The 61131-nt window shown below is 35.4% G+C and overlaps 2 protein-coding genes and 3 pseudogenes across 2 annotated transcripts; all 5 read left to right on the top strand.

Annotated features, from left to right (window-relative positions):
* Positions 1-10920: 10920 nt before the first annotated feature.
* On the top strand, positions 10921-14849 carry LOC140891282 (serine/threonine-protein kinase STY13-like; annotated as a pseudogene).
* Positions 14850-15789: 940 nt separating this feature from the next.
* On the top strand, positions 15790-21775 carry LOC140891009 (MACPF domain-containing protein CAD1-like; annotated as a pseudogene).
* An 8207-nt stretch (positions 21776-29982) lies between these two features.
* Positions 29983-30598, top strand: LOC140891787 (non-specific lipid-transfer protein 2-like). Its single transcript, XM_073300432.1, has one exon. The coding sequence runs from the start codon at positions 30083-30085 to the stop codon at positions 30428-30430; it is 348 nt and encodes a 115-aa protein (XP_073156533.1). The 5' UTR covers positions 29983-30082; the 3' UTR covers positions 30431-30598.
* A 14800-nt stretch (positions 30599-45398) lies between these two features.
* Positions 45399-45752, top strand: LOC140888928 (non-specific lipid-transfer protein 2-like). The gene has a single exon (XM_073296625.1). It carries the CDS (start codon positions 45399-45401, stop codon positions 45750-45752), a length of 354 nt encoding a protein of 117 aa, XP_073152726.1.
* Positions 45753-50162: 4410 nt separating this feature from the next.
* LOC140888927 (non-specific lipid-transfer protein 2-like) lies at positions 50163-50661 on the top strand (annotated as a pseudogene).
* Positions 50662-61131: the final 10470 nt, after the last annotated feature.

Raw genomic sequence — 61131 nt, 5'->3', positions numbered from 1 at the left:
TTCGTATAAGTTATTATACGTTGACATGGGTTGAATGATGTAATTATTTTCTCAGAATAATTAGGACCTTATAGATTTTGAATAAACAACCGTGGAATAATTTGTAGAAAAAAATTTATGTGAGACGTTTTTTCATGGGTGTTTAAAATTTGCTGAGACGGAATCTCTTATTTGTGTTACTCATAAAAAATATGGGTTGGCCCGCCCCGTTATACAAAATTGGAGGGTTGGTTGTCTTGACAATTTTTTGAAACCCCGTCTAAAAGGTGGGCAGAGTCCGCCACCGTCACGCCAAAAGATGGGTTGTTGTGGGTCTGAAGGTTGGCCCGCCAACAATAAAACCGCCAATTTACATCGTGAACCCGCCAGGTTGGGACCGCCCCGCCAACCCTAAAATTAGATGAGTTGGGTTGATGTTTTCTCAAATCCGTCTAAAATGTGGGTTTCGGCCCGTCCCGCCCCGCCTATTGGCTGGGGTTGCGCACGGATTGTTAAACCCCCCCCCCCCCCCCCAATTTATTTATACCCCCCACCCCCCCCCCCCCCTAGGGGCCGATCCAGCACTGCTGGCCCGTTTTAATACCTCTTAATTATGAACAAGTTAACTCATCTCATTGATAAAATAAACCGTTTAAAAACCATGCTAACCAATGAAAATCTATTCTAATTTTGTATTATTGGGGAAGGGGAAATTTTTTTTTAAGGCGTAAATTGAGTAGAAATTGTCAATCTGAACCCTCCCACATATAAGTGTTTGTTAGGAAATGTGTGGATGCCCGTAAAATTTTTCGGCAAATCTTTTTCTATGTTGGTAAGTGAGCCATAACCTGAAATATGGACTCAAAAATGTTCCCTAGAGTAATAAATTTGTTGGGTTGATAACAAATTAACATAAAATAAACATTAATGGACAAATTACTCACCACCTTGTTTTACAGAAAAATTAATATTTGAAAAAAACCGATTGAAATAAAAATATATTATTATAGAAAATTACTCATTTGCCTTATATATTGAATTTGTAACCGAAAATCCCATTTCATTCCTTTGTAAAAAAATATTCTAATTTTTTAACGGGGTTAAAACTCGATAATTTTTATCGTCGTAAATTATATTTACTAAACTCTAATTAGACAGTTTTACTCGTTAGGGTTTTTAGATTTGTACGTTTACAGAGATTCGGTGATACAACCTGTCTTAATAAAAAAATATTAATTTTTATATCTAAATAATTATTATTAATGATATATACGAATCGAACCGTTTACAAATATTAAATCTATCCACCAGTCTCAAAAGAAAACTTCCTTTTTTTTTCCCTTCAATTTTAGACTGATATATTAAGTTACTCTAATATCTGTTGAGAGAAGGACAGAAGGTATATCTGTGAGAAGGACAGGAGGTTACGGAAGAAAGCGAGAAGTGAATTACAAAGTAGACATTGTCTAAGCAATATAGCATATAATAATATTGCTTAAAAAAGAGTAAAATTATTTTTTTTTTTTGTTTTTTTAGTGACCACATACAAAGTTAGTCTTCGATATTGATACAAAAATAATTTTATATTTAAGTTCGTAATGTTTATTATCAATACCCCCACAAAAACTATAGTGACACATCTTATAAGATTTCTCACCTTTTGAACAACCATATTCAGTAACAGTGCTCGAAAAAAAAAAAGCACCAAAAAAGAAAAAAAAAAGCACCGGCTTTATTATTTTATTTTTTTCAAAAAGCTAATGAAGGGTATGTTGTAAACAGGATTTCACAAACCTTAGAAATATCATCCCAAATTTGATATTTTAAATTCACCAGAAAGAAAATATATGTGAACGTAGTCAAGCTTCTTCTCGTTATTAAAAAAAAAAAAAAACATTTATATTTTAAAAATTTTGAACTTTGGACCTAACTCCATCTCTACTAATCTCAAGGGACAAAAGTTGTCCATTTATTTACTATAATAGAATACTCCTAGCTAGGAATTATCTAACTGATGTTGGAACATCTCAACACACTTTCACACGCTCATGAATGAAAAGACTGGAAGATGAAAGATATTTAATGACGGTGGCACCAACTTTGAGAACGGGTGTGGTACAAACTATGAAGAATTCCAACCTCATAATAGTTTATGTGTTGAACTTTTTATGAGTTGGAGTTGCACAGTTCCCATAGTTGAGTCATCCATTAAAATATCTTCAAACTCCAATTGTTTCATCAATGGGTGGTGTGGAGGGGCTTTAATATGTTAAAGTGTTTGAGGTTGAAATTATGTTAAAGTCCTTCATCTTTTAACATGATAAACATGGACCCCAAATTCCATCGTTAATATTATGGTTATATATATAATATATAATTAAATATGTACTTACATATATTATAATATATTTCAATTAATATATAATGCATGTATGTTTTTATATACTAAATTATAATTCAATTTTAAAAAAATTTTAAAAATTAAAGAAAAGTGGGGTGTTGACAAGTCCAAATTGGGAGTTAGACCCGCTGGGTTTTAATGCGTGGTGCGGGACGGGGCAAACAAAAAGTCGGCTGGGCGGGTCTGGGTCCGAGTCCACTTTTTTCTCCTACGGGATGGGTTTATCGGGTTTGGTAAAAACCTTTCTGTTTTAAAGAAAAATTAAAAGACGGTTGGTGAACTTTATCTCATGGAGACTCTTCGCGTAGGTTACACTTATGTCACAATACACAGAAACTTCCGCATACATTTTTCTCGCCGATAGATAAAATGTCATATTTTTTCGCATATTTCTATCATATAGTTGAGTTTTTATATTTAAAATTATGTATTATTTTATCCACATATCGCATCATCAAATACAAATAATTATTTTCGAATTTTTTTAATCATATTAAAACATTTATTAACTGAATGTAAAATTTTATTTTTATATTTATATTTTTAATTAAAATAATTTATTTTAAAGTTCTAAAAATTTTTAAGTCTAGACAAGAAGACACTAATATACTAGAAAAATTTATTTAAAAAGTTGGGAAAGTAATTAAGAATGCAAAGAGCCGGTAATTTAATTATAGATGGCTTTCAAATTAAAAAACTAATCACTGGTTTCGATGTGGATAAAATCATAAAATAAATGTTAAAGACAAAAAAATAAAATAAATAAATAAACAAAACACTGAGAGAAGGCAAAGACATGGAGGAGACATTTTGTACTGTGTGCACTCGTGTGGCCTTTCCACGTACACGTGCGCTGATGATTAAAGTCAATGAAATTATTAATTCTCGTCTCTGTGCGCAACACACCAAAAATTCTACTAGTACGGTGACATAGAATCTTATAAGATAGCCTACCCTGCGATAGGTTAAATTTCTCAAATACTTAATTTTTAAAATTTTGTATATAATTCACTAAAATAATTTAAAAAATTTGATATCCATATCAACAATAAAATGAAAGCATCTCATTTATATTTTTGTAAAGTGCTCAAAAGAAAAAAAATCATATGTTGGTTATTGTAATTATTTTTAACTAGTAGTGCATATAATCTCATGGGATTAGACATAAATTTTGTATATATATATAACATATGTGATGTACTTATCAAACATGGAAAAAAATGAAGAGTTAAAAATGATTTTATAATGATTTCAATGAGTTTTTTTATAGTAACTTGAGTTAATTATTTTTATTAAAAAGGACAAATACGAAGCAGTTGTAATATGAGTCCATCGTGTAGTCGTACATACGTGGGTCTGGGCTTGAGGTGTTGTCTTAGAGATTGATGTAATAGTGTTATGGGTTTTGTAGAAACCCGCAACCATTACCCATTACTCTTCGATACACGTTGGTAAATTTTTTATGTTAAATTACTCTACCAACTCAGACACGATTTGAAAATAATATATATTTAATTTCCACGGACCACATATTATAAAGTAGTTATCAATTTGTAACCTAAACATGCCTTCCAATCATTTATTGGCCTTACAATTGCAATTCATGCTGTTTATTGAATTTAATTTTGAATATAAGCTATTATTCCAATCTTTTTTCAAAAAAAATAAATGATGTAAGTAGGGGCCGAAAACTTTACTTGGCATGCGGCATTGCCTTTGCAATCACACATTTCACTTTCTCAAATCTCAACCTTAATTTTCTCAATCTTTAGTCCTATTTGAAGAAATTATGGGTGTAAAATAAATCGATTTCAGGAAAAAATCCATTTATATATACAAACTTTCACGGAAAAAATATGTTTAAATACCACACTCTTATTAACACCCCACCCATCACACAATATTACTTCTATACTATTAGCTCTTTGCTTTTTTTTCCGAACACGAAAAATAATATATAACTCACCTCGAGCAACAAAGTTTTCTAATTTTTAATTAAATAGGGATCTAAACTCAAAAATAACAGATAAACAATATGATCTATAGAGCACTGAAAAAATGAGTTAGAATCATGAATTTGATTGGCAAGGGAAGGATATTGTCTTGTTAATCAGCTTTCGTGAAGTTCGAAGATGACCATTTTTCGTTCGATTAGTAAAACGAGGGTTTGTTCGAGTGAAGATATGGCTTGAACATTAGTTCCCCGTTAGCAGACTTGAATCTCCCATGGCTCCATTCATGCATTTTTTAAAATAAAAAAATTGTTAAGTTCAAAATTTTTAGTCATTACAAACCCATGTCTACTAATTAAGCCTACTCTATTGAGTGAAAGATTTGACTTAAATAAAAGAAGGAAGAATTAACTCCAATCCATCACACTATTCTGTTCCACACGGGGCTGAACTTTTGAGCCCATTTATTGTTTTCAATGTTCAAACTTGGAGCGTGAACCCAAATCTTTTGAAGTGATAGGTAGTCTACTCTCTTGGTTCCCTTTTCTATTTTCAATTTGGGCTGCCTATGTGGACCTTATCTCGTTTTTCTTTTTCCCCTAATAGACGTGTGAATACACAATTTGTTATTTTTCGATAATGTAATCGATTTAAAACTTTTATTAAAACGCAATAACCTGCAAAATTACGCTAGTTAGTGAAGTATACTGCACTGGGCAAGCGACAAGCCTCTTTGTGCAATTAGGGATGTAAATGAGACGAACAGTTCGCGAATTGTTCGGGTCTCGGCTCGTTTAAAGCTCGTTCGAGCTCGTTTAATGAGGCTCGTTAAGGCAAACGAACCAAGCTCGAGCTTTACAATATTCGGCTCGTTAGCTCGTGAACATGCTCGTTAACAGGCTTGCTAACAAGCTCGTAAGTCATCTCTTAGACGAAAAAATAATCGTATTGATATTTAATTTATAAATTTACACTTTACTTATGAAAAATATATAAAAATTAATTTATTAGAATAAAATTTCAAATTTTAATAATAATATTATATTTTTTTCAAATATATAATTTAGTTTTTAATTATTTAATGAATATTTAAATTTATAGTTTAAATATATTAAGCTCGTTTAGGCTCGATAAAAGCTCGATTAAGCTCGTGATCCATGAATATATTCGTTAAATAAGCTCGGGCTCGTTTATTAATGAACCGAGCTTGAACATTCAAAAGCTCGGCTCGGCTCGTTCACATCCCTATGTGCAATAGGCTAGTCCAAAAAATGTTGATATGAAGAATCGAACACATGAAAACTGACCAAATATTACCTACTTTATGTGACTCATATTGAATTAAATCCTCCTTGATTGAGTTGAATATAAAAAACATCGGGCTGATAACATAAACACATTATGTGGTATTGGATTTTATTTCTTTCTGCTCGATGCAAATGATAAGACATTGATTGATTGCCCATCATTGCTACTAACTCAAATTCTATAAATGATAAATGTCATTCACCATTATCTTATCAAATATATTGATTAGTTAGTCGTCTTCATATTATGTATGATCCATCTTATTCCAAGAGTCAAATGATGCCTGATTAAATAGAAAAAAATAAAGTTCATGACAATTGTTTTTTTCCCTAATATTTATGATCAAGATCAAGATTTATTTCACCCATATGTAATAAATAAATAATATGAAGGAGACCAATAGAAAAAAAAAAAAAGAAAAAAAGAGGGGGTTTTAAGCAAGATCAAACAACCCAACAAGCTCACCTCAATCTGCTTCCCCATGGTGACAACAATGGCATCAGCACTGGTGCCAAATAACAATTTCCCATCCTCTGTTTGCACACACAACTCCCCGACTCCAGCAAAACATGCAGGCTCAATGCATATGGCCCCGATTGATCTCCACTAATTGTTTCGTCCATCAACGACGACGAAATTCGATCGATTATGTTGGCTCGATGGTATCTGTGAATGCTCAAATTGGGCTTTTCCATTAATCCAGTGACGATCATCACCATTCTCGATTGCTTTGTGTCCATTAAATTATTCATCAATCCTCCTCAGCCAATTCACCCGCGACTTTAAGCCATTTTACCAGCCAAATTCTATCCATGTGGGGCTTTTTCCAGAGGTTTCCGAAAAATTGTCATCTCCAATATTCACGGCGCGGGCCAGCCTCCTCCATCATCTCTCGGCCGTGATCATCGCCACCGCACACGAGCTTCTCGTGATCCCCGTAACTTTGTTTAAAACACTCCACCGCAGATCCGAAGAAGATCCGGTCGCATATGAGCCAGACGCCAAACCTCAGCTCCTCCGTACGGAAATCCCGTGATCGGCGAATCTCGGAAATCACTCCCCTTTTCCCTAGCCAATATCTAAGAAAACTTCTCACAGCACCTCGTTGTCTCTGAAAACAGGAAGCGTGCCGTAACTGAATTTCCTCCAGTTTCAACGCGCGACGCACGGTGTTGAGGAAGAGTTAACTCGGGGACTCTTGTTGATTTAGTCTATGTAGTCGAGACAAAACAGGACCCGCGGCGGACCGGGAGCCTTCACCGGTTGGGATCACGAGCGACGGCAGGCGGAGTTTTTTCACGGTATACCCCGTCACTTTTTGGCTAGGCATAATATTTTACTTTAAAGATTCAAGTTTATTTAATGCCGCGATTATGCAAAAATGATAAGGTTCTTATAAAAACTTTTTGCTTCCAACGTTTGATTCATTCAGTACTAATATAATGCGACGTGTTCAGGAAATCGAGCGCCGGGACCTTTTGATATAATATATATATTTAATATTAAACGTAGTAATTATCACGTCTTAATTATTTGTGATCTTTATTTATTATTAATAACAATTCACGTGCATTTGCACCACACTCCATGACCTGGAATTATTTGGTCATTTTGAAGCTTTCAATAACCTCTGGCCCGCCGTTTTTTGTCCCACTTGTAAAAGAGGTTGCATGACTATACTTGACCAAGTGCATGTTTTGTGGTAAGTTATAGTAAATAATCAAGGTTTTAAAAAATGCGGCCGAAGCGGTCCCATAAAAGCGTGGTTGACCAAGCTCCAAGGCTTTTCAGGCTTAAGCCGGGATGGGAATTAATAAGGGCTTATGCGTGAATCAAAAGTTTTTATTTTTAGTGTTAATTTTAATTAGTTTCTAACCAATAAAATAGATATAAATAATCATCATAAATATGATAAATTTAAGTCTAACTGCAATTTATTCTCACTTATTTATTAAATAATAAAAATCTCAAAATTACAATTCTTTAGTTGTTTTTGCAATTAGACCATTATAAAAAACTGTTTTATAAAACACAAAAAATAAATGTTGACACAAATCATGTATCTGATACGCTTAATCATTAATTTAAATTTTAAAAATAAACATCTAAATTCTAATAAAACTAATTTTATTATTTAAAAAAACATACATACCTTTCTCAAAATTAAAATAAATATGAAAATAAACACACTTAATTCACGCCTTAAGCTCGCTTAATTACGCTTTAATCCAATCAAACTATGACATTTGACCGCTTTTTATTCCCGCTTTGCTTCAAAGCGGAGCCTTTTTTCCACGCTCCACGCTTAATCGCGCTTAATCGGCACTTAAGCGCTTTTTAGAACACTGATTTTAAAATACACTTGTTTTCAATGCAGATTTAAGAGTTCGAAATCTATCGATACATGTGTGTCTGCTAGTTTTTAAATGGAACTACTCAAATATTGATAAAATATCCACTCTTAAATACACTCATTGAGATACTGCCTGTCAAAGATAGGATGTTATTATAAGTCCGTGTTTTGTTATATGACCACTCGAATCTCACGGTTAGTTAGCAAAATACCTTGTTACTCGAACAAATTTTTTTTATATAAAAAACTAAACACTTTGATACACGGGTTGTTGGATAATTAATGATATGTTTTAGATTAACGGATTAAGATTGTGATTCGAATGGTAATTTAAATAGAATTCAACAAATTTTCCATTTAACTATGACAGAATAGGGAATGAAGGACTGTGTTAGACAGTTTTTTTTCACTCACTTTTCTTTTCATCTATGACCATAAAAAACTATGGGTTATAGACCATCCACAACACTACACATCAGTTCTACGACATTAATTATACCTATGTATTGAGTATATAGACCATTAGATGGATGAATTTAGACACTATTACTAAATATAAGATGTCTACTGTTATACAAATAAAATCATGTCTATATTCATAATTATTAACGGGACTTATGTATTTAAGAAAATATTTATTTTCACAAGTAAACACGAGATAAATTAGGACCACGTGCTGATTAAAGGGAGCCACGGTTGCCGTGCGAGCTCCTATGAGATGAGGCACATGGTGAACTGTGGGATGATGGGACTCAATTTGACATTTCTAATCAGAAGTTCGTTGGGCCTCGGGTTAGGAGCTCGGCTGATTTTTGGGCCAACCAACCTCTTCCAGATGGACTGGGATTGCATTCACCTCAAATGGTCTGTGGGTCGTTCCTCAAATGGGCCGAACTAACGCGGCTTATCAGTTATCAGCACGAGGTATCATTCTCTCTCAAGAATTTGTGAAAACCCAATAAATATATCTGTATATCTAAAAAAAAATTAATTCTATCATTTTCATGCTAAAAATCAAATTTATCAGTTTTGACTGTCTAACTACAACATAAAAATAAATATTATTCGTGTAACTAGACTTGAAAATATAAAAATAAAAGTTTATTAAAAATTAATGTATGAAACATAATGATTTTGTTAATATATAATCATTATGATATTATCCACGTTTTTTGTGACAATCATTATAATGAAAGGAAATTGTAGAATAATAATTCATTTTAAAAGTGTAGTATAAATGGAACTCGAGAATATGCCAATTATGTCATATCCATGATCGAATTCAATTATTAATGTCCACTAGGCGATAAACTTCAAGTACTATCACAAAATAATAAATAATATATTAACTTTTGGAGGCTATAAATACTATATTATAAAATACATAGTATATTCTTTTTTTAGACAAATTTGTGTAATGGGTATAATAAGTTGAGTTATCCAATCTCCAAAGTCTTGTCTAATGGTGACCACTGCATTTTAATTCAACTAATATGACAATAAGAATATTGATAATTAATTTCTAATATTTATATTATATATATATATATATTCTAATTCCTCCTCATTCTATTTAAAATGTTAGCAGGTCGCTTTTAGTGTTACTATTTTCCAACTTCCCCCTTTGACATTAACAAGTGGTGCCTTGTTTTATTCCGCCTTTAATTTTATTACAATATTATTAATATTAATTTATGATTTATGTATAATAATAAATACTGATTATCGAACACATTTTTAAAGACAAAACACATTAATCATCCTAGTAATTGCCAGTTTACAATAATTGCACTAAAATGGCCTTTTTGTGCAATACACTATATCTTGAAATGATAGTAAAAAAAGAAACGCATTACCTAAAAAAAAAATTTCGTATATTAGTACAATTTTTTATATTTTGTTTCTCTTACCATGGTAATTTAAACATTTATTTAAATTAGTTTTCAAAATATATTTTATTTTTAGGATTAATAATTATATATGATATTTGCGATGAAATTAGTAAGTATAAAATCGTAATTTGTTACACATGCGTATGAATTCCGAAGCAGCAACCTCAACTCCAGAAAACAACGCTACCAAGCCGACACCACTTTTCATTGCATTCACCCCACGCTTCAGAATTCAAAACCCCACTCTGGACTCGCGACGATTTTCTCATATCGAACGCAGAAATTTTGGGGGTTTTATGCTGAATTGGATCATTTTCTAGCTTCGAATTTTTTAAATATTCACGACTTCCATCGTTTACTTCATCTGTATTCGTATTTCTTGCGTTTCTTTGTGTGTACACGACAGTGATTGCAGTTGTTAAGTCTTTTTTTTTTTTGCCTTTGCTTCATTTTAGGGCTTCCTTCCCCTTGTGCTTTCTGGGTCTTAATCATAATTTGACTTACAGTAAAGCTTCACCTCCAAGTTCATTTTTTTTCTCGAATTTGTGTTCAGGGTTAACTTTTCCCAGTATTGATTGATATGGTTTTCGGGGGCGATGATATCTTTTTGGGTCATCGGAGGGTTAGTTTTCAGTTATCAATATAAAAGAGTAAGTCAAAAAGAAAAGAGAAAAAAAGTTGTTTAGAAGAGTGACCATTTAATTAAGTTGTTATTGAAGTATACCGTATTTTTTTATGATGATTTTATGTGCTTCTTGAAGTGTATGCTGTGTAGTGTTTACCATTTACCAGTGTGAAGAAACAGTGTTTGGATTTTCTTGAATTAAGGTTTCAAGGTAGTATTAATTTTCCTGTAAAATAATTGTAGCTCTAAGTTCATGATGAATCACTCGGGGTCGGGGATTGGTTGACCGTCGATAACATGAACTGCGGTGTCAAGAACGGGGGATACAGAGAGGTGGTGGAGGGCGAGAAATCTGGCCGGAGATCAGTTGAAGGAATTTCATCACAGAATGGATCGACACTGGCCCCCTATGGATTTATCCATTGATGAGAGAGTGCTAATTGATGCTAAATCCCTGTTTATTGGGTCAAAAATTGGTGAGGGGGCCCATGGAAAAGTTTATAAAGGAAGGTAGGTCTGTCCATGTGTTGATAGTTCATAACATCAGTCACAATTTTTATACATCTTTCGGTTATTTTCTGGCCCGTTGAGAACGATGTGAACGTTGTTTATGATTTTGTTCATTTGTGGTGATGATGTCATAGTTTGTTCTGAAGGAACACAACCTTTCAATTCTACTGTATGCGTTTCACATATTCATATGGTCAATCCCGCATATTGTATATGCTATTAGATATGATACAGGTTAGTGATGATGCTGTGACCTTCCTTTTGGGAATGGGATCAGATGAAGAATAATAATCAGTTGTGATGCAAAAGGGCACATAAAAATTAGATGAAGAAACAGATGGTCAATTACTATGCATTTTATTGTGCGCACACACATTAGCCACATATCCAATGCATCGGATTCAGGTGTGATTGAATCCCTTCGGTTTTCCAAAGGAATCAAACTGTGGCTTTATAAGACTAAATAGATTGAGTTTCCTTACGAGGACACTTGCCACTTGGTGGTGTAGTAGGACAAGGTTTAGTTTATTGTTCCATTCGCAGTTCATGCTCGAATGGCAAACTTCACTAGCTAGTCAGGTTGGCTGCAGCATGCTTTCTTGTGCTATGTTTTCTTTGGTGGTTTTGTTTGATTGAAATCCAACGTTAATTAAGTGGATATTAGTGCAATTCCTTCACAGGTATGGTGACCGAATTGTTGCCATTAAAGTTCTCAATTGTGGTAATACTTTGGAAGAGAGAGCTGTCCTGGAGGATCGCTTTGTTCGGGAAGTCACAATGATGTCAAAAGTTAAAGCCACGAAAAATCTTGTTAAGGTGAGAGCAATTTGTTAAAATTAGACTGTGACACTGTTCTTTCAAATTCATTTTTTGTTTGAGAGTAATTTGTCTCCCTTGACACTGATACTTCTGTTTAAAATCAAATTTCACATAGCTTTATCTGCACTGAGCTACAAATTAAATTTTTTGCTTTGCTTTGCTTTTCCATCTTCTAGTCATGATTTTGTTCTTGCAGTTTATCGGAGCGTTGTAAAGATCCCATTATGGTGATAGTAACAGAGTTGTTACCTGGAATGTCTCTTCGAAAATATCTCAGCAGCATACGTCCTAACCAGTTGGACCTGCATGTTGCATTAAGTTTCGCTCTTGATATTGCTCAAGCCATGGATTGTTTACATGCGAATGGCATTATTCACAGAGATTTAAAACCTGGTATCTTGTGGCTTTCTGAATTAGCAAAGTGTTTGAGATATTTATAGAGTGTTTGCAATCACTAAAAAAAAGTTATTGTTAGATTTTGGCTTAAAAAAATTACTTTTGTATGTTTCTTAAACCCAAATTATGTGTTGGCTTATGTTTAACTTAATTGAAATCCAAAAACTAGTCATATGTTATGTTGATTATGATTCTTTAAAATTGATTCTAATAAAAAGGTTAATGTTAAAATCACTCTTTTATCACTTATTTATCAAACACTATTCAACTTTGATTTTGAACTTTTCACTTTTGTTTCCAAACACTAAACTTTTGATTTTTCTTAACTTTTTCATAATCTATAAATTTAATCACGTCTACAAAAGCATAATCTTTTGAAAACACTTCCTTAATCTTCTTATTTAGGATCATTCAAAATTTGATTCTTTGTCACAATTTTGTGACTATGTGCCTGTTAATTTGACTGCCCTCAATCCTTTTTCCAATGGCACAGACAATTTGCTGCTTACGGAGAATCAGAAATCTGTGGAAGCTTGCTGATTTTGGTCTTGCAAGAGAAGAGTCTCTTACTGAAATGATGACTGCGGTAAACTGGGACATACCGCTGGATGGCCCCTGAGGTATGCAATTTTTATTTTACCTATCATGATAAAATGTTATGATACATTCATATTTCTTTTTTTTTTTTGGCCAAATTTTCCTCGTTCTCTATTTATTCATTTTTAAATCTTTACAATATTAATTCCAAGGTATTTTTACATGGCAAAAACAGAAATTTCCAAAATAGAATTATATTCAAGTCATAAATTTAAGCAATTCTTCTTATATTTTCAAATCTTCATATGGTTAAGCCAAAATCCTGCTTATAAGATGAGCCCACTGATTGGTTCCACCAAACTCTCCAGTTGTACAGTACTGTGACACTTCGACAAGGGGAAAAGAAAGCACTACAATAACAAAGTTGATGGTTTACAGTTTTGGCATTGTTCTTTGGGAACTGCTGACAAATCGCATGCCATTTGAGGGGATGTCAAATTTGCAGGCCGCATATGCAGCTGCTTTTAAGGTGCAGAAATGAGCTAGCCTTTTCAAATTTATGAAACAGTTCATTTTTACTTGTGATTTTTTCCTGACCACATGCCATTATTTGCATGGAGATATTTGAGTCCTGTGCAACTTATAGTTTGATATTTGAAGCTGATAAATAATTTGGGATTTTATCATTGTAAGATACTTTGAAAGACATGGTGGTAGAAGACCAATCTAAAAGTTGGATTTGGACTTGAGAGTATTTATTTTGGCTGGTTAGGGATTAGAGCCGTCAATTTGGGTTAGGCTCGTCGGGTCGGCCCGGCCCGCCACATAATTTAAGTGGGTTGGGTTGAAAATTTTTTAACCCAACAAAAAGGTGGGCCTAGATGGGCCAACCCGCCTAGGCCGCGACCCGCGCGGGCTGGAGAATTAATAATTTATTTTTATTTTTATTGTGATATATGTATTTTTTAATAAAAGTTGTGGAATTTTTTTGTATTAATTACTTTATATAAAAATTTACACATGAAATCAATAATTAAATTTTTTTATTAATATGTTTCTATTAATATTTATATATGAAATGATATTTATAATTAATTATAGTATTTTTTATTTATTTTTATTTGTCATGAGCCAACCCGCGGGCCGGCCCGCCTAATCCGCAACCCACCTTTGGTTGGGTTGGGTTGAGGATTTTCAGCCCGCCAGGATGGTGGGTCGGCCCGCCATCAACCCGCCAAAAGTTGGATTTTTGGTGGGCCGGCCCGCCCCGCAATGGGTTGGCCCGTTTGACAGCTCTAGTAGGGATGTCATAATTGATGATAAGCACGGATACTTCTATTATGTAGGTAGGACCGACCCTGTTTAAGTCCGAGTCTCAACTAGGACTGTTTACAAGTCTAAAACTCTGGTGAAGACTTCTGAGAAAGAAACGATGATCAATGATATCAATTCCTTATTTTCATGACTCGAATGTTTTGAATGTTTATAAGGAAAATGTTTAAAAAGTACTAACAGATCAGCATTGGTTCTCATTTGAAAATGCAGCAAGCTCGGCCTACTCTTCCAGGGGACACACCACCTGATCTTGCCTTCATAATCCACTCATGCTGGGTCGAGGATCCGAACGTGCGACCCAGCTTCAGCCAGATCATTCGGATGATCAATGAATTTCTCTTTACCTGGAACCCTCTTCTCCATCTTTGCCAGAATCTGACTCCTCTGAGACAGAATTTACAAGCAATGGGGCCATTATTGAGTTTTCTCCCCCAGCAAAAGGGAAATTTTCTTTTATTCGCCAACTTTTTGCTGTGAAAAAGGCCAGAAATTCGCAGTAGCAGGGTAAATCTTATATCTGATGAAGATTAATGAAAAGAATATGACAAGTGATAATAAAGTAGAAGAACACGCTTGATTTACTCAATCCAGGGTTTAGAGCCTGTGTATTATATGGGTGTTCATGAAACTCCTATTAAATGTTATCTACATTAGGTGAATGTAGCATTTTTTCCTATGAATTCCTCGAAATGCTCAACATAAAAGCTGCGCCAACGTGGTGAAACTATAACCTATGGATGGATCAACGAGTCTCACACGTATTGATAAATATCATAGTTAAATAAATAAAGCAATACTATAAAGGTAGAATCTCGATGAACGACTCTAATGTTTATCCTAGATTGTTGTGGCACATTTTAGCAGGATGTGAAACTGAGAAATTCCCAGTTGTGTTTGCGCAGCGATTCAGTTCTCTCTATCATTTCAGGGCAATGGAACCAAGTAACATGCCAGTTGTCACCAAGTTCCCCCGATTGTTTTTTTTTTTTTTTAAAAAAAAAATTTATTTATTTAAATAAAATTTCTGTGTGCGTGTTTGTATTTCAGTACATGTTGAGACATAATTATTTCCAAAATAAAAATCACACGGAGATTAGAAATCTGACCGTTCCATTCAACACAAAAACTAATGTTAGATGAATTATTAAACACAAAAACTCACGTGAGTCAAATGTTTTAATTGGATCATTTAATAAAAAATATTATTTTTGATGTCAAAAATATTAATTTTATTATAAATACGAGAATGATTGAAGACAGTCTTCACAATAGATCCATTCTCCGTTTTTTCTTTCTTTTTTCACAAAATGACATCTAAAATAGGGAAACAAAATATTCCCACTTCACGTTTAGTTTTTGACTGTGCATTAATATAGCAAAAGACAACCTAATCAAACCGTATTAACTGGGAAAAAAACCAGAAAAAAAACTGGTTTAATGTATTATGTAATTGGATATAGTAATAAATGGGTGACGAAAGGGATGATTTTTGAAATTTATATTTGTTTATATGAAGTAAATGCCCACAAATTCGGTAACTTCAACTTGCACTCCATCTCACCATTGAGTCAAAGTCAACTCGTTTTTCCTGGCCCTTCCGTTGGATATAGTGAAAAGAATCCAATTCAACGGTCAGATGATAAGGGCTTTTGGCTGATGAAATTCGTGAATGAAAAGAGCGCAGTCAACGCACAGTGGTCAGACAAAAACGTACACACAATGTATGTTAATATGTTACGTACATACATCAAGATTAGCGACCCAAGTGAAACCTGAAAAATTCTGCAAATAAGAAGGTTCAAGATCTGTGAGGAAAATTTAACTCAAACTCAAAAGGTTTCTACTTTTTCTGGGAGTCAATCTTTCTTGGTGAATTTTTCACTAGTCGCCATCGAAAGAGTTTTGTTTTGTTATATAAATTCGTTTGGATATTGTTAATTTCTGAGAGAGAGAGATTTTTTTTTTCCGTTCGAAGTTAGATCGAGCTTTATGATTATCCGATCTGCAAGAGTTGAGATTTAGTTCATGGCTGAATTCTACGTTTTCTGCTGTATGCTGGAGCAAGAAATTTACTGAGCTCCGCTCATTTGAGATTGAGTTTGAATTGGGTATTTTTTTAATCCTGATTGCAAAGATTGAATCTTGATTGCTGAAAGTGTTTTTTCTTGCGATTGAATAGAAGTGGGATCTCTTGGATTCGTATTGTAATATCGAGGTCCTGAGAATTTCAGGGATTTGTTTGTTTTTGTTGGTGGGTGTGGGGAAGGTGTGGGGAGGCTGGAGTGATGATATGGGGGAAAATGCGGCAGCTTTGCACACAGCTGTAAATTCGGTGCAGGCATTGGGGAGGGGTTTTGACGTGAACTATGATACGAGGTTGCTTTATTGTAAAGGTGTTGCTGGGTCAAAAATTGTGGAAATTGATGAAGAGTTTGCCAGGAATCTATACTTAACCGAAGACTTGGTGGTTCAAAATGTTTCAAGGGATATCAAGAATTCGCAGGAGCCAAGAGGCCGTGATGGCTTCGGTGTTTGCAGTTACACTGAGGTGAGCAGTTGATAAAATGTAATCTTTGGGTGTCTTCTTGTATTACTTTTTTTGAATTCTGCCATCTCTTTTCAATCCGGATGGAAATAGGTCCTCCTTATAGGTTGATTGCTGGATGATGCCTTTTGTTTCAACACAATAATATCCATGAAAGGATAAGAAAAGGATAGGTGTTCGAAATCAAAGCAAAAATTTTTGAACTGAAGTTTATTGGTGATAGCCCTACTTACCCCTCTCCCTCTTATTCTTAATGTAAGTAAGTGTATCCATTGCTCTCTTTATGCCATCACATGCCTATATCATGCTGCTAGGACTTTAATTAGCAAAGTCATATGAATATAGAGAAGATAAAGATTATAATTTTTCTTAGGAAGGACTGAACAGTGGATCTGAAAATTGTAAGATGAACAGAATTATTAGGAGTGTAGTCAGTGGACTGAAGCCAGAACAGTTTAAGGACTAATAGTTGAAGTTTTAATTGACATTTTATCAGGAGTAGAAATTTTTATATTGGTTCTAGTCAGGAGGAGATGACAGGCCTTCCTACACTTGAGAGTCATGAATCGTATAAATCGTTTTTGACATCACAATCCATTTGAGAATAAATTTATAATAACTAACAAATAAGAGCTTTCATAAGAATTGTAGAGGGAATGAATGCAAACACACTCAAAAAGTTATGATGTTTTTCCATTTGGTGGATAATAAGCAGAAAAGTTGCATTCTCTACGCATCTTCGTTGTCATCGACATATCCAGACAAGCCTTAATCCGAAATATGATGTCACCGTTGTTTTATTAATGTTCTTATAAAATAATATGGGAGATGGGTACATAAAGGACTTAGCCACCTTTATCCATGGAGTAGATTCCTCTGTAGATGACGGTAGCTGAAAGAATTCTGAAAGAATAAATTTGAAAATGAATTGGAGATACGTCCTATATGGCAATTGACTGACTTATATTCCTCATAAGTAGCACCCCTGGTGATGGAAAATTCGTGTGAGAATCACGAAATAACTTCAATTCTAGTTCGATTCTCATGCCATAAATTACTAAGAGTTTGTTTCTAGAGTATGACACTCCAAATGTGCCTCAGAAAAACTTGTGCTTCTTTGAGATAATATGTCGCGGTTGTTTGAGTTTCTCGTAGCTAACCTTACTGCATCTACAGCTATTGCTAAAGAAAACATTGTCTCTCACGGTCATAACTCGAAATTTGTGGTAGATAATTGCTTCAATTTTTTTAATTAGATTTAAAATGAAAATTTGAATGGATCAGGGAGCGTTTGAGGATTAATGATCATGGTTTTCCATTCCGGAATGGAAATGGTAGCTGCCGCGAGAAAGTTCCTTACTGAAATGGGTGAATTAGTATAACACTGTTTTTGATGGAATATCACCATTTTCTCGGCCTTTGCAGCCATTGAGGAACGGTTTTTGAATTTTTCTCCAAAATTTTCTGATTTTCTTCATTAAATATGTTTCCAAAATTTTCCAAAATGTTTATATTTTTCTCTAAAAAATATCCGTGACTGTCACCGTCACCGTTCTATGAAATGCACCTCCATGACAATGTCTACGATTGTTTCAGCGAACCTTTGTAATGATGGAAATTGAAGCCTTTGTTTTGTCCTCATGTACTGAATGGATTTTATTGTTTGTCTGACTTGATTAAGGAACACTTCTCGTTTTCTCCATTATTTTGGTCCGTTTAGATTTCACAAATTGCAGTTGCAAGCCTTTATCTACACTTCCTTTGGTCTCATGCTTGTACCTCTTCATCTGATGAATATTGTGATGATTGACATTGACTAGGATAGAGCCCAATAAATCCTATAGTAACAATTGATAATGAATGTACGGTTATTCATCAACTTTTGATGCTTTTCGACTACCCATTCCGGGTTAATAAGTGAAATATGAATGCAGATGGTAGAATACTTTAACAAAATGGCTGCTCTCTCTGGATATACACCACTTGGTAGTTTCAATGCTGCATTCAGCTTCACTGGTTCTAAGCATGTGGATGCTGCTGCCACAAAATCTCTTTGCATGGATGGATATTTTATTCCACTGGCTAAGATTCAACTTGTTAAATCTCCCATGGTTTTGAATGAAAACGTTAAAAGAGCAGTCCCAACATCATGGGACCCACCTGCTTTAGCGAGGTATAGACTGGTGGACAAATTTTCAATATTGTATACACATACGTCTTTTTACAAAGTATACGACCCTCAATTGTTGTACTGTTGTAACTTCGTACAGCTTCATTGAAAATTTCGGCACACATGTTATTACGTCCGTAACTATTGGCGGTAAAGATGTAATCTATGTCAAACAGCACCTATCATCACCTCTGTCTATGATTGAAATCAAGAATTATGTTCAAGATATTGGAAACCAAAGGTTTTCAAGCACAGAAGGCCTTGCAAGTTCAGGTCTATTAAATTTCAAGGATAAGGCTAGTTCCACTGTATTTCTTGTTTTACGCTTCTTGATCTTTGGTACATTTTTTTTTTCATCTGTCTAGCTCCACTTCATTCCTCTCACATTTTTCCTTCCCGTTGAATAATTCAGGGCACCGATCCTTCTCTGTTCAACAGCCAAGGGATATACCCACAGCCAGCTACTGCACCTTATCTCTCTGGTAGTGGTAAAGAGGTATGCAGAACCTTCCTATTGTCGTCATGAAACAGAAAGATAATTGTTCACTGTGTTTTTGCACTTCCTCTCCCTCTTATGTAAGGATGTGGAGTTTGACCATTGTATAGCACACCAACTAGTGATCCAAGAAATAAATCGCGGAGAACTTGGAAACTTGCCTTGCTCATGCTGTGTGACTACGAATGCAGATATGTTGATCTTAAACTGAGAGAATGAAACTTAGCTGCATACTGTAAAAATAGGACGACCTTGGAACATTTGTCAATCCCACTAAAATGAATAAAAAGTGTTGCGCTAGAATTATAACATTTTGCATTCTTTGACGCATGGTTTGTTGCATCCTTGGATCACATTATTATTTATTATTTACTGAAAAAATCTAATGCAAGTTGGATGGTTAAGGTCGATTTTCCTGGTTCAATAATACAAATCTTCTAATAATTGCAAATTGTGTACCTTAATATGATAGATTGCTTCTTGAGTAGGTGTGCGATCCTTTTTTTAAACCTCCCTGAAATCCAAACTTTGTTGTTGGTGTAATATACTAATATGTAATTAGGTACCGAAGTTGGGTATTAGCAATATATGGTGTCAATAACTTTATCTGTTCTCGCAAGTTGAATGCTTGTCGAAATTGAGGGAACGCTTATCTGGAATGACACTTAAAGAAATTTTGTATCTCGTGCAGGATGTTACTGTCATATTCAGAAGAAGGGGAGGGGATGATCTGGAGCAAAGCCACACCCAATGGGCAAGAACGGTCCCATCTTCTCCAGATGTAATTGAAATGTCATTCTTTCCAATAACGGAACTTCTTGATGGAGTTAGAGGAAAGGAGCATTTGTCTCGCGCGATCTCTCTCTACCTTGAGTGTAAGAAATTTTGTCTTTGTCTTCTGGATTATCTCCAGCCAATAAGAATTTACAGTGACTCAACAGTGTTGGTTGGAACCTTTTGCCTGAAAGATCGCAATTAATATCTTTTGCAGACAAGCCTCAGATTGAAGAGCTAAGATATTTTCTCGAGTTTCAGGTCCCTCGAGTATGGGCCCCCGTACAGAATATTTTTCCTGGGCAACCAAGAAAGGAACCTGTTTGCCCATCCTTACAATTTAGCATGATGGGACAAAAGCTATATGTCAGCCAAGAGCAAGTATGTGTGCGTTTATTTATGATTGTAAACATGTATGTCCTATGTCCTCTATTGATCCATTTATTTGTCTTTGGGGATTGCTTATTGAAACTGGAACTTGCAAAAGAATATCCTGCAGACCGTCCTGACATGAAATCATTTGATGAATGCTAATATAAACTGCATGCCCGAAGGTTTCAATTTTTTTCGAGATCAAAATTAATTGAAAGGGATGAATAAGTTGTACAAGTAAATCAAGGTTTAAGAATTAGTGCATCCTTTTCATGGCATTCATTGCGTGCAAGTTAGTCTATAAGCGATTCATTAAGAGTTGACTGTAAAGTTGGAACTCTTTTCCTCTTTTTGGCATATGCCATATCGATAAACTTGCAACTTGTCTTGATATGAATTACACAGGTATCAGTTGGCCGAAAACCTGTAACTGGAATGCGATTGTGCCTTGAAGGAACGAAGCAAAACCGGCTTAGTGTCCATCTTCAACACCTTGTGTCTCTTCCAAAGATCCTCCAGCCATACTGGGACTCACACATAGCAATAGGTGCTCCAAAATGGCAGGGGCCTGAGGAACAAGACAGCAGATGGTTCGAGCCCGTAAAATGGAAAAAATTCTCCCATGTGAGCACCGCGCCAATCGAGAACCCGGAAACCTTAATCAGTGATCTCACGGGTGTGTACATTGTCACCGGGGCTCAACTCGGTTGTGTGGGGATTTTGGGTCAAGAAACGTCTTGCATATGAAGCTTTTGTATTCGAGGCTTCCGGGATGCACGGTGAGGAGATCTTTATGGGATCATGTTCCCAACGATAAGTCGAAAAAACACAGTAGTGTCGAAAATCAGGATGAGTCGGGTTCAAGTTCGGGGGAAAACTACGCAGGGAACAAGTTGGCAAAATTTATAGACACGTCTGAAATGAGAAAGGGACCCGAAGATAGCCCGGGCCACTGGTTGGTGACGGGCGGTAAGCTTGGTGTAGAGAAAGGGAGAATTGTAGTGAGAGTGAAGTACTCGTTACTTAATTACTGATCGAGTTGGCCTTTGTGGCAAATATAGTGTACATTGATCCTTTGTTAATTGTGTTTGTACGAGTGTGTGTGTGTGTTGGTTACATGGGACTGGTTTCTGATGAACACAATTTTCTTAACTGGTGATAGCTTTGATGTTTTTGGGTGTATAAACAAATGTCGTCTGCAGATGTCTTATTCATATCCAAATTCGGATATGCATCCAAATGGTTATACGTAGGTATGAAGAAGATTACCATTATTCTGATAAGGAGATGGACAAAGAATCACGGGGCTCGAAAAGTTCGAGCCCGGGTGCCCGCCGCGGCCTGCTATGTATGCTGCATTGATTTTTAATGAATTTTACATTTATTTATAATAAATATTTATCGTTAGATGTATCATTTAAATAGTACTACAACCGTAGGTTAAAATGTCCCGATCAAGGACTTAATTGTCAATGGCTTATTTGATGTGTTAGGTGGAATATAATGTAGTTAGCCTACCAAGTAGCCTTTTATTAATCTTCTACTAAATCACCCCATTCTATAAAATGTGGTGTGGGGGCGGTCCTATAATTGCACTGTGCTATAAAAATTGTCCTGTTTCCATTTATGTAGCCAGATTAGCTAGGTTACGGAATTTAGGAACTTTCCTACTCTAAAAACAAATATATAAATGTGATGACTTGGCACATCCCATGGTTATGTGAATATTTCCCGTGTTGAATATTTGTAAAATTCATTGTTTAAGAAAACAAAAATTAAAAATAAGGGTGAAATTTTTATAAAAATGAAAAAATATATATATAAAGCTTATGTGACAAATAGTCACCAAAGAACCATTGGTATATCTGTTTTGTAAATATGAGTGATATTTTAGTAAGAGATTTTATTATGATAAGATAGTAAGATTTAAAAATAAATAAATTCAAAGGCAAAAATAAGGGGCTGCAGCATATTCATTTATGTATTTTTTTTTCTTTCGTTTTTGAAATAAAACAAGAGTCTATTTGGCTGAGGTTTTGAGAAATTCGACCGTAGAATAATCTTATAAATTTATTTTTTTTCGTAAGAAGTGTTTTTAATATTAATCAAGTATAACTTACCAATTACATTTATAAAATTAATCGCTCGATCGATCTCAATTATAAAATTTGGATGATGGACCTCAAAACATAATTTAGCTTGCGAGCTTGAATTTATCAATGATTAATGACTTCTTGAGTTTTAATTTGGAGACGTGCTCCGTGCACTAATTTATACTACTATTGCTACCTACTTTATCAAGTTCTTATATATGCCTATCTCATTATTTTTTCGAGAAACACACATTACATTCAATGTATCAACATTTATGATTTACGGTTGCAACATCTAAATCCTCAACAAAAAACAATTTTATCTCACACAGAATCGTTGGAAATTGTATTATTGAATGAATTACAATTGAAATGGGCTTGAAAGGGTTTGAATTGATTAACCCAAATTGTTTGTAAAAGCCTTGTCCAAAGTATTACAAAATTCAAAATTTTGGTGAAATAAATTGGAGGGAAATGGGGAAATGGTAGTCCCACATTGGAACAACTTCAATTTGTTGTTCACCTTAATTAGTCCAACATTGAACTATGAGATTGGGCCCTTAGGGCACCAGATGTTTTGTAAAGGGGCAAGACGCTAGTCGATGCAACAAACACGCGCGCGCGCGGCCGGCTCGGCTCGGCGTGGTGTGGTCTTCTGATCCGATTATTCTTTTGAATAAAATTTATTTAAAATAATATTTTATTATTTTATGGAGTAGGCCCGAGCGGTAAAATATTACCGCGCGGGCGCAGCACCGCACATGCAAGACAGTGAGTTCAACGCCCGCGCGGTTAAAAAATTACCGCACGAGCTCGCGCGGTAGAAAATTACCGCCCGAGCGCACCTTCTGCAGAACTAACAGTCACGATTGTTTCTGGCATTTTTCTGTCATGGGTTGCATCCTTACGCCTTAAAACGTGTTGTTTTGTGTATAACACTATATATATGGTGGTTATAACATATAAATGATATATAGAAACATCTGATAACATACATTTTAGATTTCTGATTCTCAAAAACTCTCCCTCACTTTCTCAAAGAAAAGTTAAAGCATATTTTCGTTCGTTGAAGTTCGTGATATTTGTTGTGCTGCTATATCACGATCGAAAGTCGTTGTATCTTAGAGACGATTGCCGCTAACATTTAGCACTTGGAACGAGCAATTTCGTCTTGCGGATAGAGAGTTTCTCTCGCCTCGACTGTGTTCATTATTGTCGCTGTTATTGTTGCTGCTGTTTAAACAAGGTTTTCAGAATTCGGAATACACCCTTCAAACAATCGCAAGACGAAATTCTTTGTATTTCCCGGATTCTGAAGATGTCTACTGTCTCATTCACTCCGCTCGCTTCCGCCCCCGCTCATGGAGAAAAGCCGCCAAAGTTTTCTGGTGCCGACTTCAAACGTTGGCAGCAGAAGATGCTGTTCTATCTGACCACCCTTAATCTGTCTAGATTTCTCAAGGAGGATCCCCCCGTCGTCGTTGAAGGCGATTCTGACACACAAAGAAGGACAACAATAGATGCATGGAACCACAACGATTTTCTCTGCAGGAATTATATTCTGAATGGCCTCGACGACACTCTCTATAGTGTTTACTCCTCTGTGAAGACGGCCAAGAAATTATGGGATTCTTTGGAAAAGAAGTACAAAACTGAAGATGCCGGCATAAAGAAGTTTGTAGTTGGCAAATTTCTGGACTTCAAGATGGTAGACTCAAAAACTGTAATGAGTCAAGTGCAAGAGATACAAATCATCTTGCATGACTTATTGGCCAAAAGAATGGAAATCAATGAACCATTCCAAGTCGCGTCTATCATTGAGAAATTGCCTCCACTGTGGAAAGACTTCAAAAACTACCTTAAGCACAAACGTAAGGAGTTGAAACTTGAAGATCTTATTGTGAGGCTTCGCATCGAGGAGGACAACAGAAATACCGAGGCCAAGTCACATAAAAAGCTGATGGAAACTGAGGCCAAAGCAAATCTGGCGGAGTCTAGTACGAGTCAAAAGAGGAAGCGCCCCCATGATGAAAAGCAAAAGGGGAAAGCGAAGAAATTCCAAGGAAGTTGCTACAACTGTGGCAAACCGAATCATATGGCAAGGGACTGCCGACTTCCAAAGAAAAATAACAAAAATCATAAACCAAGGCAAGTGAACATGGTTCAAGAAAGGTATGTACCTTTAGCACTTTCTGATATTGATCTTAGTGTTGTTATATGTGAGACTAACATGGTGGATGATCCAAGAGGATGGTGGATCGATACCGGATCTACGAGTCACGTGTGTGCCGAGAAAGACATGTATTCCACCTATGCCACCGTTGGTGATAGAAAGTTGTTCATGGAAAACTCCGCAACGTCTGAAGTTGCTGGAGTAGGAAATGTGGTGTTGAAGATGACCTCGGGCAAAGAGGTGACGCTCAAGAATGTGCTGTATGTGCCAGACATTCGGAAGAACTTAGTTTCGGGTTCTCTTTTGAGCAAAGCTGGATTTAGAATAATTTTTGAATCTGATAAATTTGTATTAACAAAATCCGGTGTATTTGTTGGGAAAGGGTACCATGATAGTGGTCTCTTCAAATTGAATGTAATGAATGTTATCCGCCCTGAGGCGAAGAATAAAGATATTCGTTCTGTTTACTTGACTGAAAGTTTTGATTTATGGCATGAACGATTAGGACATGTTAACTTCAACACGTTGCAAAGACTTGCAAATTGCAATGTAATACCTACGTTTAAAAGAAATTCACAAAACAAGTGTGAGATTTGTGTTGAAGCGAAAATGGTTAAAGCTCCATTTCATAATGTCACGAGAAGTACTACACCACTTGAATTAATACATACTGATGTATGTGATTTAAAAATGGTACAAACAAGAGGTGAAAATAATTACTTTATAACATTCATTGATGATTGCACCAGATTTTGTTACGTATATTTATTGAAAAGCAAAGATGAAGCGATCGAATCTTTCAAGAAATATAAGACTGAGGTTGAAAATCAACGAAGTTCAAAAATTAAAATGATTCGAAGTGATCGAGGTGGAGAGTATGTGGCTCCTTTTGAAGAATTTTGCTCAACTTCGGGCATCATTCATCAAACGACGGCCCCTTACTCACCTCAATCCAATGGCGTTGCAGAACGCAAAAATCGAACATTAAAGAAAATGATGAACGCATTGCTAATAAATTCTGGCTTACCTCAAAATATGTGGGGTGAAGCGATTCTCTCAGCAACACACATTCTAAACCGGATTCCAATCAAAGGAAAAGACGAAACACCATATGAACAGTGGAAAGGTCGTAAACCTTCTTACCAAAACCTCAAAGTGTGGGGGTGTTTAGCGAAAGTAGAAGTACCTAAGCCAAAAAAAATAAAAATTGGGTCTAAAACGGTTGACTGCATATTTATTGGTTATGCATACAATAGTAGTGCATACCGATTCTTAGTGCATAAGTCAACGAATCCTGATATACATGAAGGCACAATTATAGAGTCAAGGAATGCTGTATTCTTTGAAAATGTCTTTTCATGTAAAGAAAAGAAACAAATAAGTTCGAACAAGCGAACTCATGAAAACACAACTGAAACTCCACAAAACAACGAGGAACCACGACGCAGCAAGCGTGCAAGAGTTGAAAAATCGTTTGGTCCTGATTTTCTAACATACATGTTAGATAATGAACCAAGAACTCTTCAAGAGGCTTTATCAAATCCTGAGGCTCCTTTTTGGAAGGAAGCCATACAAAATGAAATAGATTCCATAATGCATAATCATACATGAGAGTTGGTTGATCTCCCTCCGGGATGTAAACCTTTAGGATCCAAGTGGATTCTTAAAAGGAAATACAAAGAAGATGGATCTATAGATAAATATAAAGCTCGTCTCGTGGTTCAAGGTTTTAGACAAAAAGAGGGATATGATTTCTTCGATACCTACTCTCCGGTTTCTAGAATAACATCCATTCGTGTTCTCATAGCTATTGCAGCATTGCATGATCTTGAGATTCATCAAATGGATGTTAAAACTGCGTTTTTGAACGGAGAATTGGATGAAGAAATATATATAAAACAACCATAAGGGTTTGTTGTACCCAAAAAAGAACAAAAGGTGTGTAAACTTGTCAAGTCATTGTATGGACTTAAACAAGCACCTAAACAGTGGCATCAAAAGTTTGACACTGCAACGTTGTCAAATGGTTTCACAATAAATGAATGTGATAAATGTGTCTACATTAAAGGTACTACAAATGCATATGTAATTGTTTGTCTTTATGTAGATGACATGTTAATCATGGGTAGCAACCATGAATTGATTGTGAAAACCAAAAAAATATTGAGACAACATTTTGATATGAAGGATTTGGGATTTTGTGATATAATTCTAGGGATTAAAGTCTCTAGACTTCCTGCTGGAATTATGTTATCCCAAACTCATTATGTAGAAAAGGTTCTTGAACAATTTAATGCCACAAATCATCCTATGGCTAGAACACCTTTGGAATTGGGTACACATTTAGCCAAAAATAGAGGAGAACCTGTTTCACAAGTGGAATATGCAAGGGTGATAGGAAGTTTAATGTATTTAACTAATTGTACCCATCCTGATATTGCATATACCGTAAATAAGCTAAGTCGATTCACAAGTAATCCAAGTAAGGATCATTGGAAAGCACTAATGAGAGTGCTTGGATATTTGAAATACACTTTGAGTTATGGAATAGTGTATACAAAATATCCTGCGGTTCTAGAAGGATATTGTGATGCAAATTGGATTTCTGACACAAAAGACTCCAAGTCTACGAGTGGATATGTGTTCACTATCGGTGGAGGAGCGGTGTCATGGAGATCCTCTAAACAAACTTGTATAGCTTGGTCAACTATGGAGTCCGAGTTTATTGCTCTAGATAAAGCTGGAGAAGAAGCCGAGTGGCTTCGAAACTTTCTCGAAGATATTCCATGTTGGAATAAACCGGTGTCTTCCATTACGATTCATTGTGACAGTCAGTCAGCAATAGGAAGACCACAAAGTAGTATGTACAATGGTAAATCTCGACATATTCGTCGGAGACATAATACCATAAGACAATTGATCTCGAACGGGGTTATTTCGGTTGACTATGTGAAGTCAAAGGAAAACCTTGCGGATCCGCTTACAAAAAGTATAAATAGAGATCAAATGTACAAACTACTTGGAGGAATGAGTTTAAAATCCACAAAATAAAATGTTTATAGCGGTAACCCAACCTTGAGAATTGGAGATCCCAAAACCTTGGTTCAATGGGACAACTAAGTTATAAATATTAGTTTGAGTACTTGGAAAAATTACTTACTCATTCCTGGAACATCCAAGTTGAAATAACCTGCAAAATGTGGTGAGGTTAAGTTTTTCTTTTAATGATTCCTATACCTATGAGGTGGAGTAACGCAGGATACTCTTGATAGGAGATCACCTATATAAGTGCAAAGTATTGGCCGCTTTGATTGCAACACTTATGAATCTAAGATATGGTCCAGGGCCGAAATGGACACAACGTGAGAACAAAATATGTAAGAGTATTGTTATGTAAGTGCTATTGTCTTGGTTTACACAAACGGTTGACTAGTTCAAAACATCGCGTTACTATGCAACTAGTAAATCCGATAGTATTTTACTACGGTAGGTTCAAAGCCACAAGCTACCTATCCTGATATAACAATAACTCAAAATGATTTTCTAGTGAGAATGTTAATATACGTGAAATTCATTCATGTGGGGGATTGTTGAAAATTGTATTATTGAATGAATTACAATTGAAATGGGCTTGAAAGGGTTTGAATTGATTAACCCAAATTGTTTGTAAAAGCCTTGTCCAAAGTATTACAAAATTCAAAATTTTGGTGAAATAAATTGGAGGAAAATGGGGAAATGGTAGTCCCACATTGGAACAACTTCAATTTGTTGTTCACCTTAATTAGTCCAACATTGGACTATGGGATTGGGCCTTTAGGGCACCAGATGTTTTGTAAAGGGGAAAGACGCTAGTCGATGCAACAAACACACACGCGCGCGCGCGGCAGGCCGGCCGCCTCGGCTCGGCGTGGTGTGGTGTGGTCTTCTGATCCGATTATTCTTTTTGAATAAAATTTATTTAAAATAATATTTTATTACAGCACCGCACATGCAAGACAGTGAGTTCAAAGCGACATGCGCCCGCGCGGTTAAAAATTACCGCGCGAGCGCAGTACCAAAATGGCGAGGCAGTGTGTTGGCTTAAAGTTGGGCGCTCGCGCGGTAGAAAATTACCGCCCGAGCGCACCTTCTGCAGAACTAACAATCACGACTGTTTCTGGCATTTTTCTGTCATGGGTTGCATCCTTACGCCTTAAAACGTGTTGTTCATGTATAACACTATATATATGGTGGTTATAAAATAGAAATGATATATAGAAACATCTGATAACATACATTTCAGATTTCTGATTCTCAAGAACTCTCCCTCACTTTCTCAAAGAAAAGTTAAAGCATATTTTTCGTTCATTGAAGTTCGTGATATTTGTTGTGCTGCTATATCACGATCGAACGTTGTTGTATCTTAGAGACGATTGCCGCTAACGTTTAGCACTTGGAACGGGCAATTTCGTCTTGCGGATAGAGAGTTTCTCTCGCCTCGACTGTGTTCATTATTGTCGCTGTTATTGTTGCTGCTGTTTAAACAAGGTTTTCAGAATTCGGAATGCACCCTTCAAACAAGAATTAATTCCACATTGGTCCATTTATTTTAATTTCACAAGTAGCCAGGTTTCATGTTAGTCCCTTAGTAACACACCATATATATTTCACTTAGTACTGTGTGTTTGCTAGCTAGATAGCTAGCTCATAAAAAAATGAATATGTCCACTTAATTAATTGATATGAAATGGTAAAATTTATGTCACTGCCAACCATATGATTGACACGAATGAGAACACATTTATTGTAAAGCACATTGTATATTCATAGTGGGTGGTCCATCCTAATCTACCACATTGTTTCTGCAGGAAACAAGTGTCTCCAAGAATAAGATAACCGATGTTCAATACCTTCCTGGACTAGCCTGTTACATATGACTTGCTTAATGTAGTTTACCTAATTAGCGTAGTTTGCTAGCTATTGCGTTAGTTTAAGGTTTATCCAGAACACACCGAAAAGTAGCGGCCGCGAGTTACCACGTAAAAAAAAAAAAGAATAAGATAACCCCATGAATTAATCTTGATTACCATATATATATTAATCAAGTGCCGCAAATTAATAGTTGGACTTTTTGGTATAAAAACTCAACAATCAATCTGGTATTAGGGCTAGGCATTAAATAATCCACCGCCAACTACCAACTGCAAGCGCATTAATCGATCCAAGAGTGGCGATTGAGCAAGAACTAGCTAGCTAGCTAGCTAGCTAGCTACTGGTGCTATATAAAGCCACTGCATTGGAGCATCTTTTTCCTCACAGCACACTAAACAAACAACACCACATAAGCTAGTTTTACTTTCCAGGGGTACTGAAATGGCAGCGGCAATGATAAAGTGTATGTGCATGGTGTTGGTGGTAGCATTGGCACTGGCTCCCGGTGGAGAGGGAGTGATAGGGTGCGGCACTGTGGTTTCAGACTTGGGCGGATGCATCCCTTACGTGACCGGGAGAGGTCCTCTAGGCAGCTGCTGCAGCGGGGTGAAAGCCCTATACGCCGCCGCCAAGACCACGCCGGACCGACAGGCCGTGTGCGGCTGCCTCAAGGCTGTTGCAAATGCCTACTCTGCGTATCTCGGCAAGGCCGCCTCGCTTCCTAGCACGTGCGGCGTCAGCATTCCTTACAAGATCAGCCCTTCTACTGATTGCGCCAAGGTCAAGTGAATTATATATATTAAACTTAATTCCAGTGATGCATTAATTGTGATGAATAAAAGAGTTTTTATGTATCCGGTCAATTAATTATGTAAGTTAAGTATATTATATATATATGATCAATCTGTACGTGTACGTTGACGTTTATATTGATCAATGTCGTTACACTTTCTGCAACTTCCGCCATATATTTTTAAGTAATTAACGAGTGTATGTTATGGAATTGCATGGTTCAAGATCATGATGACGAAACACATTCATCGAATCCAATCGCTACATTAATAAACCAAATGACCCGTGTGTGTGTGGAATAGCTATAAAAATACTAAATAATTCCATGGAAAATATTCAACTGGCTACACATACTAGTATATGTTGGGAAATGACTATGAGACTTGGACCTACCTAATTCATCCACTAGATTTGTCCAAGACTATATATTAAACTATTCGGCTATAACTTGTTAAGAATTGAGACTTGAACCTAATTAGCTCATTCTAAAAGCTAACTTAAAAGAGGATGTTTGTCTAAGCCTATATATTAAACTATCGGGTTATTTATCCAACACAAATTAATAAACTAACAGTATAAAACTAGTGTTCATAATATATCAGGATTCTTGCACTGAAATACAATGTAATATATCACCAAAATGGTTTTGTACATGCCGCCCATAGGGTACTATCTTATGGGCGACGTGGCACCTCATGATTGTTCCAAATCCGTGAGTCTCACGCGGGTCTCATTGATTTGAACCAATCAAAACCCGCCACGCTATCCACATTACTAATAGAATGCATGCAAAACTGGGGAAATTCTATGCTACCCTAAGGACAGTGCTTTTGGGGTGGCGTGACAATCCGTGATTGGTTAAAATTAGTGGGCTCCACATAGGGTCCACTGATTTTTACCAATCATGCTCTGCCATGTCACCCCAAGGGCAGTGCCCTTGGGGTAGCATAGACTTTCCCAACTGAGAAAGTTTTATCCTGTCCTTGGGGTCAATTGATTTGATCTGATCAAATCATGGCCATTGATTTGGACAGATGGGCACTGGGCCAGCTAAGAATTCCCCGCAAAACTGTAGGTAACGGAGTTTGGGCTAATTTTGGGTCCAGACAAGAAGGTGGCGGCGGCGGCTAAGGTTGGTGAGAAAATTGGCAATCTCAACATTGTTTATAATTATTTTTACTTTTTTTAAAAATGATAATTATTTTTACTTTCATTATTAACTTTTATTTTTTCCTTTCATCATTGCCTTTTATTTTAACTTTATCAATACTTTTATTTAAAAATTTAAAAATATATTGATACTTCCTAGTAGCTTTTTTTATTTATTTATCAAAATATTATAATCACTTTTAAAAAATAAAAATCAGTGTGCTACTATCTTTGAGATTCTATTTAACTAAGAAGAAGCAAGATTTGGGGTTAAGAAACATAAAAACTAATTTTTTTTAAAAAAAAACCTAAAGATTTTATTTTTTATAATGATTACAAATACTTCCTGATTTATCCTAAAACGTGATTCCCATATTGCTATATTTACTAATTTTTGGTTAATTCCTCTTAGGGGTGGTTCGATAAGTTACACTGAAATTTTGAAGAAAAGAGTATCATATTAAAAATTTCGGTAGAAACAAATATATCGATAGTTTTGGTATCATATAAATTTTATATTGTTCATATCCAAAATTTCGGTATACCGAAAATTTGATATGATATCGATACAATACCATCTATTTCGAAATTATAAAATAAAAAAACTTGTCCAATACATAATAATATTTAAAAACCCTATATTTTTTGCTACAGTATCGGTATGACACCGTTAATTACTTGAAGCATTGTAATTTTTAAATTTCTAAAAATTTTGTTGGGTATTTCACAAATCAAAATATGAAAATTTTTAAATTTCATAACGATAGTGATATCGAAAATTTTGATACAGTTATAACACCTTATCAGAAATTTTCGATATCTTCACTATTTGTCGTCAATACGGTAGGTGTGGTAGCAAAAATTGATGCATATTCCTCTCGTGATACTACTGTAACAAATGAGTGTTTTCACTTTTCACTCCAAACGCTCATATCTACGACTACGGTCTTATATAAATCTAAAATAGTGGGAGTGATGATTTTATATTACATTGAATGAAATACCTCTTATCTTTTTTTCACATGTTAACATAACATTACGCTAAATAACAAAAAAAAAAAATTACAGGCGAGGTTCATATGATTTTTTTTTAGCGTAATATTTGCGCAAACATCTCAACAAAAATACATAAAAAATGTATTTGACCGTATGTGGTATAGAATCACCCTGTGGGAGCATAGTCAGAACACATTCATTGTGAGGCGATCGACATAATAATATATATATTGGTAGTGGTTCATCTTTACCAAATTAATTCAATACAACGTGTCCATCTTTTTAAAAATAAAAATAAAAAACATGTACGTGTCTCGCAAAATATAACAAAAAATTAATATAAATCGACAATTCTGCGCATGTACCTGATCGAATTGGATAGGATTAAAATTGGCCTTAGCGGTAAATTAAAGTAATGTAATCGGACCAATTCGTTAGCATATATATGTAATAAAAAATCTGTACATTCTGCGTTTACATGTTATTATACATTTGTAACCTAATATATTTTTTTATGACATGAAAACTTGTATTCGTTATTTTTAGGTATCAATTGAAGTAAACTATCGAATTAATACAATAAACAAACTAGTCATGTAAACGATATTGCATAAGATCGATGACCTTTTTGGCCATATCAAAATCTCGTTTGGACCGGCATGAACTCCAATCCGATTCAATTGTGTTGATCTAACCAATGAATTCGATTCCAAACTCAACAAGAACACAATCGTCTATTCAACAGTAAACCCGAAACCAAAACTTCTTGATAAGAACTCAACTACAGAATATGATAAAACTAAAGAACAACACAAAGGACACAATCAATTACGTAGTTCAGTCATTTGCATGACTTACATCCACGGAGGAACCCCATAAAGATTTATTGAATCACCACTGAAAGTTTACAATACAAGTTTACGAATTGAACAAGAATACAACAAGATCTATACACTCTTGGCTCTTATTCCTGCTTTTCCTTTCTCTGCCTTGTATTTTTCTTTTTCTCTCAGTCTTGATCGTGAGTATTGATTGTAATTGCTTGTATATCTCTTCTACCCAATCTTCCAGCTGACTTTTTTTTCGATCGGTTGAGAAGCCAACTGCTCTTAACAGATTCTTGAACTGCTACTTGGGCCTACGTCTATCCAGTCCACTTAGTAGATGATATTGGGCCATCGCACATCAAGATAACTTCACACAAAATATTGGAGACATAGTCCAAGCCCAACAATCTCCACCTTGGATCCAAATTTTGATCTGGAGTTCCTCTCCAAGCTATCTTCACTGATTCTCACTTGGCTTCACTGCCTTTACCAAGTCCATGCAATAGTTGAACTTAGCAAGAGGCAGAGACTTTGTTAGAGCATCTGCGGGATTATCCTCAGTTGCAATCTTCTCTAATCCTACTTCACCTTTAGTTAGCATGTCTCTTATAAAGTGCATCTTCACATCTATATGTTTAGTCCTTTCATGGAATACCTGATGTTTAGACAAGTAAAGAGCACTTTGGCTATCGCAATGAACTGTTATTTTGTCTAACTTGACTCCAAGTTCATTAACTAATGTAGTGACCCTTACCGAGATCACCTACTAAACAGAACTTAGGCATGCAATTAACTTAATCAAACAGTAAACCAGAATAAGCTGCGGAAACCACAAACAAATAATACAATCCCAAGAAAAGGAATCTGTAAATATCTCTTGCTACTCGCATATTGGTGTAGTAAAGCTGAACTGAAGTCATTGAAACTCTGAATACTACCCGGCTGTAAAAGGTTGAACCATTGCTGAGCTGACCTCACCAGAGTAGTGAGGAAGACCCGACATTTAATTTCACCTGAATATCTATGCAACAAGGCTGCATTTTCAAATCTCCCCAAATGTTCCTCCGGATCTGAGCTACCATCATACTCCCCTAAAGCAGGTTGCTTAAAATTTGCAGGGAGTTCTTCATCTAGAATAGCCCGAGCAAAAGGGCTTTCCCTCTGTATAGGCCCAGGCCGACCTCCAACTTGTCGACCCAGTCTCCTGATCTCTTCCCACAACGCATCCATTGGGTTTGGATGACCTACAGCAGGAGGTGGTGGATTCTGACCCATGGTCGTTTGCACCGTTTGAGTGATGAACTGGCTGAGCTGATCTACAGTCATGTCCGCCACATTACCTCTTCCCCTTCCCCTTCCTCTTCCTCTTCCTGCCATATCTACGCCTTAACTTGAATTTCCCACAGACGGTGCCAATTGATGAACCTCAATAAAGTGATCTCCTTGGGTGAGCTAATTAGTCGCGCTAACAAAACTCCTCCAATAAGTGATGAGCTGTTGCTGACCTGAAACCACGAACAAGAGTGTTAAAGGGGGCCGGAAGGTATTTCCGCGTATCCCCTTCGACGCTCAAGTCAGATGCTAGGATAGCGAAATATAGAGAGTGGTGTGTGCACACGAGTGAAAAATTAGGATGCAAATGATGAAAATGAACCTAATATTTATAGGAGAGGGCTCCGGATTTAGCGCTTACCTTCCTTATCAAGAACCCGAGAATCTCGGGATCACGATCCCGAATATTTAGGCTGAGATTTCTCCCGAATCTTGTCTAACGAATGAAATAATGATACGCTTAATCTGAGATGAACTGCCGTCACTAAGACTATATTGATGCTCTCCTTAGGGTCATATAGAAAGGGGTGAGTGAGTTATTGCTGAACCTCTGCACTCACCCTAGACCACTGATCCTAACATCTTAGCCAGCTTACCAAGGTTGTCCAACCCCTCTATTAAGCTAACTCCCTACTGACACCGGGGCCGAGCTGGTAATTATGGTGGGGGAGCTTGGCCGAGCTCCCGACCCGAGCTGGTAATTATGGTGGGGGAGCTTGGCCGAGCTCCCGAGCTCCTGAGCTGGCCCTAGTTGATTGAGGAAGAGCTTTTATGTTAGGGTCATCGAGGAACTGAGGTGACTTCCTCCTCCGGATATCAGCCCTCCTTATGACATATAAAACATTTCAAATTTCCAGTGTTTCTTCTCTGACCTCTCCCCTGGATTCTTGATCTTGATGTGAACTTTTTGCCACTATAAACCCTTTTGTCTGATCTACCTCGAGTAGTAAGGCTTTCCCCTTGAGGTTATGTACTTGCATTCGTTTTCCTTTGGAGTTCCTTCGATTGTATTGTAGACATTACTTCCTCCAAAGTAATTGTTTGCTCTCTTCCATACAACAAGACATCTCCAAAGTTTTCATACTTCTTAGGCAATGCATTCAACAGGATTAGGGCCTTATCCTTTTCTTCAAGTCTGACCTCAATATTCTCAAGATCGTCAAGAATTTTGGTATATTCATCTATCTGATCATCCAGAGCCTTATCATATCTTATGATAAACGAGTATAGCCTCTACTTCATGTATAGCCGGTTAGCAAGTGAGTTTGTCATATACAAACTTTCTAGTTTGTTCCACACAGCAGCTGCAGAGGTCTCCCTACATACTTCTCGAAGGGCTTGTCACCCAGGCACAAGATTATCGCATTGTGTGCTTTATCCAATAGTTCAATCCTGTCTTTATCATCAGTAGACGATCCTTCTGATTTCTGTAGAGCATCTAACTGTAGTAACCCAGATACCATTTTAAGATAATAATATGTTAAACATGATTAAGGGTTGGTATTTAACCAATTTCGGAGTGTTATTGGACTTCAGAAGTAAAATTTGGGCTTTTTCATTTTGGGCCGGATAGTAAGTTCCGATCCCGGATAGTAAGCTCCGATCCCGGATAGTAAGCTCCGATCGGAACGGAAGCTCCGATCCTAGAACGGAAGTTCCGATCCCCAGCTGTCAAAAATGATCGATGACTCAGTCGCGAGTTTTGACAAGTGTCGGCCATAAAGCAGATCGGAAGCTCCGATCGTAGATCGGAAGTTCCGATCCTGGCGTGGCAGACATGCACGCAATGAGCTGGATCGGAAGCTCCGATCCCGAAATCGGAAGTTCCGATCCTGGCCGAGAAATTTGGCTATAAAAAGGGCCGTTCAGAGTTCATTTTCAATTACGAATTTCCGAGTTTCCTTCTTCAGTTATATAGTGTGAGATATACACTTGAGGGCCCTATCGGTTATAATAGAGGTTCTGGAATAACCAAGGTGTGGTTATAGTCATCCGGGACTAGCGACTCCAAAGGGCTAACTACGGACGAAGGTATGGTCCGGGAATCTATTTAAGTTTTGGGAGTACTTATTAGCTTAGTTAAGGCTTATAAAATTTATGTAGTGATACGGTGAACTTTTGAATATAGGCTTGGAACCTAGGATCTATTATACTTGAACTAGCCTAGAGGTACGTACACATTGACTGAGATTGCCAGCGAGTATACATGTTTATATGTTGCATTTATTTGGCATTATTATATGGCATGATGTATGATTTACCATTTTCTATACTCATATGTCATGTGCATATACACGTTGAGCCTATTTCTTGTTATACCTGATTATAGAGCCGCTCAGCTCTATACTCGATAGTCTGTCATTGAGGGTACCGCGACGGCGGGGGCATTTATGTCTGTCTACTCTAGTGTACTAGACGAGTGTGGTTGCACCCAGAGGTTGATCCGTGCGGTGGCAGCACTCATATGGCGCCGGTTCTGAGCATGACTTTTCAGATGACCCTGTACCAGTCATCATGTTGCATGCATTATATACATATGTTTACTCATGTCTATGTACTGGGCGTAGCGCTCACGTCCTAGTTGTTATCTTGGACACCCTATTCCATGGGGCAGGTCGCAGGATGGACGGAGCTGGTAGTTCAAGGCAGGACTAGGGAGCAGGAGCTTTGAAAGTTTTTATACAGCACGATTTATTAGCTGTATAATGTTTACTTTTAAGAATTTCGATATGGTTGTATCACTACAGATTTAAGCCTGGATTATATTACTAAGCTGATATGTAAATTATGGATTATGTTTCCGCACGTTTTTACTCTGTTAAGTATTTTGCTGTATTAAGTTTAATGCATGCTATTAGTTTCCAGTTAGTAGGTGATTCCATGCAGGGTCACTACATTTTTGGTATCAGAGCATGCATAGATTTTGGGATTAGTACTTGGGATTTAGTTTAGTCTTGAGTAAATTTTTGCGCATTTGGGATTTTAATGTGCAATTCTTTTCAGGATATGGCTGACGAGAGTCACGGTAGTGTTGGCCAGGGAGGTGGTCATCATCATCGTCGCCATCATCATCAGGATGATCAACATCGTCCTCATGAGGGTCGACGTCGCTATACTATTAATAAGTTTATGCAGGTAGGACCGAAACCCTTAGTGGGAGGCGAGAATCCTGAACAAGCTAGAAGTTGGATGTCTAAACTTGAGAGCACGTTCCGAGCTTTTGAGTGTACTGAGGAGCAGAAACTGGAAGTTCTAGAATTCGTTCTAGAGGATAGAGCACGTTTTTGGTGGGATGCCAAGGTTGCTCAGGCACGTACTGAGAGAGGACAGGTGACTTGGGGGGATTTCTGTCGGGAGTTCCAGAAATTATATTTTCCTCCGGCTGTTCGCCAAGCACGATCTATGGAGTTGCTTACTCTGAGGCAAGGATCAATGACTATTGATCAGTATCAGCAACGATTTCTTGATCTGCTACCTTTCAGTCCCCATATCAATGAGAGTGATGCGTCGAAATATGATATCTTTCTGCAAGGCCTGAACCAAGATATCTACTCTCAGGTTGTCGTCTGTGATGACCCGGTGTCTTATGAGACTTTGGTGAACCGTTGCCGTCTTGTGGAGACCAGCAACAGGCGTGGACAGTTGATGATGCCAGCACAGCCTAGTGGATTTGTTGAGCCTCGAGCTCAATCTGTTGTGCAATCCGGACCTACGTCTTCTTCTACTCCTACTACTTCATCTGGATCTCGTGGTTCACGAGGTATGTTCCGTTTTGGAAAGAAGAAGAAGAAGGAGGAGTTTTGTAGCCATTGTGGTGGGAAGCATCCTGCAGCTTCATGTCGGAGAGCTACTGGTGCTTGTTATATTTGCGGTCAGCAGGGACATCTGCGGAGAGATTGTCCTCAGCGCATGGGTTCTGCTAGTGGATCGGGATCCCAGGTTGGATCTCAGGCATCTACTTTTCCACGTCAGCAGCCAGCACCACAGAGTTCTTCTGGTTATCGTCCCCAGACTCAAGGGCAGGTGTTTGCTCTATCTCAGGAGCAGGCTACTGAGGGAAGCGATCGCATGTTGGCAGGTAACTTCTTGTTATGTGGTATTCCTGCACTTGTATTAATTGATACTGGAGCATCGCATTCCTTTATTTCTAGTCGCTTCGTTAAGAGACATAGATTACCTTATGTATCATTAGATATGGATTTAGTTGTATCTACTCCGTTGGAGCAGAAGGTAGTAACTAAGCGTCTAGTGATGGGTTGCCTTCTGGAGTTTGAGGGTAATGTGTTATCGGCTAATTTGATGATATTAGCGATGATGGATTTTGACTGTATCTTGGGAATAGATATGCTGACTTTGTATCACGCTACTGTGGATTGTTATCAGCGTCTGGTACAGTTTCATCCCGTTGAGGGTGATAGTTGGTACTTTTATGGTGAGGGTGCGCGACCTCCGATGCCACTTGTTTCGGCTCTGAAGGCATGTCATGTCTTGGAGTCAGGTGGGGAGGGATACCTCATCTATGCAGTTGATATGTCCATGAGTAGTACGGGTATTGATCAGCTACCGGTTGTCAGCGAGTTTCCTGACGTATTCCCTGATGAGATTCCTGGTTTTTCTCCGGTTCGAGAGGTTGAATTTGGTATTGATCTAGTACCAGGAACTACGACTATATCCGGAGCACCTTATCGTCTGGCACCGTCAGAGATGAGGGAATTGAAACAGCAGTTGCAAGATCTACTTGATAAGGGATATATTCGTCCGAGTGTTTCTCCGTGGGGAGCACCTGTTTTGTTTGTCAAGAAGAAGGATGGATCGATGCGATTATGTATTGATTACAGGCAGTTGAATCGTGTCACCATCAAGAATAAGTATCCTTTGCCGCGGATTGATGATCTGTTTGATCAACTACAGGGTACTTCTGTTTATTCGAAGATAGATCTGAGATCTGGATACCATCAGATGCGGGTACGAGACTCAGATATATCTACGACTGCTTTCAGGACCAGATACGGGCATTATGAGTTTCTGGTGATGCCATTCGGTTTGACGAATGCACCGGCAGTCTTTATGAATCTAATGAATCAGGTATTTCGAGATTATCTGGATAGATTTGTCATCGTCTTCATAGATGATATTCTTGTCTATTCTCATGACAAGGATGAGCATGCACAGCATTTGAAGATTGTTCTACAGACGTTACGAGATAAGCAGCTATATGCGAAATTAAGCAAGTGTGAATTTTGGCTTGATCGGGTAGTATTTCTCGGTCATGTGATTTCTAATGAAGGGATATCTGTTGATCCTAGTAAGATAGAGGCAGTGCTGAACTGGTCTCGACCGACGACGGTTGCTGAGATTCGTAGTTTCTTGGGTCTAGCGGGATATTACCGTCGGTTCATCGAGAATTTTTCACAGTTGGCCAGGCCTTTGACTCAGCTTACACGGAAAGATGTTGCCTTCATTTGGTCCTCGGATTGTGAGGAGTCATTTCACGAGCTACGTAGACGTCTTACTACTGCACCTGTGCTAGCTCTACCTTCTGGATCAGGAGGTTATGTTGTCTATACTGATGCCTCTGGTCAGGGGTTAGGATGTGTTTTGACACAGCATGGACATGTTATTGCCTATGCTTCTCGACAGTTGAAGTTGCATGAGAGTAATTATCCAGTGCATGATCTCGAGTTAGCCGCCATTGTATTTGCGCTCAAGATTTGGAGACATTATATTTATGGCGAGAAATTTGAGATATTTACGGATCACAAGAGTTTGAAGTATTTATTCACTCAGGCAGAATTGAATATGCGACAGAGACGCTGGATGGATCTCCTGAAGGATTATGATTGTGAAATCAAATATCATCCAGGTTCTGCTAATCTTACTGCTGATGCCTTGAGTCGGCAGGTGAGACTGTTTGCACTTCAGACTAATGAAATATCTCATATGATTCAAGAATGCTGTTCATTGAGTTTTACGCTCAAGCACAAGAAAGGGAGGAATGAGATTCGTTTGTATACTATTCTATCTGAGCCGGTATTGTATTCTCGGATCAGAAATGCTCAGATATCTGATGTTAAGACTCAGCGATTGGCACGTCTAGCCAATGGAGTTAATACATCTGGATTCCATTTTCAGGCAGATGGTTTATTGTGCCTATCCAATAGAGTGGTTGTACCTAATGTTGCGGAGCTCAGGAATGATATTCTATCTCAAGCTCACAGGAGTCGATTATCAGTTCATCCTGGAAGTATGAAAATGTATAAGGACTTGCGAACTAGATTCTGGTGGAAGGGAATGAAGCGAAGTGTTTATCAGTTTGTTTCGAGATGTTTGGTTTGTCAACAGGTCAAAGCTGAACATCGACGACCAGGTGGATTACTGCAGAATCTTGAGATTCCCGAATGGAAGTGGGAACACGTGACTATGGATTTTGTCACCCACTTACCTATGACGTCACGTTAGTGTGATGCTATCTGGGTTGTCGTTGACCGTTTGACAAAATCAGCACATTTCATTCCTTATAACCGGGAGTATTCTTATGATCGCATGGCACGCTTATATATCCAGGAGATTGTGCGATTACATGGGATTCCAGTGAGTATTGTCAGTGATAGAGATCCGCGATTTACTTCACGTTTTTGGGGTAGTTTTCAGCAAGCGTTGGGTACCAATCTGAGTTTGAGCACGGCGTATCATCCGGAGACTGACGGGCAGTCAGAGCGCACTATTCGTACGCTGGAGGATATGCTACGTTCTTCTGTCATGAATTTTGGCTTATCTTGGCAGGATCAGTTACCTTTGATTGAATTTGCCTACAATAACAGTTATCATCGTAGTATTGATATGTCACCATTCGAGGCATTATATGGTCGACGGTGTCGTACTCCGTTATTCTGGGATGAAGTCGGGGAACGGCAAGTCGAGGGTCCTGAATTGGTGCAGCAGATTGTAGACAAGGTAGATTTGATCAAGCATAGGATAAAAGTTGCTCAAGATAGACAAGCCAGTTATGCGAATATTCGCCGCAGGCCACTTCAGTTTGAGCCTGGTGAATATGTTTTTCTGCGAGTATCACCTTTTAGGAAGGTGATGAGATTTGGTGTGAAAGGCAAGTTGTCTCCTCGTTACATTGGGCCTTTCCAGATACTGGAAAAAATCGGAGATGTTGCTTATCGTTTGGCTTTACCGCCATCTCTTTCCAGTATACACAATGTTTTTCATGTGTCGTTGCTTCGACAGTACATAGCTGATGAATCTCATGTGATTCAATCTACTGATATTCAGCTAGAGCCAGATCTGTCTTTTGTTGAACGACCAATCTGTATCCTAGACAGGAAGGAGAAATTTCTTCGGAACAAGACTATACCACTTGTGATGGTACAGTGGCAGCGCCGAGGTGTTGAAGAAGCAACTTGAGAAGCTGAGAGTCGTATGCGAGCAGAATATCCTGAGTTGTTTGCTTTGTATTTTTGATTACCATATAAGATGTAATTACCGTTGTTGTAATAAGACATGGTTTGATGTTTCATATTGTTATCTTTATTGTCTTTAGATGTTATTTCGCGGACGAAATATCTAAAGGTGGGGAGAATGTAGTAACCCAGATACCATTTTAAAATAATAATATGTTAAACATGATTAAGGGTTGGTATTTAACCAATTTCGGAGTGTTATTGGACTTCAGAAGTAAAATTTGGGCTTTTTCATTTTGGGTCGGATAGTAAGTTCCGATCCCGGATAGTAAGCTCCGATCCCGGATAGTAAGCTCCGATCCCGGATAGTAAGCTCCGATCGGAACGGAAGCTCCGATCCTGGAACGGAAGTTCCGATCCCCAGCTGTCAAAAATGATCGATGACTCAGTCGCGAGTTTTGACAAGTGTCGATCATAAAGCAGATCGGAAGCTCCGATCGTAGATCGGAAGTTCCGATCCTGGCGTGGCAGACATGCACGCAATGAGCTGGATCGGAAGCTCCGATCCCGAAATCGGAAGTTCTGATCCTGGCCGAGAAATTTGGCTATAAAAAGGGCCGTTCAGAGTTCATTTTCAATTACGAATTCCCGAGTTTCCTTCTTCAGTTATATAGTGTGAGATATACACGGAGGGCCCTATCGGTTATAATAGAGGTTCTGGAATAACCAAGGTGTGGTTATAGTCATCCGGGACTAGCGACTCCAAAGGGCTAACTACGGACGAAGGTATGGTCCGGGAATCTATTTAAGTTTTGGGAGTACTTATTAGCTTAGTTAAGGCTTATAGAATTTATGTAGTGATACGATGAATTTTTGAATATAGGCTTGGAACCTAGGATCTATTATACTTGAACTAGCCTAGAGGTACGTACACATTGACTGAGATTGCCAGCGAGTATACATGTTTATATGTTGCATTTATTTGGCATTATTATATGGCATGATGTATGATTTACCATTTTCTATACTCATATGTCATGTGCATATACACGTTGAGCCTATTTCTTGTTATACCTGATTATAGAGCCGCTCAGCTCTATACTCGATAGTCTGTCATTGAGGGTACCGCGACGGCGGGGGCATTTATGTCTGTCTACTCTAGTGTACTAGACGAGTGTGGTTGCACCCAGAGGTTGATCCGTGCGGTGGCAGCACTCATATGGCGCCGGTTCTGAGCATGACTTTTCAGATGACCCTGTACCAGTCATCATGTTGCATGCATTATATACATATGTTTACTCATGTCTATGTACTGGGCGTAGCGCTCACGTCCTAGTTGTTATCTTGGACACCCTATTCCATGGGGCAGGTCGCAGGATGGACGGAGCTGGTAGTTCAAGGCATGACTAGGGAGCAGGAGCTTTGAAAGTTTTTATACAGCACGATTTATTAGCTGTATAATGTTTACTTTTAAGAATTTCGATATGGTTGTATCACTACAGATTTAAGCCTGGATTATATTACTAAGCTGATATGTAAATTATGGATTATGTTTCCGCACGTTTTTACTCTGTTAAGTATTTTGTTGTATTAAGTTTAATGCATGCTATTAGTTGCAAGTTAGTAGGTGATTCCATGCAGGGTCACTACACTAACCATCCTTGCTGGATCAAGATGGCTCACATCTTGATACGCCAAAGTGAGAAGTCATTCTTTCCCGTGAATTTTTCTATATCGAATTTCATTGTTCCAATTCCCATTCGTGAATTCAATTCCCACGGACGGCGCCACTTGTTGATCTAACCAATGAATTTGATTCCAAACTCAACAAGAACACAATCGTCTATTCAACAGTAAACCCGAAACCAAAACTTCTTGATAAGAACTCAGCTACAGAATATGATAAAACTAAAGAACAACACAAAGGACACAATCAATTACGTGGTTCAGTCATTTGCATGACTTACATCCACGGAGGAACCCCATAAAGATTTATTGAATCACCACTGAAAGTTTACAATACAAGTTTACGAATTGAACCAAGAATACAACAAGATCTATACACTCTTGGCTCATATTCCTGCTTTTCCTTCCTCTGCTTTGTATTTTTCTTTTTCTCTCAATCTTGATCGTGAGTATTGATTGTAATTGCTTGTATATCTCTTCTACCCAATCTTCCAGCTGACTTCTTTTTCGATCGGTTGAGAAGCCAACTGCTCTTAACAGATTCTTGAACTGCTACTTGGGCCTACGTCTATCCAGTCCACTTAGTAGATGATATTGGGCCATCACACATCAAGATAACTTCACACAAAAGATTGGAGACATAGTCCAAGCCCAACAAATTGGTGCATCGGATGTGGTTCGACCCAAACCTATATCTTCAATTGAACCAGGTTGGATTCTGTATCAACAATAATTCGATGGGTTAACCATCATCATGCTGAAGTCTTTATTGTAATTAATTAAGTGCCACAAATGGTTGAACTTTTCACATATGTTAATTGTTAAAGACAACAATCAATTATCTGAAAATGGAGCCAGCAGCTAGGCATTTAATCCACCCCCAACGACCAACTGCACATGTAACATTTCCTCGTAATTAATTAACATCCACACCGACTATTAGAGGAAAATGATTTTTTTTTTTTTTTTGCCTTTAATTTGTCTACTTTTTTTTTATTTTGCTTCATTAACTTTTTAAAATTTAGTTTGTAGACTACTAATTTCATTTTCATATTTTTTTTGTTTGATTGATGATGTAACAGCATGACAAATCAACATCTTTTAAAACAACTTCATTTTTTTATGTGACATCAACAATTTGATCAAAATAGTCGAGAATAAAAAAGTAGGTGTGTCAAATTAGATCCAAAACAAAATATTGAAAACCTCAATGAAGCCAAGGCGCAATTTAATTTATTTTATTTTTTAAAAAAGGTTAAATACATCCAATATAATATTAAATATTAAATCCTTGGATACAACAGAAGAAAACCATTATGGTAGTGTATAATTAACTAACTCAATATTTAAATTCGAGGAATAAACCACTTGAGCTAACATGTGCAATTTAATTTTTCCCGAGCTAGCTAGCTAGCAATAGGTAACGATCCACTTGTAAAATCTCTCTATAAAAGCACATCATATGTGACCCAACTTCTCCACACACACTACACTACACTAAAACCACTACATAATATATATTACTTTCTGATTAATTAATTTCCATATATAACCCGATCGAATTAAATGGCCGCAGCAATGAAGGTGATGTCCCTAATTCTTCTGTTGGTACTACTAGTGGTGGCCATGGCTCCCAGTGGAGAGGCTCAGATCGGGTGCGGCACGGTGATGTCGGACTTGAATCCGTGTATCCCCTACGTCATCAACTCGGGTCCTATGGGCAACTGCTGCGGCGGCGTCAAAGGCCTATACGCGGCCGCAAAGACCACCGCTGACCGGCAGAGCGTGTGCAACTGCCTCAAAGGTCTTGCACAGGCCTACCCTGCATATATCAGCAGAGCGGCCTCGCTCCCTGGCCAGTGTCACGTCAGCATTCCGTATAATATCAGCCCCTCTACTGATTGCACTAAGGTCCAGTGAACTCGAATATAACCGTACGTGACGCATGCAGACTTGATCTATATATACTCATTTTACTTTTAATGAATAAGAGACTTTAACCCATCTCCGTCCCCGCTACATGTACGTACTACGTACTTGAAATATATATGTATCATGAATCTATCAATCTCTGTTGACGTTTTATATATGTTAAATCAGCTAATTAAACTTCAGTTTATGATCATCATTATATAATGACGTGGCCATGTTTCAGTACTTTCTGCAACTTTTGTGCCATTATATATGCATTGTAACTTCATGATTCAAGACTATGAAACACGTACATATCCCATGTTGTAATAAAAATCGTCGTCTCAAACAAACCTGATACGAGAATACATAATAATTAGTGGGTAACTGGCCCGGCCCTTTTTTTCCTGTCATGCACCATTTTCTTGATCTAAATTCTAAACCATATATCGAACCGCATTAGATTATATTCCTAGTACTAATTTTCTATGGAAAATGTTCAATTAATTCTTCCAGCCACCATGGTTCAATTCAACTGGATAAAATATTCAAGTAGCGGCTAATCCAAGGTTATGTAATTTTAGTTTGTTTTCTAATGAAATTAAAGGAATAAATTGAAAGTGTTTGTAATAAATCTTGAATTCTTGAATCTTGATTGCTCCGATTGGAAGCCATCCGATGGAGTCAGGGATATTGTATTATAGCACGTGACGCAACGCTGTGCATAGTATTAATTGGTGCTTGTGCTTTTTTTTTTTTTTTGGTACTCTAACAACGTTAATGATTTTCGAAATAATCAAAAACTGGTGTCGGTGGTCTTCATAGTAATCTATCACGCGTCCATATAAGTAATCTATGTTACAGCTAGAAATAAAATAATTTTTATATATTTTTAAATTGAAAAAAAATAAACTGGAATGATAAGTGCATAAATACTCTATGCATGCTACAGCGAAAAATAAATTTATATTTTTAAATTGAAAAAATAATGATAGTGAATATTAAATAATAATTAACTTTATTAAAATATAAAAAGGAGTATTTTTATCCATCTATTAAAATGATCAAAGTGGTTATTTTAATGGGTTCAACATTATTCTATAGCATACGTTTGGCTTTTTTATGACATATCTAATTGATTGGTTTAAGTAGTTTAGTCGATTATAAACAATTAAACCAATTGTAATTTCACGTATTTTTTATTTACAAAAATAAAATATTTGTACTTGGTTTTAATTAGCCAAGATACTTAATTAATATAACACAAAAAATCTTATGATCTCATCTCACGGATCAATTTTATGAGATATATATCTGACTATACTCGACTATGAAAATTATTATTTTTTATGTCAAAATCATTACTTTTGATTACAACAGTTATGAATCGGATCGACTCATCTCAAATATATATATATATATATATATATATGATCTTTTGGACATCCACTGTGGGCCTTTATGTGATTACCGACTGATATGACATTCATACGTACAAGAAGCCAAATGCTTATATATATGTATATTATGTATGATGAAATAAATAAAATAATTATAAGCCCGAATATTTTCAGAATATTTCAAGAAACCAAGCTGGAAATGATCAATTTTACTGTTGCAAATTATACTATTTCTGTTGGTCGAAAATGACCCTTAGCTTGTGTGACATACAAGGGATGGGTGGCGTGATTAATGGAACATTTGTTTGGCAAGAATATGTAGATGAGGGTAATCACGGGCTGGAATAAAATTACATCAGTTGCTGTAGTATCTGAAAAAGGTAATCACGTTATACACACGAAATGATAAAGCCCTGGAAATGTATTGAGACGTAAAGTGTATGATCACGCCCATTATTGCGGGATGGGATGGGATGGGCCTCAGTATTCTTCATTATAGTGATAATAATTTGTCCTTTTTGTTGGCTTGCCAACCCAGCCCCTAACCTAAATGGTAAATGCATGGACCTGACCCACTTTTGCATGGACCTAATTTGTACCTATCGTAAATCATTTGGGGGAAATCATAGTTTAATTTTAATCATTTATATTTGTTTTTATTTCCTTCTTCGGCCTTTTTAATGTAATCAATTTTTTTTTGTGACACTACAATCACGCAGCCAGGATTAAAAGAATACCCGTGCTAAAAATTTAAATTTCGAAATCCTTTAATTTTTTTAGTCGAATTACCCGGGCTAATATGAAATTGATTCAAAATTTTGCAAAATTAAAATATATATTTATATATAAATTAAAAAAAATTGGCCTCCCGAGCTCCAACATGTTGCTCCACCACGGACTACACTACAATTTTAATTGAATTTTAATTTTACTCAATTATATATATATTTTTCACAATATAAGATGATGTATCTAGTACCACATATTCACTCTCACAAAGGGGGAAAAAAATTGTCATTCAAGACCATAACATCTAAAATAAAATGCAAGAATCGAAGATTGATGACTGAAACTCAATTCTTATAACAACATTAGCATTTAGCCATTTAACAAACCAAAATTTCAGTCACATAAGTATAGAGGATTAAAAAAACATTTTTTTTCAAACAATTACGAGTTGATATACTATAAATGTTTTTTTAAAAAAATTTGTACCAAAGACCTTGCACAAAAAATTTTGGTACCCTGTTTTTTTCAATTATCATATATATAATTATATATTGGGAAGTGATATTAACACTCCAAAATTGTTAATAACACTACACCTTACTTAAATAATATATTATTAGACATGATTACCTTTATAATATTTTCCTTTATATAAAAAATCTTATTCTACCTTGAAAAACATCAAATACAATACTTTTATAATCAACAACTTAAAGTTTAATATTTTTAAAAGTTTTTCATAATATTTATCATATAAATATATATAATAACAAAAATATTTTATTTTGATCATAAAATATTTATAATTTATCCCAAATGCTAAATATTAGACAAATTTTTTTCACGAAAATATATGAAATAATGGATGTAAAAAATTTTGATTTACCAAAATTTTATTTAAATTTGATATAATTTACAAATTATCTTAACATATAAGATAAAATTAAGATTTCTATGTTATTATATATATTTTTTATTTTGTAATATATCCTTTGGTGATTAACAACTTGATTTTATAGTATAAAGACATCATTTGAATTTTATTTACGTAATTTAGATAAATAATAAATATTAATTTATGTTTATTTTATTTTTTATTTTGTGAAATTTTAAATATACAAATATATTAACCATCCATTACAAATAATTTTTTTGCACATTAGTAATTTTTTTGAAGATATTATGCTTAATTAAAATTTTAATTTTTTAAGATATAATAAAAAAAATTACAAATATGTGTAATAAAAAGTAAAAAATAAAAACGGAGCATCATTTGTTACGTAAATTTGATAAACAAATATAAATTGATACAAAAATAAAAATAACAATTAGTTTTTAATTTTTTATAGTTATTTTTGCGTTTAATGATTACCAAATTTAACCATAATTTTTTCAGTAATTAATATTCTAAATAATTATATGAGGAATTTACCATTGAAATCATTAATGAATTTACTAAAAATAAAACCATTCATTTAGAGGGCACAATCTAGCTAAATTTTTTTTATTCTTATTTGACAAGATTTACCTTGTCAAAACATGCATGCACCTCTATCCATTAGTTCACAAGCAGCTATATGTCAATGCCAATGGTTCGCGCGATACGTTTGTATCAGATTTTTATTGATAATTGAAAAATGTCAAATGGTGAGCCAAGTTATAGTTTGTGACAGATCCCTCGTTTAAAACGTAGCGTACGTATCTTGCTTAATTATTTCAAGTGTTCTTGCTCAAATATTGCATATATCTTCTTAGATAAACAGTTCGAAACATTCAAATATATATATTCACTTCCAAACAACATTTATGCCCGACAAATGATAGGTTTTTAAAATTTTCTTTCCACTTTTTGTTTATATTTAGTAAGAAAATCTTTTTAAAAAAAATTCAAAGTCACCTATATTTTTTTGGATAGTGTATTTACACTCAAAAAAGTATTAATAGCACTCCACTTTGCTTAATTAATTATTACTAGACAATCGTACCCTTATAATATCTTTCTTTTTATAATTAAATTTTAATTTACCTTAAAAAACTCAATATTTTTGTAGGTAAACAATTAAATTTTGATTCAAAAAAATAAAATTATATTTAAAATAATTTTGTAATTTCAAATGTATTTTGTAATCTCGTTTGTACATGTAACATGATCCAAGCTACCGTCAAATCATCTCTTTAATTATAAGCATGCTATCCATGATACCTGCATCTTCTCCACACACACACACGCTAGAATTGCATAATACATTATATTCCAAAATTAATTAATATTGAAATGGCAGCAGTAGCAATGAGGGGCATGATCTGCATTCTGCTCCTAATGTGGGTGCTGGTGGACATGGCTCCCGGCGGAGAGGCTCAGCTAGTGTGCGGCACGGTGGTTTCATACTTGCATCCATGCGTCTACTACGTAAGCAACAGGGGTCCTCTGCGGCGGGGTTAGAGGCCTATACACGGCCGCCAGGACCACCAGAGACCGACAGAGCGTGTGCAATTGCCTCAAAGGTATTGCACGCTCACACCCTGAGTATGGGTTTAGTACATGCCGCCCGCAGGACACTACCTTGCGGGGTGATGTGTAACTCATGATTGGTCTAAATTAGTGGGTCTCACGTGGAGCCCATTAATTTTGACCAATCATGCGCCGCCACATCACCCAACTATCCTGCGGGTAGCATCTACTCAACCATGAGTATGATGTCAGCAAAGCCGCCGCACTTCCCCGCCAGTGCGGCGTCAACGTTCGTTCTCCGATCAGCCTTTCTACTGATTGCACCAAGGTTACCTGAATTGGAAGAGTTGTAAATCGAGAACCATCCTTCGTGCCAGGAAGTCAGGAATGTCGACCAATAACATATGGCGCAGCGCGACACTATGCAAAGCCAACCAATAACATTGAAATGTTATTTTCTTCATTTTTAATTTCTTATTTTTATTCATATCAATAATTTTATAAGTAATTTAAATCAATTTTTCATAACTAATTAAACCGGTTATCCAACTGGTCTTCTTTAATTTTTAAAAAAGGTCCAATCAATCGAGTCGTTTTAATCAGACCGTCGAATCGAAAAATCGTTTATATAATATAATATAATATAATATAATATAGTGAATAATATATTTTAAATTTTAAAAACCTAAAATATATATATATATCTATTTACTATGGTTTGAAAATAAAATAACTACATAAATATTTAAAATATTAATTATAGATATACGTTTTTTAAATAATAAATAAATAAATTCTAAAAATCTAATATTACTAAAATAATATTTTTAATGAAATAAAATTTCCAAATAATCTGGATATATATAATATAATATTTAGTTTAAGGTTTTCATAATAAAACAAATTAATTTTTTTAAAAAATAAAAAATTCAATAAACCAATTCAATCGGTTTTCTCATTCTTGACCATTAAAACGATTTTTGGAGGTATATATATATATATATATATATATATATATATAATCTTGTTCCCTTGCACACCAGTGTGCAGGGATTTTGTGCGCACCCTGTGATGTTCGCGTGAACATTTGACATGTTCTCTAATTAGGTTAATAGTACTTTTTAAAAGTAATCTAAGTAATTAATATAAAAAATTATTCTATAAATATGTAAATAATATTTTTAAAGCAATTATTTTTTTTAATTTTTTGTTATTTTTAATTCAAAAATTAATAATTTATCTGTGTATCATTGTAAGGTATTTGATCTCCTATTTTATCAAATTTTTTTCTTAATGTGCTTATTTCTCACCAAATCGAAAATCCTCAAAAATTTTGTCATTGTTGTGAAAAAGTAAAAATTTACGATAAAAATTAAATACTCCAAAACTCAAAATATATCAAATTCTACACTTTATAATATTTTTCTCTCAACTCAATTGTATTTTTCATCATAAATGAAGACCTATTTATAGATCCACATTTGAGATTAGTTCAAAAATTAAAACATCATCATCTACATCATCACACACTAATTTTCCACATTTTACAACTCAATATTCAACATTCAACATTCAATATTCAATATTCAACATAATAATAATAATATATTTTTCAACACTCCCCCTTGTGATGATGATCGTGATATGATGACTGTCTTCATTACGTGTTTTATTGAATGTTTAATGTTGAATATTGAGTTGTAAAATGTGGAAAATTAGTGTGTGATGATGTAGATGATGATGTATTAATTTTTGAACTAATCTCAAATGTGGATCTATAAATAGGTCTTCATTTGTGATAAAAAATACAATTGAGTTGAGAGAAAAATATTATAAATTGTAGAGTTTGATATATTTTGAGTTTTGGAATATTTACTTTTTACTGTAAATTTTTATTTTTTCACAACACGTTATCAGCACGAAGCTCTAAATGTCCTCCATATTTTTCCAAGCTCCAAAACATAAGAAAAAGGTAACAAAAATTAAGAATATTTATTTTATTGTTTATTTATTTGTTGTGTATATATTTAATATATAATATCATGTTATTATCAGAATTGTTGTGATATCAATATAGTTAGTATAAAGTCAGGTGTAGTATATCATATCACATTATTATAAGATCGGTGTCATAGACAACCTTTTATATAATAACATGAAATTATACAAATATGATTATATTGTTTAAGAACCTTAGAGGCTTTTATACTTGTCGTATCCCTTAACGATAGTGTGCGATGTCGTCTTAACATCCTCCTAGGATTTATAACAAGTTTTTAAAAAAGCTTATTTTTTTTTCATAACATGATATTATATATTAATATATACACAATAAAAATATATAAACAATAAAAATGAATATTCTTACTTGTTGAATATTTTTGACTTCTTCTTGTATTTTGGAGCGTCGAAAATTATAAAGAACCTTCGAGCGATCGTGCTGATAACGTGTTGTGAAAAAGTAAAAATTTACGGTAAAAAGTAAATACTCCAAAACTCAAAATATATCAAACTCTACACTTTATAATATTTTTCTCTCAACTCAATTGTATTTTTCATCACAAATGAAGACCTATTTATAGATCCACATTTGATATTAGTCCAAAAATTAAAATATCATCATCTACATCATCACACACTAATTTTCCACATTTTACAACTCAATATTCAACATTCAACATTCAATATTCAATATTCAACATAATAATAATAATATATTTTCAACATTCATCTATTATTTTACATTTTAATCAACAATTTTAATAAAATTGGAAACTACGGTTAAAAAAAAGGATCAAAATAGCCATCAGATCATCAAAGTTACAGAACCGATTTAGCTTTTGCCCGAATTAATATGCAATGCGTCGGTGGAAAGGTAGATAGATGGAATATTTATTCGCAAAATGTTAGTCCCAATATATTTAGTCGTGCTAAATAAAATTTTGGGGCCGTCCTATCTGAGAAAAGTATTAATCACATTAATTACACCAACAAATTAATAAGATGGGCGTGGGAGGGGCCTCACACTTTATTGTACACAAGAAAATAATAATATTCTGTCCATTGGCCACACCCCTAGCTACATGAATGGACACTTAGATGAATTTTTTTTAATCAAACTTAGATGACTTTTGAGTACTCCCAATGTTTATTACTTACTCGATCGAACCGACAGAAATTTTTGTTTTACTTTTATTTAATAAGTGCTTCCATATTTCCATAGGATATTTTTTTTTGAAATAGCTAATATATTGAATGAATATATGTAGATTGATTAAAAAATAGAATAGATAAATAATAATAATAATAATAATAATAATAATAATAATAAAACGTGTGAAAAAAGAATTATGTCTTTATATTTGAGACGGGTGAAGTAAATAAGAAGTTATGATTCTCTCTTTGCGTAAAAACATGCATATATGCATATCCTATTTTATGTATTTGCCTCTATATATTGGTGGAAAAATATTCACTTGCGATATTTCTAGTATTATTCTCTATGACATTAATAAGTGATTGTTACGACGATTGTTGTTGTTTTGGTTATTGAGATTCTACTTTTAGAGTATTTCCAAATCATAGATCTAATTATATATATTTTAACACATAAGCATAATTAATATTGGAGAGTGAATTCATTAAACCATTAGATTGACAATTAGAGTAACATCCGTAAGGTAGATTAAACTCAACATGTTGTTTTGGTTTTGTCCATGCGGTGTCAAAAGTAGATATGAAACGTGCCCCCAAAAGTGTTTCCAAGTTAGTGGAGTAGGTAATCACTTGGTCAATAATCAGATGTTCGATACTCCAACACTTTCTTGGACTAGGCTGTCGCACAGGATTTGCCCAATGTGGTTTATCTGACTAGCATGATTTACAGGCTATTGCGTTAGTTCGAGGATAACAGGATTTGCCCAATACGGTTTATCTGACTAGCATGATTTATAGGCTATTGCATTAGTTCGAGAGTTTATCCAGTACGCACGAAAAGATAGCAGCTACATACATGTTTTCACGTCATAAAAAAAAGTGATTGTTATATGTATGATAGTTTTATACTTGTTTCATATTTATAAATTTGTCACACAAATAAAAAGTCTACGCATGATAATCAACTGTTAGTGTGTAACACGAAATGTTGCAAAAATTAATATAAGTGATTAAAATCATTTGATACACGAACTATATATTGATAAATTAACAATTCGGTATATGAACTATCCTAAATAGCTCGATTGGTATATAATTTAATAAAAATCGTGTTTACTATTAAAGTAAATTGCAATTTTAGTTTAATTTTTTTTTAAAATTATTCTGCTAATACACGTCGTCACATATGCTTTCGTGAAATGGAGGTCACTATAAATTAAAATTTAAATCTTCCTGTCGAGGGAAAACCCAGGGTTTCAGATTTATGGAGGCTAAAGTAAATTCAGTATTATCCTTCATGAGAAAAAAATATTAAGAAAAAATTTTATGACCCTCACATTTCCTTGCACATAAAAGTCTTCGGTGTTGGTATAATTTGAAGTGCAGTGACAATTTGTCCCATAGCAATGGGTTCTTTTGTAATTAAGGATATGCCTTTTGTATCTTTTGAAGTGAAATGTAAATTATTTTTTAGCTGTAAAAAAAACTATTTAAAAAATAAAAATAAAAAATTGAATACCTCATCTTCTGAAAGAAGATAAAATAATCAAATTAAATTTTTTTTATCATATTGATTTATTAATATTTTTTTTGACAAAGAAACTAGCAATTTTATTAAGTTGAATCATCCATTACATGCTTAACCACCATTAGATGGAAAAAAACAAATTGAGCAATATTATGAGGTACTCTATTGGCGTCTCTACGGATATGAACAATCACAAAGACCATTGGCTCCTTCAAAATTGATGAAATTTTCTCTGCACAAACTCCGACATATCCAAGATTTTTCTTATTGATAGTAACTGTTTGCACTGCCAAAACAAAATCTATTGCAACTTGTACATTTATGAAATTCGTTTCATTAAAGGGGCTGACTCGCTCCCTAGCTAATTGCCAAGAGTTCACCATGGACTACGGAGATTGGTTGATTGATTTGATTTTAAAAATTAAGCAAACTATATATTGATAGCTTTATGTTCTAAAATATTTTTATTTCAATATTGATAAAATACTATAAAATTTGATATCTAAGATTATCCATATTTATCATACATGTTCTGAAATACGAGTTTAGCCATATAAAATCATGACCGAATCATTGCATGCATCATTAATGCCAAATTTCAAAGAAAAACAAATTAAGAAATAAAAAATTTATACCTTCAAATCACAAGTAAAAATCCACTTACCTCTTTTAAAACATTGAGAATTTTCAAATATAATTAATAAAAAAAAGAAAAAAAAAGTTGATTAATATATGAACACGAAAGATGAGTTGGGAGATCAAGATTTTATTTGGAATCACATGTATATATCTTTTAGGAATCCTGTCCAACATTAATTTATTATTAATTTGTTTGAGAAACTTGTAATATTATTGATTGATGAAATCGTACACGTATGTTATATAAACTTAGTCGACCGCGAAGGAAATTCGTCATTAATTAATCACACTAACAGAGGAATTGAAGGAAACTTACCCAACATTTGATATGTAAAAAAACATGTATCATGTTATTTTTTAACATACATATGCATGGGAAAAAGAGGTATAACTCAATATATATAGTATAGGGTCGAAAGAACTAGCGAAAATAAAAGCTCATTTAAAAAAGAAAACCTACACTATTCATGTGGAGTTGGGAGGATCATAGGCATAGCCATAGGGGCTTGGTGGCATATCTAATCTATAATATTGTTTACATAATCAGCGTCGCACTTACGTTGCACTCTACACTTTATAGATCATGCAGAAAAATAACAGTTCCATTTAATGCTTCTAATATAACTTGAATTTCCCCTAACTTTTCAGACCTCTATATAATAAGACCCCTTGTGCATCAAACATGCACCTTCACACCAACTTCTACAAATCAATACATCTACAGATTCTCAAAGCTTTCCTTCATTTCGTATCCATGGCGGCGTCGAAGGCGGTGATCTTGATCAGCATGATCATGGTGGCACATTCGCATGCACAGAGGTTAACCTGCCAGACGGTGGTAGACGACTTGCTGCCGTGCAAAACATACCTCCAGCAGGGCGGCGACTTGCCGGCTCAATGCTGCGACGGCGTTAGTTCCCTCAACAGCGCCGCGAACACGGCGGCCGACCGCAAGACCGCCTGCCAGTGTCTGAAGACCATAGCGAAAGCTTACCAAGTCAACCCTCAGTATGCTTCCAGCCTGCCTTCCAGTTGCAATGTAGACATCCCTTATCCCATCAGCTACAACACCGACTGCGACACGTACGTAAATATATATTCTTAACTTCTTCCATTAATATTACATCAAGGATTTGGTTTTGTATATCTTCTCATTAATTATTAACTGTTAAAAATGTTTTCTTGCATGCATGCAGTGTGCAGTGAGGGTTTGGAGCTTACTGGGACGTGGATTAATGGATCGGTGTTGTTATTTGACTTATTTCTCTCTACCATGCACGGGGGGAGAGTTTGTAATAAACATATAATTGAAGGAATTAAATATGTCTTTTAATTTAATTCCTTCGGTTCTCTCTTTCTCATTATAACTTGGCCTGACTTTACTATTATAAGTTCTGTGGCGAGTTATAACTTATTTATATGTAATAAAATATATACGTACAGTTTACCATTAATTATATTCTTGTAGCAATGATCTTGATAAATGAAACATGAAAACTGAGATCATGTGGTGGTGGAGATATTAAAAAGGCCGCCATTCGTTTAGGAACAAATAATCAAGCTTAGCAAGAAAATCCCCCTTTGGAATGTACTCGTCTAGCTAGGTGACAACAATAATATATATAATGGTGGTGTATGCATGAATATTGGGCGAAAATCCTCCGATACTCAAGTTGGTCTTGCCCAAAACCAAAGAAAATATGAAACTCTTTGAAAGCTACAAAAATAGAGCCTACCAAAAAACGTTGTTGAAAAATGGAGATAGGATGGAAAATGGACTTTTACCCTAAGTATTATAATTAAGATTACCGCTATTAGTTTATGTTAGTATTGTCTACCATATTTATTTATTATCGGCTCCATTTTTTTTTTATTACTGTTATTTTATTATTATGGTCACTCAATAAGATCCTACATTCACGTATTCTTCTAAATTTCTAATTCAATTAAGTATATCATATTTATTTGACAACATCAACCTGCTGGTAATTTCTTCGCATTTACACCATTCCATATCTCTAATTAATGAAAGTCAAAGACACAATTATCAATCAACATTTATTTTTTCACTAATTTCTACTCAACTTAGTACGCATTAATTCTTTGGTAATTGCATCGATAGATTTGAGAAGATGGATTTCATATTTTATGACTTCCATGAATTAATAAATCGATTTACTTAGCTTAGATGAACAAAATTGACTATTCATGACATGTTATATCATTTCAATTGTAATATCTCTCAAAATCATCTTCAAACCAAATCCCAAATAAACTTCATCAATTCCCAGCGCAAGGTTACTCGAATTACATTACCCAGTTTCCTCCCTCTTCCAAAAGAAGCGAATCTCTTCTCTTGGAATACAGCAAAATGGCACCCAACGTTTTTGATCGGTTCATTTGGGCTTGGAGGACCCAACTTATGGGCTTCTAAAACGAGTTGGGCTTCAAGGTTGGGTGACTTTAAACTATGGCGAATTTGGGATTCAGTGCCTAGCTTTAAGATTCAGTGCTCATCACAGAAAATTTTGTTTGAACTCCCTGATCCCACATTTTTTTTATGGATGAAAATTGATGCAAAATGTTAAATATATAGTATTAATATATGATATTTGAGTACTAAGATTTTTAGATCTGATACAAAAATTAAGATTTTGAGTATAAAATTGGAACAAATTTCTTAATATCAAAAGCTTACTGTATATACATGTTTATGTACAAAATATTTATATTAAATCATTCGTTCATTATTAATCAGTACATATATTAGTATTTTGAGAATCACGAAAATTAATAATTAATTTGTGTGCACTAATTTAAAAAATTAGAGTACAAAAATATTTAATTTATGTATTGATTTATATATTTGTGACATTAATTACCTCAAATTGAGTACAAAATCATGATTTATATTTACGGTTTTGGAGAGATAAAATATAACACAAAAAACTTTAAACCAAGAAAATTTGTTTTTATACCGGATTTTAAATAGTTACTACTGAAATTTTATATTTATATCTTATTTTTAATATTTTATACATATATATCACTTTGAAAATGTTTTGTGGGTCCAAGAATATCATACAAACTTTTTTTTTGACAAAAAGTATATATAAACTTTTTATGAAGCAGAGAGTGCAGAAAAAATAAAATTATGACATAACTTAATCTTAATCAAACACTAGCGTTTTTGCACACATAATACATGTATATATATTGTTTGTATTTTAAAATATTGTATTTGTGAGATGAAAAATTGATTAGAAAAAATTTGATTTATTTTAATTTTAAAATATAAAATAAATCGACCAAATTATGAGAAAATTAATTGATAGTATATAAAATTAATGGTATTTAATAAGGGAGTAACACTCTTGTGAGACGGTCTCACAAATGAGACGGGTCAATCCTATCCATATTTATAATAATAAGTAATACTTTTGACATAAAGTATAATACTTTTTAATGGATAACCCATATAAGAGACCCGTCTCAAGAAAATGACCCTTGAGACCGTCTCATATGAGTTTTTTCCTTAATAAGGATATATTTGAATTAGTGGTAGTTAATAAGGATAAATATGAAAATTCACATAAATATATCAAAAATAGTTATTATACTACTCTCGCTTTATTATATATATAGTAATAGATGTGATGTGTCGATTTTTTATCAAGGAACTCTTAAACTTTAAAGTACCCTTTATGCTTGTTTGATTCATTAATTTCTTCTCCGAAAAATGCTACATGTAAATATTGAGTTACACATTGAGTTACACACTACACATGAAATTACAAAATTATCCCTTCACTTGATTTGGAAAAAATCTTTCCAAAATACATTAGGGATATTTTTGTAATTTCTAACCCAACGTGTAACACTTCGTGTACATGTAGCATCACCCGTCTTCTCCACGGGCTGGAGCTGATATGTTGCCAGTAAATTACCAGCGGCAGCCATGGAGTGTAGGCGTGTAACTGTTGGAGCAAAATCGAAGAAATTGTATTTCAGTTTAAAGGCGTCCAAGATCTTCCGGTTTTTTGTCCGGTTCAAGCTCCACCCATTTCACGTGAAAATCAAATCTAAACCGCACCGTTCCTGGAAACCAAAATCTTTGAAGCGCAAGATCTTTCAAATATTTCGTCCCAAACGAACCCCAAGAGATGACATTGTGGCAACATGGTGGCCTCGTAAGGTACGTATCACACTATATATCAATCGATGAAATTAAAGTTTCGTTTTTTTAGATAATATTTCGTTCGTTGAAGTTTAATTTTTTGAATATTCCATCACTTGTTCAGTGTTGTGTTTGTGCGAGTCTAGTATTGGTTGGAACAGTAGTCTCGCATTTGTGCAGATTATTAATATGTCTTGGATGGGATAATTCCTAAATATATCCCTCTAGTTTCGTTATTGAGTCAATTATATCCATTTTGTTTTTCGTATCTTGAAAATATCTCTTATCAATTAAAAAGTGTCTCGAGCATGTCCTTGAAACTAAATAATACCTATTTTGCCCTTTATTTCCCAATTTTATTAAAGTTATGCATAAGCCCATCATGCTTCCGTAAGATTAATTAAAATTAAATACCTCTTTGACCATAATGTCGTCGGGTCATACCTGTCGAGTTTTACGAAGTGCTCCTCACACTCAACCACGCAGTCGCAACAGATGGTTTCTGCACAAGCTCCTTCAACGACACCCAGCACATCCTTAATTCATTTTCTACCTTAAGGCGTATGATATATAAAATTAATTATAAAATATAAGCATGGATGAACAAGAGACTTAGGAAATTTATTCAGACAACATATTATTGCATAAATCAACCCCCTTTGAAGAGGAGGAGATAACTAGTTTAGCTACTCATAGTAGCCTTGTTCTTGAAAGACATAAACAGAAATTTAACACAAACTCAGAAAGAAAAATATTACAATAATTTTTATTTCGTAAGAAAACTGAAGGGAATGATCGATGTCTTCAGCTTCCTCAAAATCCTGTATTTATAGCCGAAGTTCCACTCGTTTCACCGAGAAACTTCAGAGAATCTTACAGCTGTCTTGAATTCTTTATGCCATTATTGATGACATCTTTTGCTAGTGGGAGAGTCACATGCCCGATGGCATCTTTTACTAGTGAAGGAGTCACATGCTTGACCTTTTCTTTTGGATTTATTCTCCTCACATGCCTTCTTTATTGTTGTCGGGGCATATTTTGATTTTGCAGTGGGCCCCTGGGAAAACGCGGTTTTTGTGGTCCCTGTCCACCTTTGCTTGTCTTGGAAAAATCTTTTCGATCCGGTCAGGGTTTGAAGGTTTTTCCGAATTCTGGCTCCTTCTGGTTTGGATATTCTGGGCAGATATTCTCTGACCATCTTCCGATATGAGCCATGTTACAAAATTTTTGGCGAGTTTCTTTACTCCCCGTCAGCTTGTTGTTCCACAAAAAGTTTCTCTTCTTTTCGAAGAGTTCTTCTACAAAAG

The sequence above is a fragment of the Henckelia pumila genome, chromosome 3 (genome assembly GCF_033568475.1).
Source record: "Henckelia pumila isolate YLH828 chromosome 3, ASM3356847v2, whole genome shotgun sequence".
NCBI classification, from domain to species: Eukaryota; Viridiplantae; Streptophyta; class Magnoliopsida; order Lamiales; family Gesneriaceae; genus Henckelia; species Henckelia pumila.
This window is presented reverse-complemented; position numbering and strand designations above follow the sequence as displayed.

Bases quoted from the DNA above. Each gene is read 5' to 3' on its own strand.
- LOC140888928 (XM_073296625.1), top strand. From the start codon at position 45,399: ATGGCCGCAGCAATGAAGGTGATGTCCCTAATTCTTCTGTTGGTACTA.
- LOC140891787 (XM_073300432.1), top strand. From the start codon at position 30,083: ATGGCAGCGGCAATGATAAAGTGTATGTGCATGGTGTTGGTGGTAGCA.